The following is a 71,036-nucleotide window of genomic DNA, read 5'->3' on the forward strand; positions in this document are numbered from 1 at the left end:
TGTGACTACAAATCCCACTTTTACAAGTACTCAAACCTTTTTCACCAATAGTACCTCAATTAAAAAAAAATCTTATGTCACTGATTTCACCAAAGTCATGCTGGCAGCACGCATACAGGTACGAGGAGATGGATTGTATACATCGGTTTCACCCTGATCGATCCATCTAGTCTGGCCTGAACCTCGGATGCAGACTAAAGAGTGAGAAAACATTGAGTCTCCTTGTCGCTCCATTGGTATTTTTTCACGTCCGTGCTGTTTCAGTCCGGAGCCCCAGAGTGGCCAGGGAATGAGTTTGAGGCTTATTTTTCAACATTTCTGCATTATATAGTGAATTTCTGCTCCTTTCACTTTATTTCTGGATTGTCTGAATCAAATGCTTCAACATCAGGAGGTGTTCTACCGCCGTTTATAATATAAACCTATGTAAACACACGCTGATTAAAGTTCTCTATCACATGGAGCCACTAAAAGGCTTATTTTATGGTTAAAAAAAAAATCCAGCTTTTATTTACAGTCGTATGTAGATTGTTTTTTCATTGCTGATGAACCAAAAGTCTGGCTTTATTATAAAGAAGTTCTGTGGGTAGAAAATAATGTCTAATGTCTAATAATAACTGCTCTGGAGCCCCGGAGGGTCCTTCTCCTCCGCAGTGCAGGGACCGGCCGCACCGCGCTCCTCTTCCGGGGAACGGGACAACGCCTCCGCGATGTGGGTCCGACGGGTTCACCCACATCGAGTTGACCCACATCGGGTTCACCCACAGAGGCGCGGAGACAGATCTTTCCAAAACCATACTTTTATTAAATTAAATCAAAACTCGCACACAGAGACTCAGCACTGTGTCTCCTCCGCCTGTCTCTGAGCGGCTCCTCCTTTATATGAAAAAAAATTACTTTAACCCAGGCAAACGTTTGCTTTCATTTTTCTTGTTGAAAGCAGTTTGTAACTATTATCGTTTTTATTTTTTTTTCACCTTTTGTAAAACTTCATAGTTCACGTGTGTGAAGTTTTCTAACTTTACACACACAGAGCACATGAACCGGAGCCATGCAGAGCAGGGGGTAAAATACAAATGACCCAGACGACTAAGCTGCACACTGCAACTTTAGCCCAACCCACATTATTGCCTATTAATCACTATTTGGTTGATTGACTTAATTAGAGTTAGATGGACTGACAACATGATCATCAACACATCCAGCGCCCACACTGACGCAGATTAGAGCAGAAGCAGCTGGGTCCGTGTCTCCTGTTCCTCGTACGATAAAAAACACAAGAGAGAGATCTGAAGATAAAAGCAAAAAAAGGAAAGGGGCGACGGCGTCTTCTCAGCCAACGGTGCAGATGTCCAGCACACAGAACTTGGCTCTGCAGGTGGGACAGGGGACTCTGCTGGACAGCCACGTCTCGGGTCTCTGCTGGTCCTGGCGACTGGCGAACCACCGGCCCAGGCAGGACAGACACCACATGGGTCTGCAAAAACACTGCTCACACTCCGAGTCCTCGTCAACGTCTGGGGGACGGAAACACGCGGATTAGTGTGGCCCACATAGTCAGTCCGTTCACACCGTGTTCCCCGGCCGCCACGTTTAGTAGGTAGTGGCAAAAAACGGGATGAACGTCACAACACGTGATTGGCCAGAACAGAACTTGGAGGCGGGCCACAGTGGGTACGGGAAGGTAGACAGGAAGTGACGGGCGGGAACATGGTGTAAACCTAGCTTAACTCGGCGATCTGCAAGTGTTTTTGAAGATCTGTGTTCAAATAAAGACGACATGACGACCCAGGAAGTTTCTATATGGTCGTCCTACATTTACTGGAACCCCAGTTAAAGTTAGGAAGCGTCTTGCCTGCTGCGGTACACAGTCTGACCAGCTTGGTGTTGGCAGGCGTCTGCATGCAGCCAATGCAGGACTCCACTTCCTGTACACAGGCAACGCTTCGTTTACTCACAACTTCACAGCTTAAACGAGAGCATTTCTTCACACGCGACACAGGAGAAGCGTTCACCTGTCCTTGGGGGAGTCTGTACGGAGGATTGAGGTCTATCTGAGCTCTGAACGTTTCCAGGAAGAGGTCGCTGATGGTTTGGTGAATCACCACGTTGGCCGAGTTGCGGATTGGAGCCCGGAGCTTGTCTCTGAGCTCCGCGTACTCCGAAGAGTTCACACTGGAGAGAGAGAGAGAGAGAAGCGGTGTGATTGGCTGGACCGGACTGGGTTTTTTTTTTTTTTTTTTTTTTAAAGACCTGTGCAGTCGTGTACCTGATGCTGAACGGTTTGACATTGGGGTTGATGCTTTCCACCCTCAGGGTCAGGATCTCTGTCGGAGAGGCCAGGTCCGGACTAAACTGGTGCTGTCTGGATTCGGTCACAGTCACATGACAGTCACTCTGTAAGGCCATGTAGATGTGGTAGGTGGACACCTGAACACAGGAGAAAAGGCCGACTGGTCTGATGAGGCTCTCCCGTCTATCAATATGGACCATTTTATTGCGTAATCAAAATCTCAGACTGAGGCTGTAACCTCTTATGTTGTCACACGTGGGCGGTACGAGGACTCCATAGCGCTCTCACTGAGATTATCCCATAATATCACAACTTTGGTACAGTCGTGGCTCATCACACACTCCTTCCTCACCTTCAACACCCAGCTGTCAGTGATGAGAACTCGCGCGGCAGGGGGTCCGCTGGCAAACTTGTCGATGCGCCGGAACTCGGTGTTGATGCTGGACGCCACGGCGCCCCACCCGGGGAAGGCATGAGCCCGCAGTGCCTGACTGATGGGGTGGTTCAACCAGTTGTTGAGGGACCAGTAAAAGATGAGCATCCAGCTGGAGAGCTGCACGCAGAGGGAGAGGAGGAGGAAGGCTCTCCAGGGGCCGCTCACCTGGTGAAACGTGTCACAAAGGCCAGGATCCGCACTGAGAAAAGGGGCGCTCGTGGACAAGCCAAGCCCGAAAGACGCACGTGCCACTTTCCCATGCACACTTTGTGAGTTTTGAAAACGAACTCGATGGAAGAATGTGCACGCCGCTACGCCAACCATAAACCTCGGGCACGCAGACGGTGAGGTTGTGAATTGACGCCAGATCCAGTTTATATATTCAATGTCATCGCATATCAGGCTTACTAAGCCACATGACCATGAACATCCAGGCCTCCAGTGTTAGAAATGTGTTCCTTTCGCGAGCCATGAGGCAGAATACTGCATTTTCAGCACCGTGTTCAGAGGTCATAATTTCCATCTTCAAATGGAACAGAGTGGTGGGTAGTACTGATTGATTATCAAATGTGATAATGTGTGCAACAGTCTAATTGCTGAGTAATTGGTAATTCTACTACCTTATCAACACTCACAGCTTAAATACCAACACCTGTTGATGGAACCATTGATGAAATCCAAGAGATTGCTCATTATACTTTAATTCAAGTGTGTTACAAACTTGATTTGGCGCCATAAACACATCCAATGTGGGCATGTTGGGAGCAGGATATGAACCGCACGACCTTCCAGGTGGACTGTGATGTAAGTGTGCGCGCCAACGGTTGTATAAATCGGTTTATTTTTTAGGTGCACACACACTTTTATTATGGATCCTCGCCAATGCGTTATAAATGAGGCTCCAGGGCTTTAAGAGCTCATGCAGAATACAGCAAGTAACACCGGGAAAGTCATTTGTGTTTATTTCCTGAGACAGACAACAGAAACTGTTAGTCAGCCTGACATATACAGATGAATGGAACGATCCCTCTGTACAAGGTGATGACTGTTGAACATACACTGACCACACAAGAGACTTTACGAGGAGAGCGCCAGCCATCACGGTAGGACATCCCACATGCAACAAGACATAAAAAAAAGAAAAAGTGACAAACCTGGTGCACATATAGCAGGTTTTTCTCTGGAGCAGCGATGCACATCCCCATGTAGTACCCTGGGAAAAAGACGTAACATAGTAGGAATACGTTCACACCACAGTTCAAAAAGGCTGTATGTAAAAAGGCAATGATTTTCGGTTTTCCTAAACTTAAAATTAGTCACAATGGATGGATTCACAGCAACACACCAGAGGGGGATTCCAGACAGGAGGTTCAACAATCTCTGAGTTTCTCCCTGAACTCCGACTCGACTCACTCTGAGATGGGAAATTCAGAGCTTCCGGTTCCAGAACAGTTGATCTGAATTAGTTCAATCAACTCTGAGTATGTGAACCTAGAGTTAAGCGCGTGCACCACCAAAGTAAAAAGCTTCATCGATGGAGCCCCGAGATCACGAGTCGCTATGGCAACAGACCGAAAACCCAGTTATTCTGCAGTAAAAGTCCCTGCGGTGGAGACGACTGGGAGGAAACCGTCTCTGCATATTGTATGTTTGAAAGCATTAATCCACTGACTGAACATTTAACTTAAGATCACTGCAGACAGGTAGAAATAATACATAGGTTAAAATCTGAATTTCATTTAGGTGCAATCTAACAGGAGAACGGTAACATGGAAGCAGCTAAAAATTAAATATATAAAAACATATTTCAGAATGAAAAGGCTTATATATATATATGCTCTGATTGTAGCTCATTTTGATTTTAATTTTAGTATTTGAATTGATGTAGGGTTTTAAATTTCTTTTAAATAGTATTTTAAACCAGTGACAAAATGTTGTTTAAACTCGTCCTCTGTTAATATCCTACCTAGTGGATTAACAGTGTTTAGACATTTTTATTAAAGTGGAGTCATTTAAAATGTGGTGATGTGTACGTCAACACTCAAAAAATTAATAAAATACCACACACAGACAGACAGACAGACAGACAGACACACACACACACACAGTGTGAAGGTGATTCTCTGACCGCTCTACACACTGTTTCTTTACCAGTATTATAAAGAAAACTACCATTTCACAAAAAAAAACATAATACTGTGGATAAAATGTGGTCTGATGTGAGACACGGGTCGATTCTGGAAGAAATTAATACAGAAACAAAACAAACTGTTAATGGGCCGGAAGACTCTCTCACGACACACAGTGGGGCAAAAAAGTATTTAGTCAGCCACCAATTGTGCAAGTTCTCCCACTTAAAAAGATGAGGGAGGCCTGTAAGTTCCATCATAGGTATACCTCAACTATGAGAGACAGAATGAGAAAAAAAAATCCAGAAAATCACATTGTCTGATTTTTAAAGAATTTATTTGCAAATGATGGTGGAAAAGAAGTATTTGGTCACCTACAAACAAGCAAGATTTCTGGCTCTCACAGACCTGGAACTCCTTCTTTAAGAGGCTCCTCTGTCCTCCACTCCTTACCTGTATTAATGGCACCCGTTTGACCTGGTTCTCAGTATGAAAGACACCTGTCCACAACCTCAAACAGTCACACTCCAAACTCCACTATGGCCAAGACCAAAGAGCTGTCAAAGGACACCAGAAACAAAATTGTAGACCTGCACCAGGCTGGGAAGACTGAATCTGCAATAGGTAAGCAGCTTGGTGTGAAGAAATCAACTGTGGGAGCAATTATTAGAAAATGGAAGACATACAAGACCACCGATAATCTCCCTCCATCTGGGGCTCCACGCAAGATCGCACCCCGTGGGGTCGAAAAGATCACAAGAACGGTGAGCAAAACTCCCAGAAGCACACGGGGGACCGAGTGAAGGACTTGCAGAGAGCTGGGACCAAAGTAACAAAGGTACCATCAGTAACACACTACGCCGCCAGGGACTCAAATCCTGCAGTGCCAGACGTGTCCCCCTGCTTCAGCCAGGACATGTCCAGGCCCGTCTGAAGTTTGCTAGAGAGCATTTGGACGATCCAGAAGAGGACTGGGAGAATGTCATATGGTCAGATGAAACCAAAATAGAACTTTTTGGTCAAAACTCAACTCGTGGTGTTTGGAGGAGAAAGAATGCTGAGTTGCATCCAAAGAACACCAGACCTACTGTGAAGCATGGGGGTGGAAACATCATGCTTTGGGGCTGTTTTTCTGCAAAGGGACCAGGACGACTGATCCGTATAACGGAAAGAATGAACGGGGCCATGTATGGTGAGATTTTGAGTGAAAACCTCCTTCCATCAGCAAGGGCATTGAAGATGAAACGTGGCTGGGTCTTTCAGCATGACATTGATCTCAAACACAACGAAGGAGTGGCTTCGTAAGAAGCATTTCAAGGTCCTGGAGTGGCCTAGCCAGTCTCCAGATCTCAACCCCATAGAAAATCTTTGGAGGGAGTTGAAAGTCCGTGTTGCCCAGCGACAGCCCCAAAACATCAGTGCTCTAGAGGAGATCTGCATGGAGGAATGGGCCAAAATACCAGCAACAGTGTGTGAAAACCTTGTGAAGACTTACAGAAAACGTTTGAGCTCTGTCATTGCCAACAAAGGCTATATAACAAAGTATTGAGATGAACTTTTGTTATTGACCAAATACTTATTTTCCACCATGATTTGCAAATAAATTCTTTAAAAATCAGACAATGTGATTTTCTGGATTTTTTTTTCTCATTCTGTCTCTCATAGTTGAGGTATAGCTATGATGAAAATTACAGGCCTCCCTCATCTTTTTAAGTGGGAGAACTTGCACAATTGGTGGCTGACTAAATATTTTTTTGCCCCACTGTAAGTTATCTCAAATTATTTCTGTCTTGATGTTGATTCCTTTCTGAAATACCCCTCTGGATCAGTTCACACAGTCTGTTACTGTGGTGAGTGACCCTGAGCTTAATTCAACTCTTTCCGGAACAGAAAACTCAAGATTTTCCCCTATTTCAGGGTTAACTTACTCTGAATTTTCACACAACTCACTTTCTGGACCGGGGCAGTGCATTAGAGTAACACGTGAGCCACAATCAACTCTATCTGAGTTATGAGGGTTTGGAGGATTATTGATCGTACATCAAACAAATACAATCATTACTGTACAATACTTAATAAAAACTAAGACAATAATAAAACAGGAATTTAATCTGCCACCCATTCATGCAACAGGTAACTGTTGTAACGTCACTGTATGCTTTGACTATGGGAGAAAACTACCTGGAGAAATCCCTCACATGAAAAGGAAGGACATAATAATAATAATACATTTAATTTCTAATGCACTTTTCATTTAAAAGTGTCAAAGTGCTACAAGACGAGCTGGAGAACTCCAGATTCAACCCAGGGACAATCTCGATATGTGGTGAGAGCAGTACAAACTACTACCCCACCGTGGAGTGATTCTTTAAAATAAACAACGGAAGTACCGAGATACTGAGAAACAAGCTAAAGGGAGACCACGTGACGTCATCATGCACGAGAAGAACATGTGGAAAACATCAGTACAAAGTGAAGAACTTGAGAAAGCCCTGAAAACATAAGAAAGTGAGAACATGAAGAGAATGTGGGAAAGAAAACATGAGAAAAACAAAGAACATGAGAAAAACTTTAGAAGAATGTGAGAAGAACGTGCAAACTCCATGTAAAGGCAGAAAGCCCAGAAGACCCCACCTACTATAACCAGCAGGTAGTCCAGAAGACACTGACTTCCCTAAAGACGAGCCAGCAGAAGACCCAGAACTAACGAGCAGACTGCAGAAGACTCCTACCCACCTAGAGGCAGAGCGGAGTGGACCAGCAGGGTGACGCTGGTCCTCCGGATGTGGTACTGGATGAAGCCCACATCTTCACTGCCCAGCCAGGACTGGAACAGGTTCTGGACGGTCAACCCGGCCGAGCGGAACTCGTTCGGTGTCAACACAAAGCAGAGCGAGAAGGCGAAATAGGCCAAAGTGAAGGAAAGTTCCTGGCTCTCCATGTTGGTGTCACAACTGTTACTTTTTTTTTTCTGTTCCAGTCAGTCCATGTTTACGTCCGCATTAACTTCTTCTTCTGTTACTCCATTAGGAACCGGACGGAGGCTCACTGCTTCCTCCTGCTGACCTGGAGTGCAACTGCACAGGAAGTACACCACTCGACTCTCTGACTCTATTTTTGAATCCCATATCATTGAAATAAACATCGATTTAGGGTGTTTTTTTTTCTGTGGTTCAGTTTATCCACGTAAAGAATGAAGCAAAAGTGAAGCTGAAAAAGACAAAAAACATTGTTTATTGGCTGTATGACGTCACATCCGGTTTACTTCCGGAGTTTAAAAATGAGTTTTCGGTGTTTCAGATTAAGTGGTTTCCCGGTTACCTGTTGACCGACTTCTCCTCGCGTCCCTCGTTAATGCTATTAACAGCCGATTTTAAAAACCCGACAGAACCCTGCAGCTATCAACCCTAACTTTAACCAAATTATGGCTGTATGTCGGCTTTTGTACATCTGCTTTTACTAGCAGCAACAGGGGATGACGGTCGGTCACTAGTTAACATGGAAACCACTTGATCTGAAACACCGCTGTGGAGGGAGTTATTTCAGGCTGGATTAACGAGCACATCTGAGAACAGACTAAGAGACTAAATCTGTTATTAGATCACCGGGCATGTCGATGCGGCGGGCCAAAGCTCACAGTCTGTGATGAACCTCTCGGCGCTTAAACCGAGGACTTAAAATGTTGAAATCTACTTCGTGACAGATCTGGAGGGACGTTTTCACAGCCTCATCTGAAGAAAGTGAGTATACATGTACCTGTAACGAACAATAACTGTTTCAACTGTGGAAATTACACTATACCTATAATCATCTTTTATCTGAAGCCTCATATTGTATAATACGCTTTCGAACGGGGGGTGCAAACTCACCGGAGGGCCACAGAACTGCATATCATTTCAAAATAAAAGGTATTATTTTATTTTGAAATGACACATCAGAATTCCTCAATAACAACTGAGTGGTATTCTGGGATAGCCTACTATCTCTGTGATGTGGACTGACCTCATAACAACTAAGAGATTTTGAGTTATTCCAACTTGAAATAAGAGTGTTTGGTTTAATTCTAATTTTCAAATCATCAATCAAACATCACACTGTAAAAATCTGAGTTTAACTTAATATATTAATACAGTAAAACCTCTGATGTAGGGACAGCCTAAATTTCAAGGGCAAGTGTCCCCTGAAAACAGGTGTCCTTTCTTTGGAGGGACAGGTCATGAGGACAAATTGTTTTTGTAACGAACCAAACACAAAATATGTTATAGTTATTTGAAAGAGCACATAACTGGGCCTATACGAAGATGTATAATATATAGGTCATAAGTATTTTGATGTTACACCGCATGTGCGCTGCGCTCTCATGTTGGAGAGAAAGAAAGAAAAGAAAAGAGTTACTGAGAAGTGTGGTTCCATGGAGAAGAAAGTTTGGAGTTCCTTGCTGAACACGTTCATCGGCTCTAAAAAACAGTCATTTTTCCTCTATTATCTGAATTTTGAGATCGTCTGGAGCCAAAATTGTCATCAAGATCAGGGAGTGGCACGGTTCATTCTGCATTCTCCGTCTGGTGCATTGTGGGCTGGGGTGGTACACCGGGGCCTCCCCGGGTCTGGGGGTGTGCTGAGGTGGTGATGTCTGGGCCCGATGGCCTCGGGGCCCCGGGGTGTCACTGCAGGCCTCCCCACAACAGTTCCAACCACACCCAGTGGACAAACTACACCCACACTCATCAATGACATGTGCTGCTGATGTTTCTTGTTTTCTGCCGACATTCGTTGAGTTATAAAAACCATGTTCTTCTTTTGTTGTTGCTTCTTTGTTAATTTATGTCCCTGCTTGAAAATCATGTTACTGTCTGGATAGAGCTGCTCAGGCTGGTTTAATCTAGAATGTCAATATGCATGTCAGCATATTGGACCAACTGATTGGTCCAATATGCTGACATGCAGAACACGAATAAACAGAGCACAGTAACATAATGCTTTCTAATTCAGTCTGTTTTGTGTTTTATATATTGTGACGTAGACCTATTGGTAAAGGTCACAGAAATGCGACAGTGTCAGATAGGTGGGGGTTTATAATACTTCTATTGTCTTGACCTCATCATTTGTCCATGTTGTTTGTCCACAGCTTTGACAGGGATGGACAACAACAACTTTGAAGCTGATGAAGATCTGGCTGGAGAAGCGTTTCTGACAGTCGGTGAGACGTGTTCACTCCCATTGACACGACTGCATGCACCACATTATGGTGTAGCGCCACCTACAATCACTAAAATGGGGCCAAATGTAACTGTAAGACAGTATAAATGTAACTAAATGTAAACAAATTGAATCTAAAATAAATGTAACCACTCCTCAATTTTAAATAACTCTGACTTTATTACTTATTCGTATTACAAATATTACATATGTATTTGCATAGATTTCAAAAATATATTGGCTAGTTCCTCTGTTGAGTCTAACGTTGACATACTTCGCTCTGCTTGGTGTCAAAATGTGGACGAATATTGTCTCTTTGACAAGCGACTCTCCTCAGAACACTGAAGACAAACCGTTATTTTTCTCCTGGAAGCACAAACATGTTTTCTCCTTCCCATCGTTCATGAAACATCCTTTCATCTGCATCCATTTTTCTCTTCCTGGACATTTTGGGATCGTTTGTATTTCTTAATTCTACTTGGTGAAAATGTAATCGATGTTTCTACTCTGCAATCTTCACGGGTAACATAATATGTATTTATTTATTCATTTGATCGGGACAACACACATTAATGAACAATCGTATACAAATTGTACACAAATTGTAAACGTGTCAGATTGTAGGAAAACTGCAAGTTTACATCGGCATGCATTGTGGGAAATGTAGTTTATGGTCAATGCACTTTTACAAAGATGTGGCGAGCTTGAAGAAACAAACCTCACTACTTGCATTTTCCTTCTGGAAATACAAAGCATTGAGTTTCCCGTGTGTCTTCCGTGTCAGGTCCCCGGTCCCAGAGCTCCATCTCTCGCTCCCTGCAGCGCGCCGAGGTTCTGCTCAGGAGCACCTTGCATCCCAGTCTGAAGTGGTTGTGCCGGAGTCACAGTCAGGAGGAGGCGGAAGACCATTTCGTGGTGGCACACAACCTGGTCTCTCGCTCCTCCACACGTCTGCTCCGTCTGCAGCAGGTCCTTCTGACTGTTGCCCCCCAGGGGCAGCTCGTGGGGGAGACACAGGTGGGTCCCATACTGTATTTATTTATTTTATTTTATTTTTAGAAGTTCTACCTTTTGAAACTTGGGCCCATATTAGCTGGGTTTTTTTTTTTTTTTCAAGTTTTAGCTTTACACATCACACTGTTTAATATTTCCTGTCACATCATCATGAGGTGGATCATCCCAAGATAACGCGACACTCGTGAATAATCAACTGGTTCAGATCAGTTAAGTAGTTTGTCACATGTGGTGGCCACAGGACAGAAGGTAGATGCACAAAGATCAAGGACAAATAAAAAGCAGGAATAAATAGAAAGAGGACAAAGAAGAAATCTCAGACATAAGCGATGTCTGTGTATATAAATCATATAATTCACGTACAGCACATATTACATGTTGACCAGACATTGTCCAGTCCTTCATACAGAATTCTGATTGTGTCACAGGGAATGATCGTGGTCATTTTAAGCCCAGTGAGACTCGGAATTCATTCAGTTTGCTTCATCTCACTGCATGAAAAATGTTTAAAATGGCAGCGTGTTCTCATGCAGGGACACTGCAAAGCTGTGTGGAGACTTGTCCTGCAGCGCTCTCTGTTGCTCTTCACACACGAGTACACCAGGAGGGTTCGGCTGGCAGCAGTCTACATCTCCAGAGTTGACCAGCTGCTGGACCATTTGACGAAAGCTCACCAGACACGCCAGGTCAGTTTCAGTGTGTGTATGTTTTTTTTAAGATTCCTAATTCTGATTCTTATTTAAACATGGGAGTGTGCCTCTGCCGATATATGAGTGTGTGACATCATGACAGTTGGATGGTGGTGTCGTGGTATTAATGTAGTTAAAACAGTGGAAAAGCATTGTTATTAAAACAATGGAGGGGGTGTAGAAATAGAAAGTAGGAAAAAGAAACAATTCCAAACCCATAGGTGACATTAGTGGTGACGTAAGGAGTGCCTTTTTCGTTGCAAATCTATATCCGCACCAGTTACATGAAACACCTGCAGGAAGCGCTTGCTGGGGAGTTACCATGTCCTAGACATAAGAAGGACTGGAACATGCCAGACACAGAGTTTCTCCCTCTAGATTCTCTGAGTAAAACCCCCAATCTCGCTACGTCTCGGTACGAAATTGAACAATTGCGAAAAGATCAACCAAGTGTCGGGACAGGGTCTATCTCCTGAGGGAAAACTGTGAACGGTCCTACACACATTTTGGGGTGTCCTCCTGCGTGAGTTCCCCTAGTCTCCAGTGCTGTTCATTGCATTTGGCTATCTTGACTTAAAGAAAGGGTGAAACGTATCTTGCCGTCTTGACTTTTGAGACGACCAAGTTCAGGATCAAAGCCGGGAGGAACCAGCAGGACCAAGGCTGGGTCCCAACATCAGTTAGTTGAGTTCATAGCCGCAGTTGCTTGGTTGGCCTCTCCGTTCCTTTTTGTGGTCCCTAAAGTCCTTTTCAGCTTCTTAACTGCTTTATTTTAATGTCCATGCTTAGTTAAGAATGTGCTACATGCTCTATTGTTGTTTTAAACATGGTGGCTCTGTGTTTCCACTGGGCTATTGGCGCTTCGCTCTGGACCAGCAAAGAGTTGGTGCTCGCTAGACATTAGTTTTGAGATCCTGGAGTGGCTTGAGTGATGGAAACACAAATAGCTTGTGGTAGTGCTAGTGTAGAAGCTGGTCCAGGAACCAAACCCTACAGTACCCATGAAGAAGTCCAGCTCCCGCTCCGAACTTGCACTGGAACCAGCTGGGTTAAAAAAAGCACAATAGAAAGTCCCCCGCATGGTATTTGCACCCAAACCTTCTTCCTGTAAGGCGAGAGCGCTAACCACTTCACCACACTGTGGCCCTCCCGATTAATCTCATGTTTCTCATGTCTTCCCAGACCTTGTCCATGTTGTCTTCTCTGACGGCGGACCTGGGCACCCTTTGTCAGGAGCTCCGGATCCACCTGAACCACTGGTCCTGCCTCTTCTCCAGAGTCCAGTCAGATCCGTGTCTGAGACTTGCTCTTGTTCATCAAGCGGGGCTTCTGATGGAGATCCGACAGAACCTGGACTCCCTCAGTTTGCAGGCTCTGGTGTTGATGGAGCATTGTGTTCACTTTGTCCTGTCTGCCGTAGCTCATATGGACTTGGACTCTGTGCCACCAAAGGTTCTCGAGGACATTCTAACAGGTACAGACCTGTATAACCAGGCAGCGGAAGAACAGAGGACACAGCAGAGTGCCTTCCATCTCAGGACTGCGGTGTTACAGCAGGCAGGCCGTCATCGGTCGGCCTTTCATCTCACAAAGAGTAAAAGTCTTCACCCGTCTGCTTTCTCGGTGCACGAGCTGCTGAGGGTTTTAGCTGTGCGTCATGCTGACGTGGCAGCCAGACGGCTCTCTCAGTGGGTGTCCGAACAGAGCTCTGACCCCTGTCACAAGGCCTGTGTGGTCAGGCTCGGCTGTGGCGTCTCCTCACATCGATCCAACGTCAGCTGGGAGCGGCAGGCCTTCCTCTTCCTCTCTCCACTGTGCTCCACCAACGGCCACTCTCTGCAGTCGTCTTTATGCCAAACTTGCACCGAGGCTCATCCGTCGAGCATCTCCGACCGCAACTCTGACTGTTTGTTAGCCACACCAGGTTCTGTTCAACAAACAGAGAGAGGAGACCAAGCACACCCATGCCTGATGGATACGTGTCAATCGGTGCTCAGCTCCAGCAGTGTGGAAGTTCAGCGTCCCCTGCAGCAACAGAGAAACACCTCTGCATCTCCTCCACCCGCTGACCACCAGGTCTCAGCCCCGCCCCATTCACAGGTTTGCAGGGTGCAACAGCGCTCTGTGGAAATACTGCTTCAGCTGTTGATCTCCTCCATTAACCGCTCATCTCACAGATGCACAAGAGACGTTCCACCTGAACTTTACGCCAGAAGAACTGCTGAGGCCATGAGTTCTGACTCTCCAGTAAAAAATATGACTGACTCTGTGAACTTGACAAGAGGGAGTTCCAAACTGACCAAGGACAAGAATGTCGAAAGAAGGAAGCAGGAAGGGGCGGAAACGGAAGCAGCTGGGTCTGAATGTGAGGACAGGTAAGATCTTCACTGACCACTCTTATGGCCTTTCCGCCAAAAAGAACCAGGTGCTCGTTCAGGGCCAAATTCTGAGTTTGCAGTGGTCCTTGAGCCCCCCACACGATCACGCGCCTGACGTCGTCGTATCAATCCGCCACAAAGAGGAGCTGTACATTTTCAGTCACCTCACACGTGTCACTGATATCAGAAAAATGGTTAATGCCTGTTTATAGTAACCAAATTAAAACTACAAACAGTACATTTTAGCATGTATTTATTCAGAGTGAACAGATTGCAACTGGCCATGTGCGTAGAAATAAAAAAAATATTTAAAATGTAAATACTGAAAAAATAGATAATCACACACTTTGTATTTAAGTGTAAATCTTATGCTCAATCTATGCATCACGTCATCCCCCCCATCCTCCCCACAGTGGAGTTTGAACGGACCAAATTCATGTTAAGTTGGTGTATCCTCTCAGATTTCAGGCCTTTCTCAAGAAAAAGATGAAAAAAAATTAGGGATGCTCGATATTGGCTTTTCTACCGATATCCGATATTGTCCAACTCTTAATTTCCGATACCGATATCACCGATACCGATATCACCGATACCAATATATGCTGGCTTTTTACATCAAAACTGTTAGGTTACAACAACATAAAATATCTCCTACTGTGGAATTAACACATTATGCCTAATTTTATTGTGATGCCCCACTGGATGCATATGTGAATCAAACATGGCTTTCCAAATGTACACACTGAGAAAAATAAGAGAACAACTTAAATTCTGGAAAAAAGTGCCATATTTATTTAGTGTTAGAGAGAAACCTCAACAACAAACTCAACAACACCACAGACAATATAAAAAAAAAAGGAAGAGGCATATCTTCAGTCCATTAGTTGTAAACAGTCAATGAATGAATAACTGGCCAAAACTTGTCAAATAATATACTCAAACTGGGCTCAATCTCTTTTAAGAGTAACAAAATAGTGCAAATATAAACAAGAAAGGCACAGAAATGCTCACAAAATTAAAACAGCCCTCCTTTAAAGTGCAACAAAAACAAAGACTGAAGTTGACTCGTCCATATAACTGGTCTATTTCTTTTTTCCCATGTCCTCGTGTGTAAGAGGGAGATTTTTCTGTATGAATACAAGCATCTCAGCATTGTCGCAATGTATGTGATTTCTCTTCTCATCAATGATGTGGGCAACAGTGCTGAACAGTGGTTCACTGTCAACACTGGTGCAGGGTGCAGTCAGGTACTGGTACCAGTGCTGAACAGTGGTTCACTGTCAACACTGGTGCAGGATGCAGTCAGGTACTGGTACCAGCAGGAAAGAGGGCCTGGTTGAGCCTCCAGTCCTCCACGGACATTTCATTCACCAGGCTTCTCCTTCTTAGCCACGAGTCCAGCATGTTGTATTTGTTGTTGTTAAACGTCATCAAGCGCGCGCCGGTAAACGTCCCATGCTGCGTCCAAGCAGACTCGGAAATTCCAATATCGGTTGTAAAAATCCGATACCGATATTTCCAAATGGTACATTTTTAAGTCAATATCGGCCTAAATATCAATATGTCAATATCCCTAAAAAAAATTTAAGAAAATGTTTTTCTGCTTCACCGGAGCCAGTACAAAAAGATCCCATGCTTTTTCATTTCACCTGTCAGTGTTCACAGTTTAACAGCCTTTACGTTTCCATCTTTTATATCCATTGATGAAAGAATAACAACTGTTTTTATACCCAGTATGAGTTATGATCCCTAACGAAACAGATATTTTGGAAGTTTTTGTGTAGTATGTGTTTCTTCTTGTGAAATAACCTTCTTTTTGTAAAGCTGAACAAGTATACCAACTTTCATTGCTTTTCATCATGAAACTGGAGCAGCTTAGACCCTCCTCACACATTTACAGCATGTTTATGCATTTCAGCTCCCCTCTCCAGGACCCGGTGGCGGTGGGACGGGCAGCAGAGGACGCGGACTGCGCTCGCTGGCCTCACTCGGTGCAGTGGTCCGACCTGGGCCAGCCCCTGGTGCTAAGTGACCTGTTATACCAGTATGGCTCTCTGTTAAGGAGCTTCTGCAGAGAAGCTCTGGGGCTGCAGATGTTTATCCCACCAGCAGGGGGAAGTGTAGACAGCATCAACTTCCAGAACTTCCACAGAGCCTTCAAGACACTGAGCTGGGTCCAACATGCTGCACACACAGGTGAGGCAACATACCTGCAGGTTCACCTGAATGGTCCCGGGGAGGTACTGGGAGCATCAGGGGGGTCATTTTGTCAAGTTTGTGGTTTCTTTCATATTTGCCAAATATTTTAAACGTGCCGCGATTAATTCCTGACATTGTTTTGAACCTATAAAGTCACATTAAGTCCACACGTCTTATAAATCTTAAATAAATCCTATCTTATAAAAGCAGTTTCAGTAACAGAAACCTTTAGCGAATTTTGCCGCACTTTTTTTGAAATGACGTATATGAAGCTGTTTTCTGATCTGTTTGTTGTAGGTCAGGTGTCGGAGGAATGCAAAGCCATGCTGGTGGACTTCAGTGAACGCCTGTTAGTAACCACAGCACACACTCACTGGGATCATGGTTTGTACACACACACACACACACACACACACACACACACACACACACACACACACACACACACACACACACACACACACACACACACACACACACACACACACACACACACACACACACACACACACACACACACACACACACACACACACACATAATCCAAAATCCAGAACAGCACATACTGTTATTGAAAAAAAAAAGCAATTTAAAACATTGTGGACGTCTTCCAGTGGTTCAAACCTTTAGGCCTGCATGCACCACATGCAAAATTGAATTCATTCTACACCTCCGATGGAAGATTGGGATTGGACGAGAGACGTTTGTTGCTGATATTCACTAAAAGAATCTCTGCGATGTAGAAGGAGGAAACATTGCAGTGTTTCCTGTATCTGTATGTGGTGGGGAGCCTGAAAGTATTATAGATCAGTGTTTGTATATTCAAAGTTTATTGTTATGGTGAAAATCGGCAGAGCTGTAGTCTTCTATAACCATATTAAGAACAACACCTTCTTGCTGATGATTTCTTGCGTGTATTTATATACATACATATTATCTACATATGTGTTAATTTATGTGTTCTCACACACTGTTTTAAAGATTTTAAAAGTGCGAGTGCTATTTTTCTTTCTTTGCCTCTTCCAGCGCTGTGCAGAAGTTTGGGCTCCGCTCTTAAAGATAAATGTCTCACAGATCAAGGTAGAACACTCCTGAAGTCTTCCTCAGAGCAGGATGGATGTGAGACCACATCAGTCACCATGAGGCAGCTCCTCTTACTGCCGCCACCACTGCACTCAGCTCTGAGCTGCCACCAGTCAGACCGCAGGGCCTCAGGTAACGCCTCCTCACAGGCTCATCTGACACCGTGCCTGAGCCTAAAACGCATGTTATTCGCACGTTTCTTCAAAGTTCTTTCAGATTAATAATAGAAATATTAACAACAGAAAAATAATGCCAGCCATCTTAAACATGTGTTGCGAATGTTTTGCACAACAGCTGAGTTTTACACTTTTTACTATGACATGTCCAATTTGCCTGAACAAAGCATCTCTTCCTGAAAGTAATTGCACCACAGATTGAAGCATTTCCATATAAAATTGTAAGGGCGTGAAGGCAGTTGACACTATGTTGGTGGAAGCATGCTGACCGAGTTACATTATCGACTTGAGCTTCAAATGATAAAGTACTGCCAAGGACGACACTTAGACTTAAGTCTTAACCTGAGAAGAGGGAGAAACAGATGAGCTGTCAGTAGTGATGGAAAAACTGTGAGATTTGGTGAGGACGGACTTTGAGCCAATGTGGAGAACCTCTGTTCTGTCACTGGGTTTGAGGAAGGTATGGGAGGACCAGGATTTGACCCTGGAGACGGTCTTGGAGAGGAGGGGGGAGGTGGAAAGGTCCAACTCGGTGTCATCTGCAGAACAGTGCAATTGAATATTATATCTCCATAAAATGCCGCCGAGGGGGAGGAGGGAGATGATGAAGAGGATGTGGCCTCGGACAGAGCTCCGGGGGACACCAGTGGAAAGGGAAATTCTGCTGGTGTGACATGATTTCAATCATTCTTGTGCAAAGTCTGACTACTCTCCTGCTAATGACACATATTAGGTGACTGGGCTGCAGAAATCTAATGAAGTGGGTGAAATAGTGGGTGAAGTATGAGACTTTGGTAGGTTTGACTCTTTTCAAGAAGAAAAGACATTTGTAAAATGTGTGTGAGAATGTTTGCATCTCATTTCTATCTAATTTTGAAAGACTTTCTGGATTGATGTAAACATTACTGGAGGTTTCTGATAATAAGAGAAGACAATCAGCACACACCCCCAAGGTTTTCCTCAATATTTACAAAGTAGTAGCCCACCATCCCGACCCCTCCCCTCCTGTACGTAAAAGCTCTGGTAGCAGTTTCCATAGAGCTCCAGAGTGCTGATAGATCCCGGACCGTGCTGGAAGCAACACACCACCGTCACTCTTCATTCATGATGGTTCTGCCTCTTTATTAGACGACCTATAATTACATGCTCTTGATTAGTGAGGGTGAAGTTTGGATTCATTTTGACATCATTGAACGTGGACACTATGTGTGTGTTGTCTGTTAAATGCAACTTGGGGGCAGTTATTTTGCAAGAATGTCATTTTAGTCTCATTGTGTTCAGAGCAACTTTAAAGAAAGATGTCTATGCAAGATGAAGAAACCCTGCTGGTGGTAAAACCTCATTTTCTTCCTGTTCTCCAGGTCCTGTCGGCCCCCCTTCCCACACCCTGAGGAGACACACCGTTAGCCTGGTGTTAGCCTCCGTGCAGCTGTCAACAGTGTGGGTCATGTCCAAAGCCCACCAATTCCTCTCCTCATGGAGCCTCAACAAGTTCCTCCTTATCACACAGGGGGACCTTAAAGTGAGCGACACACTGTCTATATATAATATATATAACGTGATGTTGGTGCACCCCTCCTATTTCTGGCGTGTTTCTGGACTCACATCATTCCTTGTTCTGCCTTTTTCCCCCTGCAGATATTGAAGAAGTCATTACAGCTGCTGATTCATCAGACAAGCTCCCTGGTACTGACGTCAGATGGAGATCATTGTTCCTCTCTGCAGAACCACACACAACGGCTCCTGAGACTGCAGCTTGGAGAACTGGACAGCTCTGTTTCTGAACTGCAGGTGATGTGAAACTCCCCTCTACATATTTGACCGATCCCGGAGTGTGTGTCTGACAGTATCTGAAACGTTAATTTATAAATACTTCCTATTGTTCTAGAAAGAAAATGCTTTTCAATGTCTTAAAGTTGGAGAAATCTCTGCTTCATTTGTGGAGCTTAATTTTTCTCTCATCGCTAAAATGTGTCCAGATAAGTTTCCCTGTTAAATTCAAATGTTTATTGGACTCTAGGAGCAGCAGGAAGATGTCGGGTCAATGGGGAGTTTACTGTTTGCTATCCAGTCATGACCACATTAAATCTACCATACGATTGTTGGAGCAGTTTTAAAACCACCAGTTGAACTCTTTAGCATCCTCAGGCTAAGAGTAGCTCTGAGTGACGTCACTCTTAATAAAAATCTTAGAACTCCTCGAAATTACAGATTTGTCTTAGAATTCTTCCTTACTAAGATTAGGAAGCATCTTAAGCCCTAAGAGTGCTCCTCAGGTGAATCAGTGGCACAGTGCACTGTGTGTACAATAAATCAACAAACGGTGAACATCTTTCCTTTCTCTTTCTATTTCCATCATCTTGTCTGTTTAAGAGACTTTACCGTAGGCTTCTTAAAGTCCTCCTCAATACTTTAAGGGGTTTTTCACCTTCGAAGCACTCAAAGGGCTTAAGATGCTTCCTTATATTAGTAAGGAAAAATTATCTGAAAAGGCTTACATTTCGAGGAATTCTAAGATTTTTCTTAAGACTGACGTCACTAAGAGCTACTTTTAGCCTTAGGATGCTTTAACAACCAATCAGAGCTTTCATCAGACTGCATCATACATAGCAACGGGGTCGACCACACCTCCTCACTAAGATAAAAGTTGCTGTCAACTCCTTGCTGAGAGTTACTCTTAGACACTTCCTGAGTCACTTTTAAGATGAGAATTCTTTGCTTAAGGGTAAAGATAGGAGCTCCCTGAGACGCTTTGTGAATAAGGAGACAGGAGTGTAAAACACTGGGAACTACTAATGCTGCTGGCTTTCACCATCAAGGATCATGTGTCGACAGTGAACAGAGCAAAGATCAGTGCAGTGAGGGGAAAAAAAGCAATTCATCCTTTTATTTAACGGTCATCTCCGCAAAAACTTGTGCAGAGAAACTCAAGGAGAGTGTTTATTATTTTGTTCACAAACTATTTTGGGTTTGGTGGTTAATGCCTGATACTACAGATGTTCTCCCATCAGACGTTCTCCTCTCGGGTCCTGAAGTCCTTCTCCAGTGGCTGTAAGCAGATGTCGGGAGAAATCTTTGAAAGAACCATGCCCTCAGCGGTCCACTGGAGACCAGGCCACAGGACAGGTAAATGCACATCCTCAGGATGACCTGCTGGACAAATTACAACAATTATATTTACTACTTGATTGGGTTGCTGTTTGTTTATATGTCTTTTTTTTTTTTTTACTCATGAGCAGTGTTTAATCAATTTTTTTCCAACTGATCCAGATTTATATGGTGTCTTGAATTCAAAGTGTATTGCCCCGAATCCAGCCTTGGTCTTGGATTTCAGCCAGTCTGTCTCTATGTCTATTTCCAAATTGTGTCTGTAACAAACCGATGTCTCGCCCTAGTTGCTGTCCTTGGCCTTTTGTCCCTAAGGCTTGTGTTATACCATGTGCCAAGGCTTTTCACAGGTTGCTCAGACACTGTTAAATGATTTTAAGGTCTCTGTAAACCTGCCTGGAGCTCATTCTGTCGCCAGTAAAGCATCATGTCCCTCAACAGGTTTTCCCAGCAGTCCCAGTGAATACGCCTCTCTGGCAGCTCAGACTGTGATTGGACAGGTGTTGGAAGGCGTGGCCTCACTCCCGGACGACGTTCGGGTTCAAGCGCTCAGTATCACAATGACGGCCTTCATGGAGGCGTGGATGGAGCACATCCTCAAGCAGAAGATCAAGTTCAGGTCTGGATTCATGGCTGCCGTCTGATCCACAAAGCAGGATGTCATCATTGAGTTGAGTCCATGAGGAATTGAGTCCTGGGGCCCTTCAGGCACCTTCAGGGCAGACTCACCGCTGTGTCTGTGCTCAGTGTCCAGGGGGCTCTCCAGCTGAAGCAGGACTTTGACTGTATCAGGGAGATGATCCAGGCCGACAGATACGGTTTATCCGCTGACCTCCACCGGCACCTGCTCAGCCTCCGGTACCGCCACAACACCTCCACCACAACTACACATGTTACACTTGTACCTAAAGGTACTTTTACACTATGTTCCCGGCAGCCCCGAGTCTGAGCAATCCACGACAGAACGCCTTCTACAAGCTACGCTACCAAAAAAGAAATCAAGAGGCAAAAGTCTCAGGACACAATGATTACCTTCGCTTTTGGAGGCCATTTGGGGCAGAAACGTGCTTCAAAATGGCTCGGCGTCCATGGGTCATCCGTAGACAGTCTTGACAGAAGGTGAAAAACGGGCCAGACCTTCCTCAGAATTCCCTGAAAACCCACGGCGCATCAGGTTTCGGGCAAACGAGGCTGCCGGGAACATAGTGTAAACCTCGCTTAACAGTCACACTGCAGGCTCCATTCTGCTACTTCTGCCAGTCAAATACTATATAGATAGAGATTCTTCTCTGTGGTAATGTTTTTGTCACTCTTTTCAGAAAGCCGTATATGATCTAGGCTCATGACACATAGAGTGAAATATTTCAAGCCTTTATTTCTTGAAATGTTGATGATTATGGCTTACAGATAGTGAAAACACAAAATTCAGTGTCTCGGAAAATGTGAGTATTGTGAAAGAGTGTGGTCGGAAAAGGTGCACCAGTAAAAGGGACGACCGCAGCCTTGAGAGGATTGTCTAGCAAACTGCTTTCAAGAATTTGGGGGCGCTTCACAAGGAGGGGACTGAGGCTGGAGTCATGGGATACAAGTGTGGCGTTCCTGGTGTCAAGCCCCTCCTGAACAAGAGACGACGTCAGAAGCGTCTTTCCTGGGCTGTGGAGAAAAACAACTGGAATGTTGCTCAGTGGTCCAAAGTCCTTAGTTCTGATGAAGGTAAATGCTGCATATCATTTGGAAGTCAAGGTCCCAGAGTCTGGAGTATATTGGAAACAATACCGTAGTTATTTTAAGACAATCAGACCTTTAAGTCCTCACGGGCCACATTAAATAATGTGGGTCTTTTATGAGACGCTGAATTTTGAGTTTTCACTATCTGTAAGCCATAATCATCAACATTTCAACAAATAAAGGCTTGAAATATTTCACTCTGTCATGAACCATTTTCATGATATTCAAATGTTTTGAGGAACACCCTTCTTTATTATATTAGTTTAACCTTTTTTTTTTTAACCAGGAAGTAACCCATTGAGATTAATTTTACAATGGTGACCTGGCCAACATGTCCACAGCACACATCACGTCATGACATTTCGAATCAACACATTTATATACATGTATACAACTGTTAATGTATGATAAATGATCAAATGCAGATTACTATGGACAAATTCAAAAAGCTTAAAAGCAGATTTGTGAAAAAGGAGTTGGAGTAAACTGCGATAGTTATTACAAATAATAAGGTACATTAGTTGGCTTGATATAGGTGAAGAGACACCGGAAACCTTGAGCTGCAGTTAACAGAAACAAATTTAATTAGGTTAAATTATTCTCAAAGACCTTATAATGGTATTATAATAATAATAATAATAATACAATCTCCCAGCTTTTGTGTGTCCATCACTGCTGGATCACGAAATGGCCGTCAGATGCTGACAATCCCCTGACGCGCATCTATGTTGGTTTAATAAGCTGTGGAACATGTTAGCTGAAGTGAATTCACGTTTGTGTGACAGAACATGAAGTCCTCTGTGTGTCTTCAGTGTCTTCCAGCAGGTGGACTCGGCTGTGGTGTGTTTGCTCCAGCAGCCACAGACAAAATCCTACCTGCACTCCAGAGCCTGGGAGCCTCTCACACACTGCTGTGAGTCCCTCACACAGACAAAAAGAGAAAGTGTCTAGTACTGGAGGTTGTCCATGGTCCAGAATGAAGAAAAAAAAACCCTCCACAGGTCCCTCTGCTGCCAGCAGGGACAGCCTGGACGCTGCAGTGAACGGCAGCATCACCAACCTGCACTGTGTGGAGGGGGCGGAGCTTACTGCTGACCTGCCCGCCGTGGCTCCATCCACCCCCGCAGAGCCTTACCTGGCGCCCAGGTGATTGTCCTCTCTCAGACCCCCGAGCATGTTCCACCTGTCCCGGCACTCACCCCCCCCTCCCCCCCCCCCCCCCCCGTCTGTCTCCAGTGTGTCTCTGGGAGCATCTCAGCAGCAGTGGTTGAACCTGAGGATCCAGAACAACGCCCGTCGGTGGAGGTTACCTGGACTACAATGTCTGTCCTCGTATGAATCCTGATGTCTTCTGAGGACGTTTTTACCAACTGGAGGTAAAGGTTTGGAGGAGACGTTCTGAAGCCCATGAATTTGCTGTCAGCGTGTTGAAACTGCTTTAGAAGTGTCTGACTGAGTCACACCAGCAATCATGATGCAGTTACATTATTATCCAAAAATGATTTATTAAACACAAAAACAAAACTCCCATCATATATATACATCACCAACAGGTCCAACTTTATGAGGGGAAATATCAATGGAGATCATGATAATCATCGTGTGAGAAGAAACTGCTTCACAGTAATAAGTGTTTGTGTGTTTCGTATCAGGAGGATGTTCTCATGTTAGGTGGAACCATCACACAATCTTTGCAGTAGTTTCCTCCTAATGTTCTTCTCTGTAGTTATCTAGTAAAAAAACAAAAACAAAAAATCTGTAAAATGTGAACTTATTGAAAATCTATTTTTTTTAATTGAGTTTCAAACTTTGTATACATTTTTGAGTCAAGAAACATTAACCTTATTGAACTTCTTTTGACAATATTTGTTTTACTACTGAAGCACAAATGTATTTTATTTTTCTTAATAAAGTTTGTATTCCATGTAGGATTGATGTTATAGATAAGGAGACAATCTGGGTGTGTCAGCCTGCGGAGATGGTTTAAAATTTATTTTTTTATATATATTATTGTATTGCACATCCCAGAATAGGTGAAAGATAGACATGTACAAGTATTAATTCAGATAGCAGTCTGTTTAGAAAAAGTCTGATCTCATAGCCTTGACATATTCCAACTATTTCAACCATTTTTCAATAAAAAGCATCTTTTTCAAATGTGATTGAAAAATAGATTTTTTCCATAAATCTCTTGGAACAATATTCATCCAGTCTTCGGCCCAGCCCATGTATTTGCTTTAGATTTTCCAAATCTTTGGAGTGTGGACAAATGTGTAATATTTAGTTATTTAGCTGTTTTGACATCCATCTCTTCAATCTGTTGTCATAATGATTTTGAGTGAATTCAGAATCGTATGCACGCCATCATCAAATGTTTGAATGGCCCGGTCCATTCTATGGGAAACCGGTAAAGCACTACTTGGAGGCACAATTATCTCATTTTCTGTGCACAAAAAAAAAAGAAAGAAAGAACAGCAAGAAATAAAATTGGAACAAAATATCAAACACTTAGAGGACATTATTGCAAACAACCCAACAGGAGAATCCCATAGTGAACTTGGAAAATAGAAATTTAAACTAAATGAAATCCTAAATAAATTTTAAAAAAATAATAATTTCACATACACAGACTCAGACAAGAACACTTTCATCATAACAATAAATCTGGAAAATATTTAGCTATCCAGATAAAACAAAATATAGAAAAAATTCTACTATCAAAAACTCCGCAGGGAAACCAACAAATTCTCCAGAAGAAATACATATTTTAAAGAATTTTATGCTAATTTATACTCATCAGGTAATAACCCAAACCAAGAAGACACCGTTTCATTCTTGAACAATATTAATTAATGTATTTAATTAATATTTATACTCAGTTATCACTCCAAACAATTTAAACAATAAACACCTATTCAAATAATCCCAAACGACTCCATAAACTGGCACAAGTCCAATACACCGCTTGTATCACTTATTTAGCTATTCACATTTCCTCCAGGCTGTCAGAGTTATTCACCTTCAACTACACCCCATTATTCAAAACAATAACAGATACTCTCCTTAATCTGCAGAATGGCGACAATAAAAATGACAATTTTACCCCAAATCAACTACCTCTTTATAATGATTCCTGGTTCAAATATCCTGGGTCAAATCTATAAATTCCATTATCAATAAATATTATTGGGAAAATAAAACAGTAAGAATCAAACTGACAACCCTACAGAAACCCAAGACAGGGAGGACGTTCAGCACCAAACTCCCATCAGTACTTCATTGTAAATCAACAACAGTATATATATATAAATGGATCCACCCTCAACGATCGGATACTATATGGTTGGACATGGAACAAACAGCATGTGGCAGTATACCAACCGCAGATTTACCATTTATCGGCCCATCAATTAAACACCACCCCTGTTTGAAAACAATATGAACAGGTCTGACAGCCTGGTGGGAATTCCACAAAATCACTGACTCCACTGGAGCACCATGTAAAACTCACACCTGTCTGGAACAACCCCGATTTTCTAAGCAACACAAAACCACTTTATTTCCACACCTGGTCAGACAAAAGTATCACCCACCTGAAACACATCTTTTGAAATAACAAACTAATTCTATTTCCCCACCTGGTCCAGGAGTACGGCATCAGGAGCCATCAATACGCGGAGTACCTCCAAATCAAATCATCCATTCATGTCAAATGTAACACTGTGAACTTTAACCTCCATCTCTCACGTCACACATCAGAATTCCTCAATATAACCTCTACCAAAAAAAACTCCTGTCAAAAATATACAAAATAATATCTGAATTAGACGGCACCATAATATTACCAGCAACAAAATGGGAAACAGATTAAAGTTAGAAATTGGTTACAAATATGGTACAAAATGAAAGTCCAGACTGAGAAAAGTCTTTGAAACAACTTCCCCCAAACTACACAAAAATTAAAAGGTCACTTTTCCGTTTGGATCCCGGGGAAACTGGCCTCAGTAAATAAACGCCACTCCTGCTGCTCCCATGGTCTCTCTCTAATAAATGAATGAATAAAGCTGGTATTTAAGTTGACCTGTGTCATTGTCAACTGATATCTGCATTAGTGGTACACTGGCGTCTACTGAAGTTAGCGGACAAGCTTGGGCTGCGTTGCAAAGCCCGTTTGTGCCACAAGGTGGTGTCGAGATCCAACAAAGCAGGAAGAAGCAGCACAACAGTGACCAAGGGTCTTGGTAGCTACCAAATCATAAGCTAATTTATGAAATCCGAGAAACAGATGCGACGCCTTCTATTCACCTTGTCTGAGGGAAGAAGAGGGGCGTTTATTAATTCCTTATTACAACATGTTGGAACCATCAACCTGCTCGAACTTTACTTGGAGAAACTTCTGACCTGAGCCACAGATTGTTTCTGTGACTTTGGCGGGAATTTGGGACTTAAGTGTGTTTTTCTTCAAACAAAAACAAGCAATGATGAAAACTGGGGCCTCTCCATACTGGATAATGAAGTAATTCAACAAACGTGGATGTCACTTAGTTGATTCTGTGTAAAGTGATGACATGAGTATTGACATTTCTACTTGCTTATTTACAATGAGATGTTTCACCCTGGGTTCTCTGCTGACTGTGTTTTAAGGAGTTAATAAAGACAATCGGAATTATTTGATTATCAAGCAATCTTGTGTTTTCTTGGCAGATGTTTGAAGGAGATTATGTTAGTCTCAAGTTTCAATGTAATCTGCAGTGAATTGTATTAAATGCTCTCAAAGTTCTTTTTCTTCTACGCAGCTTCTCTTCAAAACACTTTTCAGTTTGTGCTTTGTTCACCCACATACAAACATTCAACGTCACAATACGGAAAGTGTGACATTAATCAATCGAACCAGGCGAAGGAGAGAAGAAGCAGGGCTTTTCTCCTGCCTCCAGGGACGACCCCGCTTCTCCTCACATGAAAGGCTGAATGTTCACATGTTCCAAACCACTTTTCAACATGATTATCATTCAGCCATTAACACAGGACAACCTGGGGTTTCTAACCCAAACAGAACCATGTGAACAGGACGATGTGAGCGTCAAACCATCAACCCTGATGAGGTCAAATGTGAAAAAGTTTCTTTGTTCAAAATGTTTCAGCTCAAGACTCAATGTGAGTCAGAGTCATTCGTTCATAACGGATACTGAAACCGAAGTGGCGTCTTGTGAGGAGGACGCATGGGTCAGAGGATGCCTGAGGAGAACGGCGCCGAGTCCCTGGAGGCGCTCGTCCGTTGATCATGAAGGAGCCGAGGTGCCAAGTGAGAAGCCATTCATCATCTGGACCAGCGTCCAGCCCCCACCTGGTCCTCTTACGTATATGATTTCAGTTTCCCAAGGGCCACACACTTCTTCTAAAGTCGCACGTTTAGAGCATTTTTTTAATAGACAGCGCCACCTACCATGCCCAACTTACTTTAAAGGGACTCAGTTTGTGTGAACCGTAAGTTGTGCATGGTATTTAGCGCTGTCTTTCAAAAATGCTTAAAACGTGCGACCTGAGAAGAAGTGTACAGCCCTCCGGCTCTGCAGACACATCCTCATTGTAATGGGAAAATAAAAGTCCTTTTTTTTTTTTTTTAAACCTTGAAAATGTATATTTGATCAATATTTAAATGGGCCAGAGGCCATGATTGAGCCGACCCCAATGGTCCAGAGGCCAAAGTGTGACCCTGATCCTGACCCTGACCCTGACCCCGACCCCGACCCTGACCCCGACCCTGACCCTGACCCCGACCCTGACCCCGACCCCGACCCCGACCCTGACCCTGTCAGGGGTGCGTCCAAAATGTCCCTCCTCACCCCTTATCTATCGACTTTAACTTCACCCCGGAAGTGTTTTGTGTAGCGGCCATGATGAACACTGTCTGAATTGTCAATGAGCAAAGAAAAGGAGGCTCGTAGCTTCCTTTAGAGCCTCCTTTAGCCTAGGAAACACTGATGCTTCCTTTAGCAAAGGAGGCGAACTCATGCTGCACCACAATTCCTTGCGGCAACAACATTTAAAGGGACCTGCTCATCTGAGCGTTGATGGAAAATCACGATGGCAGAAAAAGGATCATGTAATTGACAAAGGCATTAATCTGCCTTGAACAACTTTAAATCATCAAAAACCCAAATGCGCTTTTTGTAGTCCATTTTCGGAAAGTTGTAGTTCTTTCCCCCACATGTGCTGCTTTGGGCTATCTTTGGGCGATATTTGGACAATCGTGCAGAGGTTGAATTGTGACTTTGTCTCTTCTTGCGAGAATAATGTAATAAACGATTTATGAATAAAGGGAATAAATCAAATGTGTGGTGTGGACATGAAATGTTTGGGGTGTGGCTGCAAAACAAAACAGGTGAGGTGAGGTGAGGTCAGTGAATGGCAGCACCTTCAAACTGTGTCCGTCACACAAGGTTGGATCTAAGTTTCAAAGCGTGACTGTTTTCTTTTTATTTTGCTATGTGTAAATAAGGTTTTGGAAGTGTCTGCAAAAAGGATTCCTGCATATACATGAAAAAAAATGCACATCTGTTTAGGAAAACTAAACTAAAACAAGGCAAATTCAGCCAAAATATCTTTAAAAGCAGCATTCAGTCATGATGGCATAAGTGCATATTCAAAGCCGAAAACAATGAAAATGCAAGATTGTTTTTCACTTTCCACTGTGAAATCTGCCGTTGGTTCACAGATTTGAAGTCAATTCTTCAACATCATAGACTGATGTCAAAATATAAAACCTCAAAACTACGTTGTAATTACCTTTGGCCTTTCTATTAAATCAATGTATTTGCCGAATATCAGAAAAGTGAGCAGGCTTTATTGTGCGGAGGTCATGTGACTTTGATGTTGGTTGTCATGGTGATCAGATGGTGGCTGGTGCTATGACATCAGAAGACATCCTTAAGTTCCTTTCATGTCTGCTTGACTGTTGGCCAGTTCATAACCTCAAAGCTTGAGAGAGTTCAGTTTGAGAGTTTTTTCCACACTGAGTGCTTCAAAACCTGCGACGTTGACCTCCAGACCTGAGATAATCTTTGGTAAGTTGATCTGATCTTTATGAAGCACTTGGTCCAGAAAAGAAAAGTCCAAACTAACTTATGTTGAGGTCAAGTTTTCCTACATAGTTTACTGGTAATGTGGAGCTGTAACTAATATCAAATGCTCGTTTTATATTCAGAAACATGTTCTTCTACACATATTTACTTTAACGTCAGCTGCAATTTAAAACATTTAAAAAGTCTGAACTTTTTGATGTCCAGCTTTTCTGGATCAGATCGGAAACAGTATGTCGAGGTACAGGCGCTTTTGTAAAGAATTTGAGTTTGTTTGTTTTCTTTTTCTTAAATTAAACATTGAAATTGAAACATTTGAGGACTTTTTTGTTTACTGTTTGTCGATTTAGGCATGAATGTGTTTCATAATCATGTTGGATTTGATATTGTCCTTTGATCACATGACTGAAAGGGACTCAGCCAACTTAAAAAAGAAAATATCACACATCATTGCCAGTTGGCTTTGATATTTTCCTTTTATCACATGATTGAAAGGGACTCAGCCAACTTAACCTGAATAGACAGAAGTGTGTGGCATTGTTTTTTGGAGTGTGAGTTGGATTGGAGACGTTGAGTCCTGAAGTTCATCGTTCATTTCTGTTTTCTCTTGATTGCAGCGTACAGGAAAGAATCTGCCTGCAAACAATTACACAGACATTTGTCCGGACTGTTAACCCTTTGACCCCCTGTTGTGCGAACACCTTTTGGTAAGTATCAAAAGAGAATCATTGAAGGTGGTAAAGTATAAGCTAAGTTGAAGTAATAATGAAAAGGAATAAAGTAGCACTAATAGTGGGAAATTATAATTAAATTAGCACTAACAGTGAAAGAAATATCAATAAAAACAACAATCCGGCATACTATTACTACGACTACTACTACTACTAATAATAATAATAATAAAAACAATAAAATACAGGGCCTTAGGTTAGTAATATTTGCCTCATCTAATACAAAGGCATGAATACAGTAACTGAATGTGGTCTGAGGATAGTAGTCATTGCTTTTTGCCTTATTCAGAAGCAGGTCCACACAAAAACATATCTACTTTAATGCAAGCTTGTTCTTTATGAATGAACCTATTCTTTTTCAGGTTAGACTGACTTTAACTACAGTTTTAATTGGATTCTCGATGTTTCATCATCATGAACTCTTCTCTTAAAGATCGGAACCATGTTAAAGGTTGGAGACACAATCTCCTCCCCCACACGCCACTACTTGGTAAAAGACATCCTGGGCACCGGGGCCTTTGGGACGGTCGTCACGTGCAAAAAGAAGGACGCCACCAACTTGGTGGCTTTGAAAATAACCAGACTGGCGAATGCCAAAGTTGACTGCAAGAACGAGGTACCGTACAAGAAAAGTCACTCACATTTCAGTTGTATGACATGACTCTAAAAGCAGTGTGTAACATGAGATTTTCTACGATGTGGTGTGATTCCAGACCAAGATCATGAAACTGATGAGCGAACTGGGCTCTCAGAATTTCAACATTGTTTTGTGGGCTTACTCCTTCAAGACCGAGAATCTTTTTTGCATGGAGTTGGAGAGGCTGGACATGAGTATCCATGGTTATATGAAGAAAAAAAAGTTCAGTCTGAAGGAGATTCGCCCCTTCATCCAACAGGTATGAGTTTCTTATCTTCTTTGATACAATTGCTCTGTATCTCTTTCATATGTCGGTTTACTCAAAATTCAACCTGAAGTGTCATGACAGTTTCTTTTTAGAGTCTGAGGAAAGTGTTCCAGTCAGTTTATTGATTATGAATCCATTTGTGTCTTTGGATGTTTGAAACGTTTGGGACACGCAGGTGATTTTCTAGTGTTGTTCTGTTCTTTGTCTCAGATGAGCGTAGCCCTTCAATTCCTCGGGGCCAATGGGATCGTTCACAGCGACCTGAAACCCCATAACATCATGCTGGTCGACCATCTTCGGGAACCGCTGAGGTTCAAACTAATCGACTTCGGCTTGGCTCATAGTGTCCCGCTGAAACGTACTGGTCGGGTGAGCGGGACTCTTCCGTACATGTAAGTAACCAAACTGTTCTGCAGATGTGAACAGCTGTGTCAGCACTGCAAGCTGGCATCTCAGTTTGTCAGTCAAGCTCATGTGTGATCAAGTCATGGTGACTAAAGTCTATTTGTGTCCTCATCAGTGCTCCAGAAATGCTGCTGGGAGCCCACTATACCAACGCCATTGACATCTGGGCTTTGGGCTGCATCGCAGTTGAAATGCTTTGCAAAAAAGTTCTGCTAATGTGTCTCAATCGAGCTGACCTGGTGAGTGTTACATTTAATATGATCATTTAACCCTCTTTGACTCGACTTCTATTGAAATCAGAACTTCTATGGGTATGTTTAAACATATAACATTGTGTTTTGCCCACAGTTGAGACTCATCATTTCAATTATTGGAGATATCCCCGACCATGTGATGGACGATGGTTATCGCACCGGAATGTATTTCTATAGGGCATTTGACCGTCAAGCCAAGTCCCTCACTTTGTGTTGGAGGCTCCGACTCATGGTCAGTTTGAACAGTGTTGGATACACTAAAATTGTTGTTTCCATTTTTCAATCTGACGTCATTGAGATGTGGACTAAATTAAATATTTTCTCTCCACAGTCAACTGGTGTGGACAATGTCCCACCAAACCACATCAAATCTTTGAAGGACCTTCTGGTGGTGAGTGGTAACTCCACTTGTTTTTAGGATTTTAACGTGCAGGTTTATGTCTCGTCTGACTGTTTTTTTCTTCTGTACCTCCAAGGTACCTAAAGGTACAACAGTTGAAGACTACCAGGCTGAACTGCTTGACCGAAAAAGCTTTGTTGATCTGATCACCAAGATGATCAATGTCGATCCCTCAAAAAGAATCACAGCCTCAGCCATCCTCAACCATCCTTTCGTAACGCTCAGCCACCTGGACAGCACATGTGACAGCTAGTAAGTGTCTCTCTCTGATGTTTGGTGCTTCATCAGCCAATAAATCAAGATGTTGAACTCAATGACTTATTGTCTTACAGCCGACAAGAGTCCATCAATATCATGAGAGTCTGTCCCAAATGGCATGCCGATAAGAAGAAACATGCTCCTCCATGTTCTGCTGCCACCAGCAGTTCTGAGCAGAGCAGCAGAGAGCATCCTGTCCTACAAAATAACAGGTCAGGACGAAAAAGACCTTCTGATCCTTATTTCTTTGGGTATGCATTTGAACTTTCATCCTGCGCTGATACTTTGCTGTATAATGTACTGAGAAACCGTTTGTTATCTTGTTAATTAAAGGTCTTCACAACAAACTGATGGAGCCATATTTGGAAACACATGTCACTGCAAGGCTCCACCTAATAAAGTTTTGAAAATCAACCATGGTGGAACTGTAAGGAGGAGCATGTCCAGTAAGTCCACTGATTTCAAGCATGATTTGATCAGTTAGATGAGAATTATTTCAAATGAGTGCTTCACACCTATCATCTGAGCAGCATTGTTTCAACACAAACGTCATGTTGTTTTTCAGAAAAAAGCAGCAAGTCAAAGACTCCAACAAGTCAAAATCAATTGAGGAAGAGGACGAGGGCGCAAATGAAGCAAGACACTGACCCGTCCCCCTGTCTCAAGACAAAGATCCCCAACATGAAGAGGACGAGGGAGGAAACGGAGAAAGACACTGACCCGTCCCCCTGTCTCAAGACAAAGATCCCCAACATGAAGAGGACGAGGGAGGAAATGGAGAAAGACACTGACCCGTCCCCCTGTCTCAAGCAAAAGATCCCCAAAATGAAGAGGACGAGGGAGGAAACGGAGAAAGACACTGACCCGTCCCCCTGTCTCAAGACAAAGATCCCCAAAATGAAGAGGACGAGGGCGCAAATGAAGCAAGACACTGACCCGTCCCCCTGTCTCAAGACAAAGATCCCCAACATGAAGAGGACGAGGGAGGAAATGGAGAAAGACAATGACCCGTCCCCCTCTCTCAAGCAACAGATCACCAAAATGAAGAGGACGAGGGCGCAAATGAAGCAAGACACTTACCCGTCCCCCTGTCTCAAGCAACAGATTCCCAAAATGAAGAGGACGAGGGAGGAGATGGAGAAAGACACTGACCCGTCCCCCTCTCTCAAGACAAAGATCCCCAAAATGAAGAGGACGAGGGCGCAAATGAAGCAAGACACTTACCCGTCCCCCTGTCTCAAGCAACAGATCCCCAAAATGAAGAGGACGAGAGAGGAAATGGAGAAAGACACTGACCCGTCCCCCTCTCTCAAGCAACAGATCCCCAAAATGAAGAGGACGAGGGCGCAAATGAAGCAAGACACTGACCCGTCCCCCTGTCTCAAGCATAAGATCCCCAAAATGAAGAGGACGAGGGCACAAATGAAGCAAGACACTGATCCGTCCCCCTGTCTCAAACAAAAGATTCCCAAAATGAAGAGTACAAGGGAGGAAAAGGAGAAAGACACTGACCCCTCCCTCTGGGTCAAGCTAAAGAGCCTGTGGCCCTTTTCACACTTATTTTAACATGTTGATATTTTCAAATTATTATTGTCCAAAAACAAAAACAAAATAAAAAATTACACTCTCCAGCTTCCTCAGAAGTGAAGAAAGTCTGTCGTATCGTTCTCTGGCAGGTTTTTTCTAAAGTGTGTGCGAGCGAGTCGGAAAGCAAACCCTCGGTTGCGTCATCGAGTTGTTGTTTTTTTAGCCAACCACTATCCAGGTAGACCCTCCTTTGACCCGCCCACAACCAGCCCGCTGTGGGCTCAAGACCTCTGTGATGAAGAGAAAGAAAAAGGGCACCCGTCTGTGTGTTGTCTACTATTCTGACACAGCCCTCCAACAGACCATAATGTCTGAATGTATAGTTCCATATTAGGGAATAGAATACACAAGAGTGTCCCGCCATTTTAGGAGATGGAATCCCACCCCTATTTGGGGATTTATTACCTCATAAGGATCACTAGGAACCATTTTTTTGTGTTTGGCTATCGATAATGATTAATAATTATCAAAATGTAATCTGACCTGTATCAGAACCTCGGAGCTCCACCTGTTTAACAGGAAATGATAGCCAATTCAGTTCTATCAGTCTCATAAGATATACTAATCAGTTAATCAGGAAGTTGAGTTAATACTTAAATTAATTACAGTTAGCAGAATTAACAGTAAAGCTTGAAGGATTTTGGAGTTCTTGACACAGAAGAGGTCAACATTTCATTCACTTTTGTGCACAACAAGTATGATTCATAAAAATTATATTTATTTACAATGAAAACAAATAAAACACAGATTCTAACTACCTATATACAGCTTGGTGCCCCCCCCCCCCCCCCCCCCCCCCCCCCCAGCTCCCCTTGATCGCTGCTCTGTGTGGCTGCAACCAATGGGTCAATTCGGTATGAATTTCCCCTCAGGGATTAATACAGTGCAATAAAATAAATAAAACAAAAAAAACAAAAAACAAAGAACAATGAGCACACCAATCTAGAATCGTTCTTACAATAAAAAATATTACATTCATGGACCTTGTGGAGTTTAAAACTATTCTACTGTATTAAGCAACGATACGCTATTGCCAGGTAACATTCAGACATTGTTCTGTGAATGAGAGAAAACATGATTTAAGGGGAAGGTTACAGTTAAAGTTAAAGATAAACACGACCTTGAAAAGTCTCTTTGTTACCCGTGGAGTGCATTTATGGAACAAACGATGTTGTGGAGATTAAAGAAATATCAAACTTATCTCAGTTTTAAATAAAACATGGTTGGTGCCGTAGTTGTTGTATAAAATTGTATCCGTAGATGTTTGGGCGTATGAATGCAATGACATTGGATGTTAAATTACGCCAAAACTTGTTTGACTAAAGCGAATGAAGATGCAAAGGAGTGGGATTGAATACATTTACACTTCTCCCTACTTCCTTTTGAACATGCAAATCCGGATTGACACATAAGGGATTGTGTTGTCTTCTACATTTGTGTTGTGTTGTGTATGGTGGATGGCGTAATGAAGAAGCAGGAGAGCATGGATTGACTGTTCCAATCTTTAGTCAATAGCATTCATCAAAACAGCATGGCAGATCCTCTTACTTCCTGTCTCTAAACTGGGTGATTCCACTCAGCTAAAAACCTACACTGACACCTAGTGGAGAAGCAGTGAAATAACATCTTGCCTAGTAAGATAATGGAGAACACAACAATTTGTTTACCCATCTGGATTATTTTTTTTCCATTTTCCTTTTCCGTTTGTTTGTTGTTGTTGTTGTTGTTTTCTTTACACGTTTAAAATATGCAAAACATTGGGGAGAAATGCTGTAATTCACACTTAATAGTAATCGGAGCGTTGGAGTTTAAGTGTGAAACATGTTGCGCGTGAGTCTGCGTGTGCAGACTGCGGTCAAGCCAGCCCGCAAGTTCAAAAACGAAATCAAGTGAGCCGGTCGTGCGGCTGTTGGCTTCTGTCATATTTAACGATGCAGTGTACTATTTCCGCCAGCTGATTTCAAAATATAACCTCCAATCACCTCACCTGGAATGGTTGTCAATTTCTATAAAGAATGATTTATTCAAGCTAAAAACTACTCATTAAAGGTTCTGAATTCTTTTTTTTTTTGTATAGAATGAAGGTTTATTTCATACGTGGACACAAACTTGATTATTCAAATCTGTAACAACAAAATGTTGTATATTTAAATAGAAGCTGACAAAACATAATAGAGCAAAGCAAAGCCAAATGTAAGTATTTAAATTAATAATTCCAAGCCAAATGAGAAAAATAGTGGGACAAAAGGTTAATTTAATTAAAGTTGTGTGATATTAAGTAAAACTATATTTTTATTTCTATTTTTGTTAATATGATGTTGCATTTCAAAATAAAATACGTTTTAAAATTTTAATATATCAAACAATCATTGCTTTTGAGTGATAGTACACGTTGCTAGGATGCCACTCTGTCAGTATGAAGGAATTCTGAAGTATAATTTCAAAATTAAACAACTTTGAAAATTGGAATGTGAAACCTGATTTTGAGGGAGAATAATTCCGAAATTCCTGGTTGTCCCGGGGTTTATTCCACCTATCAGTGATTGTAGACCTTCCCAGGATGTCACTGTGTCAGTATGAAGGAATTCTGATGTATAGTTTCAAAATAAAACAACTTTGAGAATTGGACTTTGAAATCTGACTTTGAAGTGGAATAACTTCAAATTTTCTGGTTGTGCTGGGGTCATTCCACGTCACAGTAATAGTACACCATCCCAGCATACCACTCAGTTAGTTTGAAGGAATTCTGATGTATAATTTCAAAATAAAGTGCAATTGAAAATTGGAATGTGAAACCTAATTTTGGAGTGAAATAATTCCGAAATTCCTCGTTGTCCTGGGGTCATTCCACCTCACAGTGATAATACACCATCCCGTTCACTGATGGACATAAATACTGTACAATAAGTTCTTATTCGTAAAATTCAAACAGTAATAATGTTCCATCTTACCTGTGAAAAATAATCCCCCGAGCCCTGCTTTCTACAGTCCGCCGATTTGTCCAGAAATACCCCACACGGTGCTCTGGTGTCATGATTCTCTGCTGCTGTGGGTTGTGTTTACGAACTTGATGACCGGACCAAGATGGCCGCCGTACTCCTGCTCTGCGGCAGCCTGTCGGCGTCTACTCTTTATTTTGTCTCTGACGTCTATGGGCAGCGCCATGGTGGAGGAAGAGCTGACCGTGGATATTAACACGAGATGCCGCACAGCCTATCAGCACCTGTTGATGCTATGTGCCTACAGCGCCACCATCTGTTGAGCTCGTGCTAAACAGATGGATCACAGACTAAAAAGTCCCCCAAAACATACGTTGTTCTCTTGCGCGTATCAACACAAAGTAATACCTCATTTAAAAGCTGAGGAAAAGCTCGATCCCATAGAAGACTTTTCTCCGTGAGGTTTCCACGGTATAGAGCTTTTCCTTAGCTTTTAAAATGAGGTATTACTTGTGTTGCTCCGTGAACTCCCAAGCGAGCTACAAATATTTATGTGGATTTTCTCGCCCAGGACCATCTATATGTTTAGCACAAACGGGCGACCGCCCTAAGATGGCGGCGCTTGTAAGCCACGTCACAGACGACATGTCCGAGGTATCTAAGTGTTTTATATCTATGAACGCTGACACGGCGGACTTCCTTTAACTTTTCCGCGCCCTGGAACGTCACTCCGTGTCACGTGACCTCCGGGCTTGCCGTGGCCGCGCGTCTTTTTCCTCTTGGCGGGTTTGCTGGTAGACTGAAGCTGCCGATTCCGCTCAGCTAAAAACGTCCTCTTTTCCTCGAACTGCTGCCACAAACATGTCTGAACGGACGACGCACAACAGCCACCAGCAGAAAAGGTTCGTTTTCTACCTGTTTGTTCCTGCTTTGCCAGTGTTTTCCTCTCTGTCTTTGTTCACTGTGACCTCGCTACCAAAAGTCCCTTTTGTAATGTGTTTAAATTGCACCACAGGGTTAAGCGAGGTCCACAGAATCTTTATAAGCAGCCTTTCAGCAGATCTGGGCTTTACTGGGAGCAAGAAAAAAAATGTTTAAAAGTTCAATATTCCCTCCATTGTTGCTTCATTGAGCACTATGGGCTCGGTCCATACCGCTTCATTGTGAAGCACAATTCACCAAACGTTGGATTGTTCCACTAATGGGGGACGTGAGGCGGGATTAGACTGGTTAGTTGTTTTTTTTAAATACGTTGTAATATATTACTTTCCAATATATTATAGTTTGTAAATGCATGGAATTATGTTTTGACAATACATGTATTATGTATTCATGTAATATATTGCAAAATATACAAATGCCGCTTTCCTTATATCTCAATATATTAAACATATATATAGATATATGGTTTTATATGTATTAATATCCAGCATCGTGTATTGTGAGTTATATAGGAAAGTGTATTGGTAATATTTGTAAATATATAAGGTCCTATATACGGTAAATGTATTTTACATGCATGTACATAATAGATGTTTAATATAGATCAGAATGCATTTTAAATATATGCGAGTATAGACACGGGTAATTAATATAAATGTGTATATGTATTGTATGTGTGCTAACTTAAGATCCTGAAACAATGCAACACACCAGTACAAAATATAACTTGGAGATAATTTGGACAATATTGAAATCACGATTATGTCTTGGAATTTGGAACAGCGTTTATTGAACATATTTGGGTTTTTTTTTTTAAAGACTCCTGTTAAATATATAAAAATATCTTGTAATGTAGTAGTAAAAAAATAAACGTGTACTGCAGTCAATCTTTTGAAAACAATAAATAAATAAAATACATTAAGAGATAGATATACTTCAATAAATAAGTCCAACATAAGTACTTTGTGGTGGTCAGTTAAGTTCAGGATTCAGCCAGTTACTGTGGGGTAGTGGGGAACTTTTATTTTGTAGAGAAGCGGGGTTTCTGGTCGGAAGTATTTTGGTGTTGCACAGCGTGTGCCCTGCGCTCTCATGTTGGAGAGAAAAGAAAAGGGTTACAAACCAACACATACCTGATATTTATCAGATTATTACAATAATGTATATATACAAAGACGGACTTGCATGTAAAAATATAATGCCCGTTTTGGTCGTGATTGCAACATACTTTTTTATATTTATCAATATATACACATGTATGGTCAACGCTTATATTGGGAACTATAAATACTAAATCTCTTGTATGAGAATATATTGCATAATATTTTCCAATCTACTGCAATATACTTTTGTTTCATAAGGGTTTCCTGGTCCTCTGTGGGCCTTCCAGAAAGCTGCCATGATTGAGCTTCTTTCCTATAGTGAAGCCAACGTCCATCTTTTTATTCAATTTTTTTTCCTGTGGTGACGGCGTGTGGGTGTAAATGTGTCTTTTTCTTCTTGCACACAGGAGCCGCGACTCGTCCTGGTGGTCACTCAGCAGAAAGAGGGGCGTGGACGGAAACCTGCGCAATAAGACTGAGGATGGAGAGCTGGGGAACCACAGACACCATGACAACAGACCTGACAGGTAACACACCTACCTGGTGAGCACCATGTATCGCCAGTATTTTATTTTAAAATAAAATGTAGAAATGGGTCCGATCCGGTATTGGATTCCGATACCAACGTAATTCATGGATCGGAAAAGCCACAGATTTCCGATCCATGAAGCTGCGTCTGTGCTTTACTGTTGCTAAAATGACTTGTGTTCTCTGCTCGCTGGCTGCAAAATGTGGCGGGTCTCAATGAGTCGCGGAGTACTGAGTCAGGAAATCCATTCCACAGTTTGGAGCCAGCGTAGGAGGCTAGCATAGCAGCACTTTTCATGTCACGTTTGTTGTTGAGATCTATTTTACGCTCAACAAAAAAAAAACGAACGCTGCAATGTTTGCAAAGCCGTTGCACAGTAAGGCTCCTGGTCTGCCGCCAGATGTCACCGTGTTAAAACGCCGGCTCTCCTATAAACAAGTGCGATGACCACTGATTGGAAATGTGAAACTGATGTTTTAAAAAGAAAGGGGAGGGGAAAAAACCGACTGAACAGAAAGTTTGTACTGCTTCCTTTTCTGACCTGATACTAACCTCTAGTTGCTTACATGTATACATGTCATACTTTACCGTAGAGAGGAGTTTATTCCCGCCTCAAATAAAATCAACAATAATGATTTTAATATCAAAGCAAACCGCGCTCTGGTAACACAACGGTGTCGGCATCAGCAGATCTCCAAATCGGGGTATCGCGATGGGATCGTAAGCGTGTTCTGCAGTGGTCCCTGCAGCTGACGGTCTGACCCTCACCAGCGTTTGTGTCCACAGCTTCACCACTCCGGAGAGCGCCGGCCCCGTGTCCCGCCGTGCAGACCCCAGCGACTGGAGCCGGCAGGTTGAGGATGACGAGATGAGGAGGGACGTTCAAAAAGACATGCAGCGGTGAGCCTCCTCGAGAACCAGCCACATGGGTGTGCTTCTGATGTTCTGCCTGGGAGTTGTGCTAAAGCAGAACACGGCACACCTCAAGCACCATCGATATAAACGGTGTGAGGATTGTTCAGTAAGTCACTGTTTTCTCTGTCTGTGGGCTTTGTTCAGCTACAAGCGGAGGATACTGGGAGCAGATTTCAGCCAGAGAGAGAGAAGGACCTCTTCTTGCTCCTCGGAAAGGTAGTGCTCCTTTTTTGGTTTGTTTTTTTTCTTCTATTATTTATTTTTATCGTTAACAATGAGACATTTCCCTCCGACTCGCCTCCGTCCTGAAAACTAGAGCAGAAGGAATGGTGGCAAACTTTTTTACACTCTCCAGCAGGAGGCAGTCTGGGTTTGTGATTTGAATTTGGGAATGGTTAGAACACACACAACGAAGTGCTGACAACCACTAAATTATACAGAGATTATTTGACAATGAGCAAATATTATTGACTGATTTCCACTAAATAAAGATGCCTTACAGCAACAGTTTTTTTTTTTTTTAAATATTGTGTTTCTGGGCTGATTTGAAAGAAGCCAAACTAGAGTGTGTCCACTCTTCTCAAGAATCAGTACGACACTGAATGTACGTAATCTGATTACTAATGAAACTGCGAGATGGTGTGTGGTTTTTATTCAATCTTCAGAACAATGACTGTCTTTAGATGATAAGCAGGTTACTCGGGCCGTTATGTGTTAAGGGGGCCGTGTGTGTGTGAGACAAACATATCTGTAAACCTTTCTTCTTTTTTTTCTCTCTCTCTGCTTCATTTTATTCGTTTGGTAATATTTTACACGTGTCATGGTACAGGTGAGATGTTTCTGTCTTGGCCCGTGAGTTGCATTGGAAACACTGGTATCGGTGCGTCGCGAGTGTTTTCAGAATGACGGATGTTTCAACCGCCGCCGAGCGTCTCATCTTGACGGGTCCCCAGGTGGTTTTTCCCCACGTCTCAACTCATCTCCCGCGTTGTCCCTGCAGCTGCGACTCCAAAGAAGGAGACAACGTGGAGCTGGACGAAGCCGTGTTGCTACGGCGCCAGAAGCAGATCAACTACGGCAAGAACACGCTGGCCTACGACCGCTACATCACGGAGGTTCCCAAGTGAGCGAGGGAAGGGTCCCTGTGGGCGCCATGAGGCCGAGGGCGCCGCTTTTTCTAAACCCACTTCCTCTCCTCCGTTCAAGGCACACGCGTGAGCCGGGCGTTCACCCCAAAACCCCCAACAAGTTCAGGAAGTACAGCCGGCGTTCCTGGGACCAGCAGATCAAGCTGTGGAAAGTCAAACTCCACGCCTGGGACCCCCCCACCCAGGAGGAGGGCAAGGACGGGACCCTGTACCACATGTAGGCACCGACTCAGTCAACTCTCTCTCTCTCTCTCTCTCTCTCTCTCTCTCTCTCTCTCTCTCTCTCTCTCTCTCTCTCTCTCTCTCTCTCTCTCTCTCTCTCTCTCTCTCTCTCTCTCTCTCTCTCTCTCTCTCTCTCTCTCTCTGTCTCTGTCTCTGTCTCTGTCTCTGTCTCTGTCTCTGTCTCTGTCTCTCTCTCTGTCTCTCTCTCTCTGTCTCTCTCTCTCCCTCAGCTGATTGCTCACTGTGTTGTCCCTGCAGTCAGGAGCTGGAGCTCAACGACGTGATGGACATCGAGCTGGACTTTCCCACCTTGTCGGAGCCTCTGGACGCGCCGGTCTGCGCTCCCCCCACGCGGAGCGCTTCAGTGGAGGTCAGTTCACCACAGGGCTCTCCGTGTCCAGACCTGTGTGGGAGAAAAACAAACAAACAAACGCTTGTTTTGTGTTGTTCAGGATGAAGCCTGTGCAGGAACTCCAGTCAAGCTCATGAAGATGGAGGCGGACCGGGACCAGCTGTAGACCAGCTTCTCTTCTTTATGTGGTCAAAACTTTTCACTGTTGGTGGTTTTTAAATCCCTCAGTTTGGATTTCCTTGGGGTTTTTTTGTTTTTTTGAAACACAAATCTTGTGCTCAGGGAGTCTTGGTCAAGGTGAGCCTCAGGTGAGGATGGCTTGGAAAAGATTTGAGAAAAATACTGTTACTGCTCCACTGCTACGTCGGAGCAGCTGTGTGGAAAACGAAAGATTTCTCTTCAGACTCACTGAGACGGCTTTGGTTTTTCTCTGGTTGTATTTGTCGAGAAGAGCATTACAAACCGCCGTGAATACCAAAAAAAAAAGTTTTTATTCTTTCGTCTATCAATTCCGAGATCTTTTTTAAAGATCCATCTTTGCGGAGGGACCTGCTTCCATATGTTGGTTATTGGTTGTTTAATGTAACATTTGTTTTTCTTCCCGTTTGTTTTATAAAGAGTGAAATAAACAAAATTCAATATAATGTGGACACTTTATTGACTCCTTTTTTATTATTTTAGAGATCTTTAGAGATCTACTGGTCACGGTCATCCTGCATCAGTTCAGAAACAATTGCAGACTGTAGTTTTACATCTGTAATTAAAGCTTTAAACATGCTGTGCATGTCTGTGCGATGGAAATGTGGGCAAAGAAAATGACACAAAAGGGTAAAAAATGTAGAATTTATGATGGGTCTGTTGGTAGAGATTCCCTACTGCCCTCCCCCCACCTTAAACCCATTACAGCAGGTCGAACAGAGTCAGTTATCACTTCCTGTTTCATGGTGAAACATCAGATTTTCGGCAGGCTGCCATGGTCATGACGTTTGACTTCAAAAGAAAACCTGTGGGATCAGATGTTGCAAACTAACCAGCCTGGTGCTTCAAAAAGTAATATAATATAGTAAAGGCATATAAATCAGAATATTTTACTTACAGCTCCCACATTTGCTTTATTAGAAGTTTTGCAGCTCATCCAGTGTCGTTCTGGCCAATGTTCTGAAAACTCAGTGAGGAGCTGGGAGCGACCAGTGGTTTTCTACCTTTTGTGTGTTGGTTCATGTTTGACACAGGAAATCCTCTGACATGCAGATGATTCAGAGCAGGGCTGTAAACACTGAGTGTCAATGAGGCACTACAATTGTCTGTTTGATATGTGAGAGGATCACTTTGATTTAGTTTTGATTACCAGATATTTGCACTGAACCACATCTTATTAGAAAAGAACAAATATTATTTATTAGGCTTTTTTTTCATTGGCCAGATTTTGCAGTTTTAAGTTTCAAACTGAGTCGGTCTATTTTACTTTACTTTCTATTCTTTTACTTCAGGTAAAAGATAGGAAATGTAGGAGGCATAACATTAAGAAGTAGAATAATATATTGTTAAATCTTAGTGTTTTTGCATTTTAATGTAAGTAAACCTAATAACTGTTAACAACATAGTAATATTCTTATTCGTCAGTATACCACTGTGACGCTACACATACATGTACAGTAGATGGCGGTATGCACCTGAAAGCTGTTTGCAACCCGCCAATAAATGAAAGAAGAAGAAGAAGAAGAGGAGGAAGTAGGACAAGCCGTGGAAACAGAAGAAGACCGCAGGGAGGAGAGGTGAAGGCTGGACCCGCGTCTCGAACCAATTCTGCTCCGGAGCTGAACTCAACCGTCCGACACTATGCTGCGGGCCTGCGTGCGAGGAGCGAAGGCGACAACCCGGGTAAGACATCCACTCCGCCCGCGGCGAATCCGCTCCACAGCGGGGCGACACGCTGTAGCCCGCCGCCCCTCTCAAGGTGCCGCAGAGGAGGAATTTAACGGCGAACCAGCAGGGCTGCTCCGGTTATTTTCCTTGAAACCAGACATGGCCGAGAGAAGAGAGCCTGCCAGGCTCTCCTGGCTCAGTAAGTCCCCCCGGTACACCGGGGCTAACGGAGCAGCTAACGGCTAACAGAGAGGTCAAAACGGACGGACGGGCCATTTTGTCACCGAAAGTCTGTGCCACACAAGATTAATGTCTTGTTTAGAAAGAAATGGGCACATAGCAAAAGTTTAAACGGCGATGTATGGAGAGATGCACGTGAGTGGTGCATGTTCGCCCAGCGAGACACCCGTGGCGTCCCGTTAGCGAGCCTTGGAGTCTGTTTATTAACAGTGTTTGGCTATATTGAGAAGTACTTTTAAAACATCTGGGGACCACTACCTAGACATATAGTTGTAGACTTCTACTAGATTGTGTAGTTTACGCAATAGACATACTCTAGTAGAATAGTCTGTAAAATGTCAATGGAAATTATGACAAAGGGGGTAAACTTATGCAGCTGCCTGTCCTGCTATGTGACCAATGAGCAGACAGTATACTCATGCACGGGTATGACAACACAGAATCCCGCTTATCTCATTGGTTGAGGTGCACTTGCTCACAAACGAGATACCAGAAGACAACAGACGAGTATAGTATGGTGACAGACTGGGACAGTACACCTTCCACTGGCTATGTTCCTCCAAACAAACCTAAAGAAGGCTGTATGTATTGTATGTCTACGCTGTACATTAATTTTGGAAAACAGAGAAAGTGTTAGAAAGTGGATTTTGCATCATATGGCCCTTTTAAAAGAGGTGGCTGTATTTTAAATGTTCTTCCTGAAATATCTTGTGTCTTTGATAGAGGTGTGTGTTGTTTTTTTTTATTGACGAAAAGGGTTTTTTGTGCTCTCTGTAGAACAACTTGTGGAGAACCCCTGTCCAGACCCGGGGCTACAGTTCGGGAGAACCCAGGTGATCCACCACATTCACGACACCTCATTCACTCCCGATGACATCATCATTTTCCGCAGATTGCGGCATTTTTATTGTTCACACCTCAAAGCTAAGCCGGTGTTTTAGAATTTTGCCCCATTCCGCCACCCTAAAAAATGCGCTGGGGGCTGGCAGGACGCCGCCCCTCGTGGAAAACGGCGTTCTCGTGTTGCTGGCCGCTGAGACACTGTTGTCCTCCCATCTCTGTCTTCCACAGCGGAGCTGCGAAAGTGGTTGCTGCCTCCCTGCTGACAGTGAGCGGGGGTGTCGGAGGGACGATCCTGTATGCCAAATGGGACCACAAATTCCGAGCGGCAGTGGAGAAGAATGTTCCATATTCAGACAGGATCCTAGGTCTGGCTCTGGGACCGGCTCATCAGGATGCTGGCCTTCCCGTCAAGAAACAGGTCAGTGAGTGAGTGAGGAGAGATGTCCACTCACTGATCCTCACCCTCACAGATGGCGGGAGAAGAGGTAATAAAGATTGAATGGTTTGTGCTCAGGTGGAGTTGGTCCAGCCTCCCTCCATGATGGAGAATCGAGGGAAGGCGTCCAAAGTGAAATCGGAGAAGAAAGTGAAGGATGAAGCCGAACGTCCAGAGTCGAGTCCGGCTCTCACCCAGCCTCCTCAGAGCCTGGAAGGTCAGGCTCATCTCAACACGGATCCTACACACAGGGACACGTTATTATTGTGTGTACCGACCACAATTGTAACTACACTTGGTCACGTAGGGTCTTGGCGCTCTACGCCCAGGCCCCCGCTACCCCTTAATTTTAAACCGCACTTTAGACACACACGTTGCACCCATGTCCTCAAAACACAAAAATACACCTAAAAAAAAAAAAAATTATGATACAAATTTATAAATCTCTCTTGCTTGATCTAAATTCACAGAAGTCTCTCTGGGTAAGTTCCTCTTCATCTGTGTTTTCAGTAGAAAGTAGCTTAAATTTTTCTGATTTGTGCCATTAGATTTTTTTAGAGCTGAAACATTTGCATATCTAACAGTAAGGGAACCTTTCCGTGTGGAGTCTGCTCGTTCTCCCTGTGGCTGCACCTCCTCTCTGTAGCCTCCTTTAGGCTCTGTTAGCCTCACCGTTCACTCTACTCTACATTACGAGCCAGCATCAACCTCGTAGACAGACTTTGACGCTCATGCTAACCTGTTAGCAGTGCCGTAGCTTCCCTCTTCTAACCTCAGTGTAACACTGCACCCAGTGGACACATCAAAGCAGCGGTCTCGCCCGAGAAAACTCATGTCTGCATTAAACATAAGCTTGTTTAGAGTTCAATAGATAGCGTTTCAAAAGCTTTCAGGTTGAAACAACAGTGGTCGGAATAAACTGCCTGTGTGTTGTAGAGGCTTCAGCAGAGGCCACACACATCATTGCAGCCATCGGTGAGGTCCCGTCCGTCCCGGCTCCATGTGACACGGAGGCAATCGTCAAAGGTAACGCATGGAGGTGATCCCTTCTCTCTCAGGTTTCAGTCCGTGTTGTGTCGTGAGATATCCAGGAGGCAGTTGTCACAATGTGAAACTAGAAAAGCTCCGACGCTTGAAGAGGAGCTGTCGGTTGGTTCTGATGATCAATGTTTATGCTTCACGTTGAAATCTGGCTACAAGTTGTTGTATGGAGCCGTTGCGTGATTAAGAATGTGCGTCGTGTGTTTGCCGCAGAAGAGTGCACAGAGTGCCACGAGCATGCAGAAGCCCCGCAGACAGCTGACTCGGCGACTCCTGCAGCAGAGCCGCTAAAGGAGCGTCCGGTGGAAGAAGTGACGGCTCGACTGGCTCAGCAGGACCTGGAGGAGCAGGAAGCTGTGGCAGGTGGGCTCAGGCTGCACACTCACCTGGAGAGGGTTCTACTGCATACACGTATAGAAAATGAATTTCTGCCTACATACAGCGAAGGAACGTTAAGGACACGTATTCAACCTGTTGTCCTATGTGATAATAAGCACTTCATTAACAGTGACGGAACCTCTTTATGCTATTGTTGTGGCAGATTAACAGATTGAATTGTGAAACACATTTCCAAATAAATATGGCTTGTGGGCTTTTTTCCCCCCCTTCATAGTCCAGAAAATACAGTACACAGTCCAACGTGTTGTTTCCATGTCTTGCTAAGGTAACATGTTGGACACACCTGGGTAGAATATCTGTCAGAATGTCTCTCAACTGCTTTTGTTGTCTTTATTGTAGCTGTATCTGTGAGCCTGGAGGACTCCCTGGCCAGCTCTGCTAAAGCCACTCTTCAGGCTATTGGCGCTCAGGAAGCAGCTCTCCAGGCAGTTTCACAGCACACACACAAACTGAAGGAGGCCATGGAAGCTGAGGTATGCTGCAATCCGCACGGTTCAGCGTTTGACTTCTTATTATCCTCGTGCCAACCCATCCCGAGCGAGGCTGTGCTCCCGGCATCTGGAGATAAAACGTCCCCACTGTAACTCCAATACAACTGGAGCAGTTTGCTCGTTAGTGGGCTGAAATACCTGCCCAGAGGTGCAGAAGTCTCATTGAAAGTTACAAAAATCACACAATGAGAGCAGAGAAGGGTTCATTTACTAATTATTTTTTTTGTCATAGTTTTAGTCGACGAAATTAACAGTGATTCCAACCCTTCAGAAAATCCAAAGACATATAACTTGAAATGGGGAGTTGAATCCATGAGGTATCTGGGGGTTCATATACCTACGGGCCTGTCAAAATGACTTTCATTCAAATGTTTGCCCCTAAACAAAGGAATTTGAAGACGTAAAGAGATGGGATTTCTTTTCTTAATTTTGGGTCTTGCATTGAAACAGTCAAATGATGATCTCTTGATGTCCCTTCCAATTGACATATCTGGATGTTCAGGAGTGTGATAAACTTATCTCAATATGTATTTAGGGACATTTGTGAATAAGGGGGCAGTGAACAATTTTCAGCACTGAAAGATACAATGTAACTTTTTAAATAATGATTTCTTTGGATGTTTACAAGCTTGTCAATACATTGAGCCAATTAAAAAGGTTACACAAGGGCAATGGGGACAATATTTTATCAAACGGGTTTATAGTCTTCTGCTTCAGGCCCAAACCACAAAAACCATCTCAAGACTTTATTGCAGTTTACAACAGATTAGGGACGCACCAATCCAGGTTTTTTCACTTTCTGCACAAGTGTACTATTTATTAACTGCACTCGATTTCTGTAACTTGGGTAAGAAATTGATCAGCACAGAAATTCAATGTTAATGCATATTTTGAAACTGAAGAAAATTAACTAATTATTAATGATATTGCATATTACCAATACAAGTTTCATCACATGAATTGAATATTATGTAATTGTAAAATTGTGATCCAGTTACTACTTGTGGTTTATATAGAATTTAACTAATCTCATTATTTAGACATGCACCATTGCGTTGACAAACTGCTGTGAATTAACCACAAGAGTGGAAATGATGGAAACTTTTTTTCTGTTTCGTTAATTGTGAAAGTGAAACATTTAGTTTATGATGTCAAGAGATGTAGAATATTTTAATCCTTCACAATCTGACTGATATCAGAAATACTGTGCAAGTTGTTTTCATTAAATACGTACGATTTGCTGTGACTGAGCCCCCATTGCACAGTTGTGCATAAAGACTGTTTTCCCAATTTGCTGGTTAAATGTTGGAAGTTTGTTTGATTCCCTGTCACTCCTCCATTGTGATGATTGTTAAAGGATAAATGTGTTTCCATGCACAATATGAACGCCCCATGCAAACCTCAGTCCGTCTTCAAAATTGTTGTGCCGTTTCTGATCAAACGGGGCCGACATGTTTAATCAGATGAGTCCTGCTGCTCTCGCTCTATTAACACAGATCATATTTCAAGTCATTAATTAAATGTCACATCGAATCTGGAGACCACAGTTCAGAAGTCCAGAGGATAAAAAGGACTTGACAATGAAACACTTCTGGAGGAAACTGAATACGTGTTTAACCAAAATACAGATAGAAAGGACAAACAGTGAAGTCTGGTTAAAACGGTCAAGAGAAAACAAAGCACTGTTATTTGAAAGACTTGTATCGTATACTGAAGTGATTATTATGAGTCCACTGCTCTTCATCACAGTTTTAACTGATTCAGCTCAGCTGGATCTTTCATGCCTTTAATAGTTTTTTTCAGTCATGATAAACAGGATTACATGAAAATAGGAGGAATAAATGGAAAGAGTTGCCTCTCTTCCAATAGGTAGTTGATGTGTTCCGTCTTATATGAACGTAGATAAAGGGCTGGCTGGTTCTCAGTGGTTAATGACAATTGTGATGAATGCAGGTTCCACCTCAGGAGAAATCTGGTCAGTGGAAGGAACTGGAAGCCGCTCTGGATGATCGAATGTCTGCTGAGAATGATGCCAGAGAGACTCTGCTGAAAGCAAAGTACACACACACACACACACACACACACACACACACACACACACACACACACACACACACACACACACACACACACACACACACACACACACACACACACACACACACACACACACACACACACACACACACACACACACACACACACACACACACACAGAATTAAATAATGCAGAAACTGCATGTTCTTACACAATAATGGAGATCTGGAACGTGCAGCTGTGAAGCCGCCTGTGACTCTACAGCACCCTGTAGTGACTCTGTGGCGTTCTGAGCAGGGCTTTCTCTGGACCACACTCCGGTTGTTATGGTCTTTAACATGCTGGTAGTCGCTCCTTCGTTTTTTGTTTTTTTTAATTTGGAGCGACATTGAGCGGACGTCCTCTAAAAAACCATTGTCTGCCAGTTTTTGCGCCACCAGCCGGAGAGTCTTTTCATTGCGGACGGCACCGTCCAGCTCACGCTGAGTTTCCTCCTCGCCTACTATCGAGAGGAACATCTGCACCTCGTCAGCAGTCCAGGCCACAGTAATCTCACAGTAGTGTCACAGGCCACTTTTTCAAGCAACGATAAAAAAAAAAAAAAAAAGTGAAGCAAAATTGAAACTGGCCGGCGTCGTGCGTATAACAACCAAGCATGAGTTGCACAGTGTTCGGCCAGTATTTAAAAAATGGCGGAGTGGTTGATCGTGACGTTAAACCCCCCGACCAATCAGCAGACAGCGATGTTCGTCAAACTTCCTTCTTGTCCTCGTGGAGTCTGGAATTGCTCAGACTGAGTTGTTCTCCCGTCTCGTCCCGCCCCTGCAGCGAAGCACTGGATAACCTCAGAGCGCTCATCGACCGTTCCAAAGGGCTGAAGATCCCCGCCGCTCGCCCTCTCATCCTGGCTGCGGAGGAGAACCTTCACAACATGGTGGTGGACCTGGACAAGATGGTCACCAAGGCAAGTGCAGTCTATTGCCCTCTGTCCCAAGTACAATCTCGCCAATGAAATCTCTATTACACTATGTTGAACATAGTGTAATAGCTTGACATATTGTAACAGAGGTGAACTGCTGTCGCCTCTGTTTATGTGATTCTGTGGGCCATTTGGCGCTGACTATTGATAGAATCATTCCTTGACTGCAGGTGCAGTCTGCAGAGTCGGAGGCTAAGATTGTGTCTCAGTACAGTGCGCTTGTAAAAGAGGCCAAGCAGCAGTTTCAGAGGGAGGTGAGCAGCCTCACCCCGGACATCCAGGCCAACTGGAAGGGACTGAGTAAGAACACACACATGCACAGTGAAGAGAGTGATGGTTGTAGTTGGTGGTGACTCACAAAGTCAGAACTATTTTTTTTGTTCTAAAAACTGTATTAAGCTGAGATAACAAGTGTCCATGTGTCTGTTTGTGTGTCGTCATCAGCTGGTAAACTGTCTCCAGACGACCTGAACGCGCTCATCGCTCACGCACACCGCCGTATCGACCAGCTAAACCGGGAGCTGGCCGAGCAGAGGGTCCAGGAGCAGATCCACATCGACGTCGCCCTGACCCAGCAGAAGCTGGAGGACCAGAAAGCCCTGGAGTCGACAGTGAACACAGCTCTGCAGCACGTAAGGGACGAGGCCCGATTGGAGCAGGAGAGGAAGGTATGGGAGGAGCTTTGTGACTTTTCCCCCCCCCAGTCATCACTGAAAACACTCCACAGTCAGTGCAAGAATCTCTGAGCTGCGTTCTCTGTGTGTGGTCTGGTGAAGCTGGTCGAGCTGAGGGAGGTGATGGAAGCGGAGATGAGGACTCAGCTGAGACGTCAGGCGGCGGCTCACACAGACCACGTCCAGGACGTCCTCAAAGTCCAGGAGCAGGAGCTGAGATCAGAGGCTGAGCAGGTCAGAAACATCCCAACCTGCTTGAATCAGTTCAAAGAAGCCAACCAAATCTATGATTATAGTTTTATGCATTTCAAGTTTTTTTTGCTTTTATCATCAGAAGCCTATATCTGACAGAATCTTAATTTCACTTGAATATAGTGAAACAAAACAGATGTTTCAGTTGTTTTTAGCGCTTAAAGTGACCACTGGTCCACAATGAGCTTCATTAAGTGCAGCCCTTCATTAAAAGGAGCTGCTCCTCCTCGTCTGGCCGCAGGAGGTGCTGCGTTTTAGTCAGAGGGAAGGTCCTAACGCTAAAACTGAAACTTAAAAACTGTCACGCAGTGAGAGCTCTCTGATCTAGAATCTGGATCCTCATAGCAGTTTTTTTTAAAGAAATGGAATAATAAACTGATACAAGCAGCTGAGCACTGCTATAAACGTTAGCAAGGCATTACAATATCGCAGCAGATATGGACCAATGTTAATGTGGCTAACACACTTCTACTGACTGAGTTATTGAGTATTAATAGAATCATTCCATGAGTTTTGTATAAGGTTGGTGTAAACCTAGCATGAAGCTTTGTCGTCTACAGTATTATTAAAGAGCTTGTGACACCAAAACATGTTCAAGAATAGAATAGAATGCTTTTATTGTCATCCTACAAGCACAGCAAAATAGAAATTAAAATTTGCGTTAACTACTACATCTAAGGCCCTGTTTCTTCAGATTTGACAGGTCCGTTTACAAAACACTGGGGCTCCAATCCATTGCGACACCCCCCCCCCCCCCCCCCCTTCCCTCCCTCCCCCCCTCCCCCCAGCTAAAATCACTGTTGGTGTCCAAATAACCCAGTGTGAGGTGTTTCAGCAGGGAGCCAGTCAGCCTGTCTGCTGCATACAGCTCACAGGACGTGTGCCAGAAACACACCTTTTCACAAATGGTCAGTCTCAAGGTCTGTCGTCGCATCGGTTGAAGCCGATGCGCTACGCCTGCTCCCGAGTCCCGGCCTGGTGTCCGCTCTTTCAGGACCAACAGGAAAGTTGTGCAGCAAAGGAAACAAAACACCAAACAACCAAGTGCAAAGCTGAATATGTTAACAACAGAGGATTCATAGAGCCGACATATTAAAGTGTTGAAGGCGTGTAGTAAATCACTGACCAATCAGCAGACGGCTCCTCAAAATCAGACCCGTTCTATGGTCCTGAGTACCTCAATGGAAGGGCGGCGGGAAAGTGTCAACCTTTGGCGCAGTTGTTTCCGGAAAATCCCAAATTGTTGAGGTGGAAATCTGAAACTTGCCACACTATACTAGTCCATTCTCGCACTTTTTGTGTGGTGGAAACGGGACTTAACAGTTTCTGTCTAAAACTAATGAACTAACTGGGCTGTCTGTGTACGAGGCTGGTATGGATGCTGGCGGTAAACGGAATAGAACCATAGTTAACGCTTCAAAAAAAACAAAAAAACATGAAATGTGGTGTCATAAACTCTTGAAGGTAATACTGCATACTCATCAGACAACATCCAGAAAAAAAATGTCACTTTAAGCGACACAGTTCAGGGAGGCGATTCCATCCTTGTATGTTTCCAGCAGTCATGTTTTTGTTGGCCGAATCACGACTGTGTTGTGATGCTTTCCTGCCGTGTTTCAGGTCATGAACAGTAAGACTCTGGAGCTGGAGACACGCTACCGTCAGCTGAGCCAGGAGCAGCTTGATAACTTCACCCTGGATATGAACACGGCGTACGCTCGGCTGAAGGGGATGGAGGAAGCCATCGACAGTAAGAGACACATGCCGCCGTAGGGATTGCACTGACGTCACGTGCAAGTACTCGCCTTTAGCCACTTGAAGAGGCAAGTACTTATGAGACGCCATGATTGAGTCGTACTCGACACAAATGATGTGTGAGGGCTATGTGTTGCCACATGAATGCTCCTCTGGCCTTTACCAAACTTGACAACATGGTGGTACACTCAAGCTAGCTTGCCTGATGAACACTGATGTGAGCCACCGAAGAGACGTTACGCGTTTTTAAGTCATTGTACAAATGTGTGTATTGTAAACGGTGACATGCGGTGGGTTTCCTGTGCTGCAGGTCACGTGGTGGCAGAGGAGGAGGCCCGTTCGGCTCACCAGCTCTGGCTCTCCGTGGAGGCTCTCAGTTACGCCCTGAAGACGGCCGAGGCCGAGGCGCCCACCGTCCCCTTGGAGACGGCCGCCCAGGCCGTGCGCCACAGCTGCCGGGACAACGAGTTCGCCCTGGCTCTGACCGGCGCCCTGCCCGAGGAGTCGCTGCAGCGGGGCGTGTACAGCGAGGCGTCGCTCCGCGCTCGCTTCTACGCCCTGCGCGCCCTGGCCCGCCGCGTCGCCCTGGTCGACGAGTCCCACAACTCCCTGTACCAGTACTTCCTGTCCTACCTGCAGGCCGCGCTGCTGTTCGAGAACAAACTGGAAGCTCCTCCCGCCCAGCTCAACTCGGAGGATTTGGACCCCTTCAAGCTGCTGTCGTACACCAGCTACTGCCTGGAGCACGGGGACCTGGAGCTGGCCGCCAAGCTGGTGAACCAGCTGAGGGGAGAAGCCCGCAGGGTGGTGGAAGACTGGCTGGCTGAGGTGCGGCTCACGCTAGAAACGAGGCAGGTGGTCAGCCTGCTGTCGGCGTATGCAAACGCCGTGGGCCTCGGGACCACCCAGGCTCCGTAGGACTGCCCATGAAGCGGTCTGAAGGAAGCCAGGTTCCCAGAGCTCCTCGCAGACTCGGGACAGGTCTCCTCACCATTGATGGAAGTCGAAGAAGTGAGCACTTAAGATACAGCTAAAATGTTAATGTTGGGAGTCACCAGTAACGGCAGGCGTTCATTTTGAAAATATAATTTATGCTTCCTTCCTGCCTGGTACGGTCAAGGTCACCTGTTATTTCACCACGTAAAGTTGTGTTCTCTCTGCTTTCTGTCTCACCTGCATCCAGCCAACATGGTTCAATAAAACATGAAATACAAAGACGTTTAGTTTATTTTCTATGTTAACTGTTGAGCAGGAATGTCGAGTCCCAAGATTTTCCCCACAACCTCCACCACCTCAACCTCTACGTGAAGTGGAAGGGCAGTGGTCTTCTCGGAGATCCTGAAGTCCACAATGACCTTTATGGTTTGGGTGGTGTTCTGAAGCAGGTGGTTCTCTGGACACCACCAAGTCAGGTGTTGGAGCTCCTTCCTATAGTGAAGCCTCCTCGTCCTTGATGAGCCTGACTCCAGTGGTGTCGCCAGCAAACTTTACTGTAGTTTTATAGAGGGTGAACAGCTGGGCTGAGCACAGCCCTGAGACACACCAGTGTTCACGACGGTGGATGTGGATGTATGCCTTCCTATCCTGACAGTCTGCTGCCTGTAAGAAAGCCCATAGTCCATGTGCAGTGTGAGATGAGAAGTCCAAGATCCTGGAGTTTGTGGACCAGTTTATGAGGGATTATGGCATTGAAGGTGGAGCTGAAGTTGATGAAAGGGATCTGGGTGTGTGTGTCACTAGTGTCTATCCAGATCTACTGGGATCGTGTCTCTGATGTGGGAAAGGGTGAGCCACTGGAGGAGGGCTGGTTTGAGGATCAGCTCTGGTGTTCTGCGTGTTGACGCGTGTAAAGAAATTGTTCAAAGGTGTGGGGCAGTGTGCCGTCACTGCTGGTCTGTGACATGTTGCCTTTGTATTCTGTGATGGCTTTCATGCTGGTCCACATACTGCATCGGCCTGTGGGCAAAGTGTCCCTCAATACACTGCCTGTACCTCTGTTGGGCCTCTCTGGTGCCCTGCTTCAGATCTCTCCGGGCTGTAGCCCTCCATGTCACCTGACCCGCGGCGGCATCCCGAACCATGAGCATCATCTGAACATGGCAGTTTATCCAGGGCTTTGTGATTCAGGAACACCTTGATGGTCGACACTGCCTGGGAGCAGAGGTAGATGTTATGCCAAGATAGCTGAAGCTAAAGCTTCTCTCAATATAAACCAATATATCAATGCATGTCAATACATCAAGGAGTGAGATGAAGTGCGATTCCTCCTCCGGAGGCTCCACTCATGCTGTACATTGGATGTAAGGGATGTTGGTACTGAGCAGGTCCAGGAGGGAGTGTGTGTCTCCTTGAGACGCCATGTGTTCACAGCAAGGTCCTCCCTTCAGCCAGCCTTCCACTACACTACAGGCCCACGCCAGGGAGTCTTCAGAGAGGGTTTTCCTAGTTCCACAATGAGAATAAGTGTGTTCCAGCTCCATGGTACAAATAAGGACCGGCAACATTGGACCAGTCTCACTTGGAGTCTCACTGGAGAGATAGTTTGTGAGACTATATAAAAAAGCTGTTAGAAAAAGTTAAACTACCTACTCTTCCTCCTCCATAGAAGACAAGCAGACCCTTGATTTCTCTTCAGCACTATAGCCAGGCTGACAAACACACAGCTCTATGAAACCTCATGTCCCTTTAACTTTGAGCAGTAGTGTTTTTTTTTTGTTTTTTTTACTTTTTTAATGACACATTTCTGACTTTTGTAGATCAAATTTAAGACACGCTGCCCAAAACTGTCACAGACGTATCAACTACATCTTCAGGTTTTTCAATAGAGCCTGATTTATACTTCTCCAACTATCATTCTATAGCGCTCTCAGAGATCTTCATCATCCGCTTTTTCTTAAGTGCCTGTTAAAATATCTTTTAAAAATGTAATAAACGGATAAAACTACTTTGTTGGTCTCCTCCAAATCAGTGTCTCCTTCCCTCTCCAACACCATGCTGCACAAGCTGACCATCAGAGAGACGGAAGCCTTTTTTCTTGTCCAGTGATGTGGACTTGGGGGTTCCCTGGCCCCCATCACCGTGCCATGCCACTCCTCCTCTGGACACTTCCTCTCCACCTCTGCATTTGCAGCTGTGACAACATGCTGCCCATGCTGCCCATCACTTGTTTTCTTTTTTTGCTACTGTGACCACCAAATTATATAATTTTCCTGACCGCTCCCTCCCCATGACTATTTCACTCTGTAAAATTCCTCTTCCTTGAATTTTCTGTATTTTGTATTTTAATGTAAAATGTCATTGATCAGAAGGGTTGTTGAGATGCAAAGGTTTTTCTGAGGGACTCTATTATTAAAGCATTGATGACAGACTGTTGGCACGTTGGCAGTGTATGAACTGCACAATCTTCCAGGTGGACTGTGATCTACAGCGGGACAAGTGCTTACAGGTGTGCTTACACACGGTTTTATAAATCTGATTAGTTTTTGGTTGCACCTACACTTTTAGTATGGATGCACAATATTTTAGAAGTGATGCCCCTGGTCTCTGTTCTTGTCCCGTTATCTCAATGCTGCATTTGCTACTATTGATCATAACCTCCTACAACAGAGGCTTGGCTCGTGTCCACACAAGACAAAACGCTTTTTTTTTTTTTTTTCCCCTGGCGGCTTCCAAAAAAAGTCTGTCCACACATCGCTATGAACGTGGCTCAAGACGATGTTGTACATATGTCAGGCCTACAGGCGGCACTGTGACTCTCCAAAAATCCAATAGAAGACACAGAATGCTACTAAAACGTCGCGCGGTGTGGATGATCAGGTAAATACGATGCATTCACATTGAATTGAATGGCATTTATTGTCGTTGTAACAGGTACAACAAAATTACATAGAAGTTTGGGGGAAAGGAGGAGGAGGTGCTCTGAGGAGCACAGTCTGTATTTAGAAAGAAAATCCACCTCAGGCACATTGAAGCATATCTCAAGACAAGGCACTTTGGTCATAAGAAGGGTATTTTTGCAGCCCGCCACTAGGAGGAGGTGTCTCGGCGCACAGCCCAACAGGCGCGAAGCCATCTCTGCTCCTACAGCCTCTGCTAGCAGTTGGGGGGGGGGGGGGGGGGGACGCAGCAAAGACGGTGAAAGGTACTGGTGAATTCCAGTTGGCCAAAGTATCGGGGAAGGGGAGGGAGGGAGGAAGGGGAAGATGGGGGGGCAGAGCCTTCGGTCCACACTCACATCCAGGAGATTTTAAAACAAAACAACAGCCTTGGCAACCGGGTGTCTGGGAAAACGACATGTAGATTAGGTTTTTTTTTCGGCGATTCAGCTTTATCTTTCGACCTTGAGTGTCTCTGGTCTCCAATGCTGCTCCAATATTGGCAAGATTTTAACTTCCCAACTGAGTTCAATATCCTCCAAGATGGTTCCAATTTCACGTAAACGTTGAAGAGTCGTGACTTGCGTACTCTTCAGTTCGTTTATCACGTCAGTCTGAGCGTTCAGAGCTCAGCAGTCCCTCAGTGACGATCGGCAGTCTTCCCATTGCAGCTGCCTCTTCTCTACTCTGCCATAGATCAGGAAGCCGCCAGCCCCAATCAGCAGCACACCTGCTATCGTTAATCCCAATATGTAGACCTCCTCCACGTCCTCCATGGAAAGACTGGCCAAACACAAGGACCTCCAGGAACCCTGGAGTCGAGCAGGAATCTGGCAGCAAACGTCTCATTGAGACATGCGGGCTCTCCTTTGCCCGATCGTCGTGTTATAAACATTTGGTCGATCGCTTTGAGAGACCAGTTGAACACTTGGTGAACTGTGTAGTGCCACAATGCAGGCGAAAGCCCTTCAACATTTTCAATTCATTGAAAGTAAAGGTTGCTTCATAATGAAAATGTTGTTCAACACAAGGACACCAATATTATACATCTTTTTCTTTTTAGATTTCAAAATCAGTTTCATAATAGATGTAGAAATAATTTTAAACTTTCTGGGTCAAAGTGATCCTGAGTCTGTTTTTTAATGAAATGTACTGTTGAGAAGTAAAGGAAGTAATGCTGTATTGTTCACACACTGTGAACAGCTGACCTGTTCCTTCCATCCCTCAAGTTATTAACTTGAGGTAATGAAAGATGAGTCTCATTCCCTCACATTATAATTTTGTACCAATGTCGCCTCCATCCCTGTTTTAATTGCCGTTATGGACGCTTTAAGATCGAATGATGCAGACCACATTAGATGTTGGTGTTTTCTAACTGAACCTGTGAATCACAGACGTGTAAAACTCATCTCGATTCAAAACTAGGGCTTTTCCACCAAAAAGAACCAGGATCTGGTTCAGGGCCGGTGTCAGGACCAGTTCTTAAATGAGCACCACCAAAGAACTGGTTGTCTTTCCGTTGTCAACGGAGCCAAGTGAGAGCCATGTCATCGCGTCACTCCGAAGCGTGACACGTCACTGATTCCACCAATGTAGCGCTGGCGGTGTGCATACTGGAACCAGGAGACGCAGCATATTCATGGTTTGGTCTGAGTCGCTCCATCTCGTCTGTGTGTGTGTGCAAGCAGGTGTGTGAGGTGTGTGTGTGTGTGTGTGTGTGTGTGTCAGAGCAGGTCTGCCACAGTCATGGCCTTATTAAAAAAAGAGCTTTTTAAATTTGTCAAAAAAAATCTTTGAAAATAGTATTAGGAGTCAGTGTTGAGCAAAGACAACATTGGCTTTATGAAACATTTTTATATGATTTCAAATTCTTATACGAAAGAAATTGTCCAAAACAAAAAAGAAATACAGTAAAATAAATTATTATTAAGACACATTACGGACATCACAAAATGTCTACACAAAAAAGAAAACAGTTCTTAGGGAAGTCATTCAATATAGAACTGAAGGAGCTGAGAATAACTATAAACAATATAGAAATATATTATTTTTAATAATATATACTTTTATAGATAGCAAAACAAGAATAACTGTAGCAAATTATTAGATCACAACAAAAATAACACGAAAGGCATTTGGAATATATTGAACAATATCATGTTGACTTCCTGTTCTCCATGCCGATCTGTTACTGAACCACACAGACAAGGAATCACCAGCTCAAAAATAACAAGTGAAAATGTGATTTATTAAAATCCAGTAAGTTGGATTTCTGTTGAACAGACTGAAATAAAATCCCTTTGAGGAAAGAGATATGTTCTGTTTTACTTGTGTGAACCATCGACAAACATTAATGAAACTTCTTATTGGACGAAGAGACATATGAACACCACTTTGCACTTAAAATGGACATTCAGGTTCTCTTTCTCTGCAATCTCAGTTTCAAGCTGGTGAAAACAGTTTGTAATTGGACACCAGCCTCAGTTTCCCTGCTCCAGCTGTGTTGGTGTTAGGACAGGAAATCTCGGAACACGCAGTCCTTTTCACTGCGCTTCATGAGGTTTTGATGATAATGTCCGTGGGAGGAAGTGTGACATGGTCATGCTGGGAGTGACTCGGTTGCCTCGTTTGGTTTTTCCCATCCTGCTGAGGCCGATGTACATGCCCGGGTAGACCACAGACTCATACGCATTGTAGTTGTTGGCCAGGAGACTCTCGTTGAACTTGCATTCATCATTATAATGACCCTGAAAACAGGACAACAGCACTGTTAATGCTTCAAGGAGGGCTTCGCCAGTTTTTTTTGTTTTTCTTTTACCAGGGAAAATCTCCCCTGGCAAAGCAGTACAAAGAAATCAAACAGGATACCCAGTTTGAAGAGCTACCAGGTACCGCCAGCCACTTTTTTTTTTAATAAACCTGATAATAGATCTGCCATAATTACCCCCATTACAGTCTTGGAAAATATATGACTGTGAAAAACAAATGTCTTTCTGCATTGTAGGACTCAACTTGAGGACTGGCCTTATCCTCTTGCCATCCATCTTTAGAGAAAAGATTGAACATTACATAACTATAGTGACGGTCACAACCCACCCAGCGTGTTTTTAGTCCGTACGTTTTTTAGGGGAGGCCACGGCCGCCATGTTTTTTCTGGAAACGTGAGGAGTTACAAGAACAAGGAGGGAGTAGGTCACTGCAAGGTGTAAGTACGTGGCCCGTACGCCTTGCCTAGCTGTGAGCGGTTGCTGCATCATACGTTGCACACGTGGTCAGTGAGTTGTACGTGTTTACAAAGTACGATCTCCTTATGATTTCCACGTTATCCTCTGAAGGCTGTACTTACACGTACTACTCACATACGGTGTCCTTACTCACTTGCATGTTGTAAATGTGTGCAAGTGTGATGAACGTGAGTTCCTCCCCTCGATGTCCCAGCTGCTGCCTCCACATGTCACCCATTCCACCGCAGAGACTCTGGGTTCTGATGCTGCAAGAGCAGCTTCAAGTGACGGTGCATCAGCACAACCTGGGTATTACTTGCCTCGACACTGGAGAGGTGAAAAAAAAAAACGGGAGAGGCAACGAGGACGCTGACGCAGGAGATGGTGGTTTCGTCCATCTAGAAATCAGTGCGCACAACGTGTGTTGTAACTGCGGAGCTAGTGTTTACTCCGTAAGTCCACGTGAGTTCTCATTGGACAGTAGAACTGGAGAAGTGCCGAGTAAGCGCGCACTTATCACGTGCTCAGCACGGAGTCCGTACCTTGTGCACTCATTGGCTGTAGAAGGCACATGTGTCACCCATATGGGGTGAATCTGTAGCCCGAACGCAGTGAAAGTTCCTCATGCACGAAAAGTGCTACGACGTGTCAGCGTTTTTGCATGTAGACAGCACGCCCTTGCAAGTACGACGGGTTGTGACCGTCTCTTATGGGAGAGGTAAGGCATCTACGTTGTCTTAAAAACAAAACAATGCGGTCACATACATAGTAAATGAGATGGCTTGGATTTACTATGAGATTCAGATCAGATTTGTCCTCGTCTTCAGTTAAATAATCTCCTTTCCTGAACATGGTTCTCGGGGGTTTCAAGGGTGTTTTAGAATGCAGAATGGAGTGTAGCGTTCTGGGGGTGATGAGTTCTTACCATTTGTTTTTAAGGTTTTTTTTACTTTGAGCACTTTGAGCTGTTTTAAATATGAAGTGCATTACAAATAAAATCTATTATTGTTGTTGTTTAGCATCATTGACGTCGTCTCGTTAATCCATTGTCACCATGCACTGTGAGGCCAACAACCTTTAAACTGACGATAAACCTGCTTCCCACCAAGTTTAATTTAAGTCTTGATTTAGACCTGGATTAACTCTTTTCCCAAAAAAGGAGATTATTTAACTCAAGATGAGAACAAGCCTGAGACTATCGTGATCCATGTTTGAGAAAGCCATTTCAGTAAGTCCTGCTTTATAATGTGATTTAGTCAAGAAGGAGGCTTATTTCCTGTATGGAAACCAGGACCAGGTGTCTCTTCAACTTATATTGGATTTGATAATTTTCCATATTTAAGAGGCTGTAATGAGACATTGATATATCAGACTTGTTTACAGTGAAAAGGGCCAACTCAAGTAACGGGTGTACTGATTAGTTAAAAGTTGCAAAATATTTTGGAATGTTTCTGTTCTGCAGGCTGCCACACCCTGTCAACCATACAGCTGGTGGATGATGACCGGAGGATGGCGATCAGCAGAGAAAGCTGCAGTGTGGTGAAAATAGATGGAGGGTCGATGTGCCAGTGCACAAGCTTTGATGTGAAGCCTTCAGTATGCATTTTGCTTTTTAACATCGCATACTGAAGTCCATGAATATCATTTCGACTGTGTGAAGCATAAAAAGGAAAATGCTGCTTTTGTGTGGTGTACAAGCCCCGAGTTCATTTGACGCTCTTAAGTGACTTGGATGGAACAAAGTCTTTGCTCCCAGATATGCACGATATGCTGGAGGGAGTCATTCCACTCACAAAACATGCCCTGGGGGTCCTTGAGCAAGACCCTCAGCTCTCCAGGACACACTTGAAAAAGAGACTAATCTCAGTGTGGTTCTCCTGGCTAAATATAGGTACAGAATGAAGCATTTTATTTGCAAGACGCATGAAAAAAAACATGCAACTATAACAGAGCTTAAATGAATTCTGTTTTTTGATTAAATATATTTTCAATATTGATACTATGTGGGTTCTTTGCTGCAAAATGTTGCTTCCTTTATCCTTTGACTCACATTTTCATGCACACTGAGTAAAAGTAGACGGTGATTGGCTTTTGCTAAAACCTGGAGATGAGTTGGACCACTCGTAACTTGACACACATATACAGTTGATGATCATTTGTATATTGGATTTAAACATTTTGTGTAAGTGTTTGCAAGAACAGGTGAATGGAATGTCTAATGTAAGCGTTTTATGTCAGGTTGATGTGTTTCACTGCTTGAGTGTTGGTCATTTTAATGACTGGCTCATTGGACCTGATGCTTTCAGTTTTGTGCTCAAGCTCTGAAACAATTGTAACACATTCTGCAAATTTTGTAATTTTTTTTTTTTAATGCAATATTGACATTCTGTATTTGTAATGTTTTCATGAAGACCTTTGGTAATGTTCTGTACTTTATACACACTGTTGTAATATTTCCATTTTTTTTAAATATGGACTAATATGTGTTGTATTCTAAGTTGGTTAATGAATTGCTCACAAAGCCTGACGCTTCCAGGTTGTACACAGAACAAAAATATCAACGCAACACTTTTGTTTTCGCTCCCATTTTTCATGAGCTGAACTCAAAGATGTAAAACGTTTTCTAGATACACAAAAGACCTATTTGTCTCAAATATTGTTCACAAATCTGTCTAAATGTGTGTTAGTGAGCACTTCTCCTTGACCGAGATAATCCCTCCACCTCTCAGGTGCAGCTTATCAACATGCTGATGAGAGTCTGATTATTACACAGGTGTGTCTTCAGGAGGCCACAATAAAAGGCCACTCTGAAATGTGCAGTTTTGCTTTATTGGAGGGGTCAGGAAACCAGTCAGTATCTGGTCTGACCACCATTTGCCTCACGCAGTGCAACACTTCCTCTCATAGAGTTGATCAGGTGGTTGACTGTGGAATGTTGCTCCACTCTTCAATGGTTGTGCCAAGTTGCTGGATATTAGCAGGAAGTGGAACACCCTGTCGATACGTCAAACCACAGCCTCCCTAACATGCTCAATGGGTGACATGTCCGGTGAGGATGCTGGCCATGCCAGAACTGGGATGTTTTCAGCTTCCAAGAATTGTGTCCAGATCTTCCAACATGAGGCCGTGGATTATCCTGCTGCAACGTGAGCTGATGGCCGTGGGTGAACGGCACAACAACAGGCCTCAGGATATCATCACTGGATCTCTGTACTTTCAAAATGCTTTCAATAAAAGGCACCTGTGTTGGTTTTCCATAACATCCGCCTGCCCATGCCATAACCCCACCTCCACCATGGGCCACTCCATCCAAAACGCTGACATCAGCAAAACTCTCTCCCACATGGGGCCACACACACTGTCTACCATCTGCCCTGAACAGTGACACCAGGATTTATCTTTGAAGAGAACACCTCTACAACCTGCTAGATGCCATCTAATGTGAGCATTTGACCACTCAAGTCGGTTACCATGACGAACTACAGTCAGGTGGAGACCCCCATGAGGACGAGGAACTGCAGTCAGGTGGAGACCCCATGAGGACGAGGAACTGCAGTCAGGTGGAGACCCCATGAGGACGAAGAACTGCAGTCAGGTGGAGACCCCCATGAGGATGAGGAACTGCAGTCAGGTGGAGACCCCCATGAGGATGAGGAACTGCAGTCAGGTGGAGACCCCCATGAGGATGAGGAACTGCAGATGAGGTTCCATGAGACGGTTTCTGACAGTGTGTGCAGAAATTCTTTGGTTATGTAAAGAGATTGTTGCAGCAGCTGTCCAGGTGGCTGGTCTCAGACCATCATGGAGGTGAACATGCTGGAGGTGGAGGTCCTGGGCTGGTGTGGTTACACCTGGTCTGCTGTTGTGAGGCTGGTTGGATGTCCTGCCAAATTCTCTGAAACGCCTTTAGAGACGCTTTTGGTAGAGAAATGAACATTTAATTCAGGATCAGCAGCTCTCCATAATGCGTACCACCTATTGGTACATGTTACAGAGATTAGGGAAGGCTATGAGTGGAAGTTGTCAACACTCGCACGAGACATTATGATTATCTGGTAATGCAATTTGGGCAAAGTAATACTTCTGGATTAGGCCTTTGTCAACAATATATGCTTCATTTCTGTGTCTTTGTGTACCGAGATGAAATTCTCATCTTTTCCCCTGTCCTTTACTTACACACTCTGCATGTTCTGCTGGTACTTGGAAGACTCGTGAGGGCCCGCTCTTCATCAAAGTCGAGAAGTGCAAGTTTCACGTAACCCAAGTCTCCTACCTCGACTATGTGGTTAGTGAGGCTCAGAAGGAGATGGACTCTGGGAAGATTAGTGCAGTTATGGTGTTGCCAACCTCGTCCTGTAGGAAGGACCTGCACTCCTTCCTGGGGTTTGTTAACTTTTATAGATGCATTATCCAAGAATTGATAATGCCTCTAACTTATTAGGGGTGGGGAGCTTTTCTCTCTCAGCGTGGTTCCCACGTGTTATTAAATCAGGTTTTTAGATTGTACAGGCTTTCAGTCACCGTGGTGTCGGATCAGGGGCCCCAGTTCGGCCCCAATTTCTGGAAGGCCTTTTGTGAGCTGCTGGGGACACGTGTGAGTCTCTCTCCGAGTTATCATCCACAAACTAATGGTCATTTAGAGAGGTTCAACTAGGAGCTGGAGATGGGTGTCTCAGAATCCCATTTCCTGAGCCCGAAACTTTTTTTGTGTCGCTCAAAATGTGTTAGTTCATCTCATTAATTTAGTATCTATGGTGATGATGTGTGCACTCCTCATAAAGACCAAATGTGCCCATCCTGCCATAAAAACACAGGATGGTGCAGAAATGGATTACTGACAGTGTGTTTGGTGCTCTCACCGAGCCATAGAGCTTGCCTTTATCATTCATGGCGATGAAGAGACCACTTCGCACCCCGTATAGGGTCACAACCCCTCTCTCCACTGGAGACATTTCTATAAGGCCTGAAAAGAAATGGAAAAGAGCAGAACAGAATCTGACAGTGGAACAAGAAGACACTTTGAAAACGCTTCCATCCTTCACAGTTTGAAAGAATCACTTGTTTATTACAGTCACTGCACATGCAAATCAATATCACAGGAATGTTCCACCCACTGAGCATTTATACTCAACACAGACATTTAAAACAACATATGCCAATGCAGACTGAACTAACAAAGGGAGTTTGTTTATACTCAGTTGTTGTAAACATAAAAACATTATCTTCATTTCAGTAAAGCTTCATTTTATAGTAACACATGACAGAAAATACTTAATCAGTTAAATGAACAGCCAATTCAATTCCTCTTTAGTTAGATAGATAGATAGATAGATAGATAGATAGATAGATAGATAGATAGATAGAGAGATAGAGAGATAGATAGAGAGATAGAGAGATAGGTAGATAGATAGGAAGCCAAAGGGTGTCAGAAATGTGTCTTTGATACGGCTCAAAATTGCACAACATGCACACACCTAGAAAGTATTAAGAACAACAATACTCATAATAAAAGACAATATTACAACAACAACAACAACAACAACAACATTATTACTTAAAATAAGGGAGAATGGAAAGGACCGGATGCAAGTTGCTAAGTTGATGGAATGATGTTTCCTCTGCTGTTAAAGGCTGTGACTGCAGATAGAGTGAATGATTTTTCCTTTTTGTATATTGTTTTTCTCGCCAGTTGGACTTTGTATCTTCTGAGTAATAGAGTGGAGGGGAGGGTTCCTCTGTGATCAGGGAAGCCATACAGGTGGGACAGTGGACTTTTTTGTTGAGTCAATTAATTTGCTGGCTTGGTCAGTGATGCGGGATCATTTTATTTTCTGTTTGTTGGTGAGGAAGTTGTACCAAGATGTGATGTTGAAGGTGAGAATGGATTATATGAGTGACTGGTAAACCCTTGTTAGAATATTTTCACTGATGTTGAAGAGCTTTATCTTCCTGAGACAGTGGAGTGCTTTACTGTGTCCACCTGTGTCCCTAGATACTTAAGACAGTCCACCTGTTCAATCTGTTCACCTGTTAATCAGAAGTTTTAAAAGCTGAGGTGTAATGGCTGCTCAGCTCCACCCACACAACACAGCTCCTTGGTCTTTTGGATATTTAGATCCAGTGATTTCCCCCTGAAGGTTGTGGCCAGGTCATTGACTGCCAGTTGATACTGGATAGGAGCCTCCATACATTCAAAAAGACTAATTCCCTCCCGGCTACAGGTGATGTCTGGGGGATAAAACACATCCTTGTGGGAGAACCATGTTTAAAACCAGTCTACTGGATTTAAAACCATTTAAAAGCACCTGCTGTGGTTTTGCCATTAGGAAGTCTTTTATCTCTAAAATCAAAGTTGGGTGGATCAGTGTTCAGGAGGCCGTGCAGCAGACTGTCAGTGTTTACAGTGTTAAAAGCCGAGGAGGAGTTCATAAATAAAATCAGAGTATGTGGTTGTGCAGAGGCCATGTTTTCCGCAACTGTATCTAAAAGAGTCAGGCTTGCATCCTACACACCTCGTTTTGCTCTGTAAGCAAACTGGAGAGGATCCAGTTTATTGGACAACATGCGTGACATTAAGTCACACACCACTCTCTTCCTGCATTTGCACAGGACTGATGTGAGGGCCGCAGGCCTGAAGTCTATAGTGTCCTGAGCCCGTACCTTTTTGGGGATGGGGATGATTAAAGACGCTTTCCACAGGTTGGAAACACAGCCAGAGTTCAAAAGATGCTGGAACAGTCTGGTAAAGACCGGCCCCAACTGTACAGCACAGTCTCTAAGCACCCTGCCCCTGAGCCAAATAAACATTTGCATTGGTATCGACTATGTTAGTATTTTTCTGCTCTTTTCTTCTTTGATGTGCATAAATCTCACTTTGACGACCCCAGAGGAAAAACCTGGGACACTCGTGGCATCTGGTGTCCCTCTCAGGGGTCCCGTACCCCAGCTTAGAAACCAACCTTCTTGCTGCTGCAGCTCTATCCAGCTGTTGTGTGACTACTTAAAATGTGAAGTAACTAAAGCCAGCAGCTCAAGGGCTGCATATCTGTAAAGAAAGGCTTACAGATATGTTTGTCTCACACACACACGGCCCCCTTAACACATAACGGCCCAAGTAACCTGCTTATCATCTAAAGACAGTCATTGTTCTGAAGATTGAATAAAAACCACACACCATCTCGCAGTTTCATTAGTAATCAGATTACGTACATTCAGTGTCGTATTGATTCTTGAGAAGAGTGGACACACTCTAGTTTGGCTTCTTTCAAATCAGCCCAGAAACACAATATTAAAAAAAAAAAAAAAAAAACTGTTGCTGTAAGGCATCTTTATTTAGTGGAAATCAGTCAATAATATTTGCTCATTGTCAAATAATCTCTGTATAATTTAGTGGTTGTCAGCACTTCGAAATGTGTGTGTGTGTGTGTGTGTGTGTGCGTGTGTGCGTGTGTGTGTGTGTGTGTGTGTGTGTGTGTGTGTGTGTGTGTGTGTGTGTGTGTGTGTGTGTGTGTGTTTGTTGTGCGCAGTCTAGTTCAAATGCTGAACCTTCCATATAGTTCAGACCCTAAGAAAATTCAGGCCTTTAACTAGGTGGAAAATTGTAAAAATGGCTTCCCTTGGCATTGTTACAGATCTCTGATCTGATGTTAAAAATGTACTAAAGAAATGAAATGACAATAGTTCATATGCACAGATAGAGAGTGTTCTGCCTGAGTTGTTCTATGGCCGATTAACATTTCTGAGAAAATGTGAGCGTGAAGCTTTTGTGGACGATATGTTGAACATCCAGGTCCACATATATTTTTCAAAGTGTCTGATGTGGGAACAATTTAATAACAATAAGTCAACTTTAAGTTGAGCAGCATTGTTCCATCGTGTTTCTTCCAACACAAATCTCACAATATCAATATAGGACAGATGATAGGAAAATGTTCTACTTTTCTCCACAGATCACTGACTCCCACTTTGCACACAGTTGACTTGTAAAAAGAGAGCTGTTCAGTTTTAAAGATAAAGCTATATTTCCTCTCCCAACGAGATTACCTGAATTTTGCTTTAAATTTGAAATTATTTGAGGGAAACTGGTTATTCTGAAAACTAAACTATGCTCCCTGCACACAAAACTGGTGCAAGTGACTTTAGGACTATTTTATATACATGTGAGACCATAAGTGAGTTATTAATATGCTTGCTTGGTACATTTGTGATTATCATTACTGTGAGTACAATCTTTTACCAATGTCAAGTGAGAAATAGTACCAATTAAAAGAGGTTGTTTTTTTCTCTAGACAAATATGTGTGATGTATTTGTGTCCGTGCTCAAAGTTCTCTCACAGTCCTTCACAATAAAAGAAATTCATACTTACTGTATCTGTTTTCATTATGAACCCCTGTAACGGTCCCATTTGGAAGGACCTGAATGTGGAAGCCGATACCCACATTGCAGTACAGTCTTCTCAGTCTCTTTATGCCCAGCAGGAAGTTTTCATCTCTTGGTGTCACCTCCCTCTTGTTCCAGGAGTCCAACGATCCAGCACTTTGTAGGGTTTGTCTAAAACCACTGAACACTGCAGACAAGGCCAAGGGGTTGCACAGCAGGAAGCCATACAGAAGCAGGAGAGGCTTGGACCTGGAAGTGGACATCTCACTCTTCCCAGACATGGGAATCATAGATGTACAGAACCGTGTATGACCAAATCCAGCTGAATGTTCACTCGGGGCACAATTTATCGTACAATTTGCAACTTCAAGGGCACATAACCTGCGAATACCCCCTCGACTATTCCACTGTCTGAAGCTCAAAGCAAGGATTTAGTCTGCATGTTCACCGAACTCTAAAGCAGGGATGTCGTCCGAATTGTTCCTCGGTTGGAAGCAACAGACTTTATATGTGGCCACCATGACATCACATACCACCCACTGTCTGCTCGTCTGAGTCACTGAAACTGTGTAAGCATGCAAACGGAACAATACACAAAACAAAGAACAACTCCAAGACATGACTAAATAATGTACTTTGTACACTCATTCATGGAGCTGTATACCTGTAGGAGATTTTCTGACACAAGTGTTTTTTTAATTTCTTGAACTTGTACTGATCCCACAAAGTTGTGGCAATTATGTGTTTGTTTCTGTACTATAAATTGTTTGAACACATCTGTTTCCAAATGTTGAAAATAAATGAACGATAAAATGAAATAAAGACCCAAAATAAAATAGAGCTCTTTCCCCTCTTTGGTTTGAGTTGCAACCATGGAAATGTTCCTACCTGGGTAGTGTGTGTATGTGTCTTATCTGGATCCGATTTGAGAATTCAGTTCAAAAGAGTTCAGTCAAGGTTCTGCTGCCGAGGATGCTTCTGGCTGGCCACACCGTTGACACCATTCACAGTCACCACGGGCAGGTTCTGAAGATCACTTTAAAATTAATCTACGCAGAAGGTGCAGAAAGTAACAGAATGTTCACGTTCTAATTATATCATCATGAGACCTCATCTAATTTATCTGAAACATTAGAATTTACCATCAAATGTCAACAACAATTGTTTCAAAGGAAATAAATGTACATTTAAGTACTCTGGTACTCTTTTAGTTTGGTTTGGTTAACTTTTTCTAACGTTTGGTTTGTTATTGGTTGATGTACTAACCTTAGGTTTCAGTTTGTTAGTATTTTGGTTTTATAGACTTCACATTGTTCAGTAGTTTTATTGGTGTTGACAGTTGTATTTTTGTGTCAAGATAATAAAAACATCTCTTTGATAAAAGTTGTATTTTTAATATTATCGATCAATAAAATAACATATTTTCCTACTACTCCCGCCTCTGTTCATATTTGTCCAGACTTACCTAGTGCTGTGATATTTAATACACCAAAGGGAAGCCCTGCCTTCCCCCTGGCTACACATGATTGTATTGAGAGAAAACTATGGTACTCCGTGTTGGAACCACATTGACATTTTCAAGTGTCCACTTGGACTAAGGACTTTAAGTAATCATCATAAATATCAGTAGGTGGTCAAATCAATCAGATCCTGCCTGTCTGTGAGTGATGTTGACTGCGGAGGCCTTCCTGTGGATAGTGACTCCAGTTGCTGAGGTGCAGCCTGGCTTCTGAGGGGCAGGTGGGGGACTTTCATCGGATCAGATCATCTGTCATTCGTGGCTTGGGGTGAATTCTGTTGACGAAGTGTGATGTCAGAGCACATGGGGATGGAGGGTCACCCACGTCACAAATTCCATTGGGAGTGTGTCTCAGTGGGGTGAGGAGGCCTTCACATGTGTTCACAAATGATCTGTCACATGCGCCATCTCACTTCCCCCTGCTTGGGGACTGCGACGAGCCCTACATGAGCAATGGGCTGACGCACCTCATGTCGCGTGGAATTAACCCTCTACTGTTGTGAAGTGTACATTATGGAGCAAGTAGATGTGCCAACACTCATTAGTGTGAACCAAATTCTTGTTTGCTTGAGTCTTCATGCTTGAGCAGTCTGTGTGCTGCCGGCAGCAGAGGAAACACACAGAAGAAATGTGATGCACTGTGAGCAGAGCGCAGGAAGCGCCATGAGAACACACTCATATTATAGTAATGATGACACTTGTGCTACACAGTTGTAATTTTATCTGTTTCAGTCGGGGCCAGCAGGCCACCTTCTACCCCACCGTGGTCCGTGATGTCATCAAATAACCACAACAGTCAGGGACTACAAGCTCTGGTGGCGCT

The 71,036-nt window shown here is 43.6% G+C and overlaps 5 protein-coding genes and 1 long non-coding RNA gene across 7 annotated transcripts; 4 read left to right on the forward strand and 2 right to left on the reverse strand.

The window, feature by feature from the left end:
• Positions 1-790: 790 nt before the first annotated feature.
• Positions 791-7,864, reverse strand: tmem129 (transmembrane protein 129, E3 ubiquitin protein ligase). 2 transcript variants are annotated; one of them, XM_080501874.1, is made up of 7 exons: positions 7,595-7,864; positions 3,884-3,942; positions 2,646-2,846; positions 2,270-2,430; positions 2,016-2,175; positions 1,856-1,928; positions 791-1,517 (listed from the first exon to the last, which is right to left on the reverse strand). In XM_080501874.1, the coding sequence occupies exons 1-7, from the start codon at positions 7,797-7,799 to the stop codon at positions 1,333-1,335; spliced, it is 1,044 nt and encodes a 347-aa protein (XP_080358000.1). In that variant the 5' UTR covers positions 7,800-7,864; the 3' UTR covers positions 791-1,332. The 2 variants fall into 2 exon arrangements, with proteins under 2 accessions (XP_080358000.1, XP_080357999.1); XM_080501873.1 differs by having other exon boundaries at positions 2,646-2,894.
• A 641-nt stretch (positions 7,865-8,505) lies between these two features.
• On the forward strand, positions 8,506-10,945 carry LOC308134236. The gene is made up of 3 exons (XR_013936759.1): positions 8,506-8,598; positions 9,987-10,058; positions 10,842-10,945. It is a non-coding gene; the product is annotated as an uncharacterized lncRNA (long non-coding RNA).
• Positions 10,946-11,598: 653 nt separating this feature from the next.
• On the forward strand, positions 11,599-23,956 carry ccdc142 (coiled-coil domain containing 142; the record flags this gene model as incomplete). Its single annotated transcript, XM_080501783.1, has 13 exons — positions 11,599-11,757; positions 12,943-14,135; positions 16,057-16,334; positions 16,635-16,721; positions 17,364-17,552; positions 18,958-19,118; positions 19,235-19,387; positions 20,608-20,722; positions 21,146-21,323; positions 21,452-21,562; positions 23,245-23,345; positions 23,434-23,578; positions 23,669-23,956. 13 exons carry the CDS (start codon positions 11,599-11,601, stop codon positions 23,775-23,777), a joined length of 2,979 nt encoding a protein of 992 aa, XP_080357909.1. The 3' UTR covers positions 23,778-23,956.
• Positions 23,957-37,751: 13,795 nt separating this feature from the next.
• Positions 37,752-42,775, forward strand: slbp (stem-loop histone mRNA binding protein). The gene is made up of 8 exons (XM_080502258.1): positions 37,752-37,892; positions 39,443-39,562; positions 40,351-40,464; positions 40,624-40,695; positions 41,480-41,602; positions 41,686-41,844; positions 42,108-42,219; positions 42,302-42,775. The coding sequence occupies exons 1-8, from the start codon at positions 37,852-37,854 to the stop codon at positions 42,365-42,367; spliced, it is 807 nt and encodes a 268-aa protein (XP_080358384.1). The 5' UTR covers positions 37,752-37,851; the 3' UTR covers positions 42,368-42,775.
• Positions 42,776-43,920: 1,145 nt separating this feature from the next.
• Positions 43,921-54,430, forward strand: immt (inner membrane protein, mitochondrial (mitofilin)). The gene is made up of 14 exons (XM_080502560.1): positions 43,921-44,082; positions 45,085-45,140; positions 45,379-45,568; positions 45,665-45,803; positions 46,523-46,612; positions 46,841-46,990; positions 47,366-47,499; positions 49,471-49,574; positions 50,384-50,519; positions 50,705-50,834; positions 50,979-51,202; positions 51,311-51,442; positions 53,081-53,210; positions 53,526-54,430. Exons 1-14 carry the CDS (start codon positions 44,041-44,043, stop codon positions 54,131-54,133), a joined length of 2,265 nt encoding a protein of 754 aa, XP_080358686.1. The 5' UTR covers positions 43,921-44,040; the 3' UTR covers positions 54,134-54,430.
• Positions 54,431-59,633: 5,203 nt separating this feature from the next.
• LOC308134153 (fibroblast growth factor 4A-like) lies at positions 59,634-68,975 on the reverse strand (the record flags this gene model as incomplete). The annotated part of the gene is made up of 3 exons (XM_080501784.1): positions 59,634-59,837; positions 65,174-65,277; positions 68,681-68,975. The coding sequence occupies 3 exons, from the start codon at positions 68,973-68,975 to the stop codon at positions 59,634-59,636; spliced, it is 603 nt and encodes a 200-aa protein (XP_080357910.1).
• Between the last annotated feature and the right edge of the window lie 2,061 nt (positions 68,976-71,036).

Source organism: Blennius ocellaris, assembly GCF_963422515.1.
Source record: "Blennius ocellaris genome assembly, chromosome: 9".
NCBI lineage: Eukaryota > Metazoa > Chordata > Actinopteri > Blenniiformes > Blenniidae > Blennius > Blennius ocellaris.

Excerpts from the sequence above, each read along its gene's own strand:
- tmem129 (XM_080501873.1), bottom strand. The coding sequence starts at position 7,799 with ATGGAGAGCCAGGAACTTTCCTTCACTTTGGCCTATTTCGCCTTCTCG. Across the intron at positions 3,943-7,594 it reads CCACTCCGCTCTGCCTCTAG|GGTACTACATGGGGATGTGC; the intron begins GTGGGTAGGAGT and ends TCTTTTTCCCAG. Across the intron at positions 2,895-3,883 it reads ACCTGCTATATGTGCACCAG|GTGAGCGGCCCCTGGAGAGC; the intron begins GTTTGTCACTTT and ends ACGTTTCACCAG.
- immt (XM_080502560.1), top strand. The coding sequence starts at position 44,041 with ATGCTGCGGGCCTGCGTGCGAGGAGCGAAGGCGACAACCCGG. Across the intron at positions 49,575-50,383 it reads GAGACTCTGCTGAAAGCAAA|CGAAGCACTGGATAACCTCA; the intron begins GTACACACACAC and ends CCGCCCCTGCAG. Across the intron at positions 50,835-50,978 it reads GGCCAACTGGAAGGGACTGA|CTGGTAAACTGTCTCCAGAC; the intron begins GTAAGAACACAC and ends TGTCGTCATCAG.
- slbp (XM_080502258.1), top strand. The coding sequence starts at position 37,852 with ATGTCTGAACGGACGACGCACAACAGCCACCAGCAGAAAAG. Across the intron at positions 39,563-40,350 it reads CATGACAACAGACCTGACAG|CTTCACCACTCCGGAGAGCG; the intron begins GTAACACACCTA and ends TTGTGTCCACAG. Across the intron at positions 41,845-42,107 it reads GACGGGACCCTGTACCACAT|TCAGGAGCTGGAGCTCAACG; the intron begins GTAGGCACCGAC and ends TTGTCCCTGCAG.